Source organism: Suricata suricatta, chromosome 6, assembly GCF_006229205.1.
Source record: "Suricata suricatta isolate VVHF042 chromosome 6, meerkat_22Aug2017_6uvM2_HiC, whole genome shotgun sequence".
Lineage (NCBI taxonomy): Eukaryota > Metazoa > Chordata > Mammalia > Carnivora > Herpestidae > Suricata > Suricata suricatta.
This window is the reverse complement of record NC_043705.1, coordinates 48,916,227-48,988,315: the sequence shown is the minus strand read 5'-3', so window position 1 is coordinate 48,988,315 and position 72,089 is coordinate 48,916,227. Positions and strand designations below refer to the sequence as shown.

The following is a 72,089-nucleotide window of genomic DNA, read 5'->3' as shown; positions in this document are numbered from 1 at the left end:
CTGACCACAGAGGAAGGTACTGGTTGTTAGGAGGGCTCCTCGCACTTACAATAATGGGAAAGAGATCGGTGAGGATATGGGCAAAGGCCTTACTGACAATATCCACTAGAAGGTTACACATATTTTGGCCGTTTTTACATGTTGTGTTCTACCGTCCCAAGGTTGAAACCAGAAAACTCTTAGCCGAGACTTCCTTGAAACTAGGGTTCTGGTATATGACCTGGGTCTTACCAGTCAGACATATTCAAGTGTGACTTGACTTCAGCTGAGAAAACAGCAGTGGGGACACTTCTTCTCTTCTATGGAGGAGGCATCTAGTGCTTTGGAAGTATCAATGGTAGAACTTCTGGTGTCCATTCCTAGGGGTCACTGGTGCCATGTGGCAGTGACCGTGGTGTTGTTGGCAGAGTGGCCCCTATGGTGTGTTTGGACCTTGCTTCTGGTTGCCTAATGACAGAGCCTGGCTCTCTGGTCCTCCAAAGGTTCGGTGAATTACCCAATATTCCTTAATAGAGATTCCTGCATGAACTAGTCAGAGTGGAGGTGGTTGTTGGCAGTTAAGAACACTGAATGGTACAGGTGAGATAGTACCAAACCTTCACTAACAATAAGCTGCACATTGATTTTGTTAAGTGCTTTTTATTTCCAACCAAGAAGCAGTACAATGCTTTTAAAAATCAACTCCTAATATGTTGCACCTTAGTGGAGAAAGCTTCCTCAAACTCACAAAAGGATTTTATCTGATGCCAAACATATTTTTATCCTCTATTTGATATCAGAAAAGGAAAGTAATACAACGTTCAGTAATTGCATATCTGTCCTGATCAGGCGGGAAGAAGATTGGGGTTTCGAGTGCTCTGGAATTCTCAGCCATACCAGGCTTCACAAGACAATTGCAAAGCTATACAGAAAAGTCGTGCATTGTTTTAAGGATTTGAGTTCTTAGCAGTTAGGGACTCTGTGTAATGTTTTAGCAGACATTAAATGTGGGCAGTTAAGAATGAAAAACACTATCTACAGGAATGATGAGGAGATGTAGAGATATAGTTCATATTTGCACGTTTTCAACTAACAGATCAGAATTTTCTTGTGGATCTTGAAGTTTCAGTGTAATTATGCCCCATTGTTTCGGGAAATGATCCTTCCATTTATCCTTCATCCACCCAGTAGTAAAAAAATAAATATTTAATGAAGACCTACTACGTGCCAGTGCCAGTTATATTCCAGAGTGGAGGAAAACAATATTATCCTTCTTCTCAAACTGATGAGAGACTCAGCTGGTAGCAATACACTTTGGGGGAAAACAAACTGAAAAGAATTTTGCTGAAAGACAATTCTGTATAGGTCTTTTGTGTTCTGGATGTCTTTTCAGCAGAGGCATTGACAGCCTTTGTTATAGACTATGTTTTCAAGGATGTTTGTATAGCAAACAGCCTTGGAAGTTAGAGGTAATAACTCCTTTTGGAGCAGAGGGAAGATTTATTGCTGATCAGGATAAAAAAGGTAAAGGCTCACTCTAAGACAAAAGTTGGGGAGGTTTGCTAGCAGACTCTAAAAAAGACTGGAGTTTCATAAACTCTTAGCTGCATGCTTAGCACCGACCTAGGCGGTCAGGCATCACCCTCATGGGATTTGAAGGTGGGGGTGCACTATGCAAACATGAGGTTCATGTTACCTATGTGGTTAACAAAGTCCTTTGTCTCTGATCCTGGAGTCTTGGTCAGACTTGTGCTGGCTTCCAGGAAACGGTGGCAGGCTAATTGTAAGTTTGCAAGCACAGTAAAACCTTAGTTTCTTCATAGTTCTTGCCACATCTCCCACCCCCCAAGTTTTACTCATCATTTAATTAGAAAAATTCATAGTATATTATCATGAGAGGTATGGGAAAACAGGTATTCAGACTGGAAAGAAGGAAGTGAAAATATTTCTATTTACAGATAACATGATCTTACATGCAGAAAATATGAGAATCCACCAAAAAATTTGGTAGAAATAAACAGGTTGAGAAAGGCTACAGGATACAAGATCAATATACAAAAAATAAATTTCATGTCTATACATTAAATTTTTTTAAATGTTTTTTAAATTTATTTTTGAGAGACAGAGATAGCGTGAGCAGGGGGGATCAGAGAGAGAGGGAGACACAGAATCCAAAGCAGGGTCTAGGCTCTGAGCTGTCAGCACAGAGCCCTACGCAGGGCTTGAACCCACAAACTGTAAGATCGTGACTTAACTGACTGAGCCACCCAGGCACCCCTCTATACATTTTTTAAAGTTTATTTATTTTGAGAGAGAGAGAGGACATGCATGCGCGCACATGCACGAGTAGGGGAGGGTCAGAGAAAGAGGGAGGAGAGAATCCCAAGAAGGCTCTGCACTGTCCAGTGCAGAGTCCAACACAGGGCTTCTTATCAAGAGCAGTGAGATCCTGACCTGAGCTGAAATCACTTAAGACACTTAACCAACTGAGCCACCCATGTGCCCATTTCGATACATTTGTAATGAACAATCCAAAAATGAAATTAGGAAAACAATTAAACAATTCCATTTATAATAGCACCAAAAGAATAAAATACTTAGGAATCAATTTAACCAAAAGAGGTACAAAGTATGTATTTTGAAAACTGTGAAATATGTTGAAAGCAATTAAGGAAAACCTAAATTGGGGCGCCTGGGTGGCTAAGTTGGGTGAGTGTCCTACTTTGGCTCAGGTCATGATCTCACCATTCCTGAGTTCAAGCCCCACATCGGGCTCTGTGCTGGTAGCTCAGAGCCTGGAGCCTGCTTTAGATACTCTTTCTCCCTCTCTCTCCACTCTCCCCCACTCACGCTCTGTTTCTTTCTCCTCTCAAAAATAAATAAACATTTTAAAAAATTAAAAAAAAGAGCTAGACACTTAACCATTTGAGCCCCTCACATACCCCAAGATTTTACTTATTTTTAAGTAATCTCTATATCCGGTGTGGGGCTTGAGCTCACCACCCCAAGAGCAAGACTCCTGTGCTCCTTCGACTGAGCCAGCCAGGCTCCCCTCTCTTGGGGCACTTTGAAACGCTGATTGTATAGAATCTGTGAACTCTGGTTTGTCCCTTCACTGTAAGCACTTTGAGGGTAAGGGTATGTCCTATTTACACTTCCACCCCTCTACCACACCCCCAGAATGATCATCAGGGTGTCTTGCACATAGCAGAAGCTATAAGCACTTGTTAAATTCTACATAAAGTAAAATCAAAAAGTCAAAACCCAAACACACAATATGCCAGACTGAGATGAAAGATTAAAGAGCCATTAGCTTACATAGTTTCCTTATTTAGTAAGTGAGCTGTTCACATTTCAGACATGACTGAGATGTGAGGGCTTACTTGAAATGCTTTGCAGTCACAATATTCTGGAACAGTGACCACCTTCTAATATTTCAACTGTCTGTAGTTGTTCTTATCAAGAGGGAATGTGAAGTTATCATTTTTTGAAATTTTGCTTTCTCAGGCTATAGTACCCAAAATGGTTACACTGGGTGTCCTTGACCCTGAATGAGAGGCAAAGGCAAACTACCCTGCATTATCCACTTTCAAGGAAAGTCAAAGATGGTTAAGGAACCTGAGCCTAAAATACCTGGGTACCCATTCTCTTACGGAAGCTGAACTAGGTTATCTAGGTGTGGTCATCGTAGGGTCTCTGCCATTCATTCCAGTCCATTTAACAGATATTTTTAAAATACCATACTTTTGTGTGGCTCTGTGATAAAAACTGCTCTTAAAAAAGGAAGATGAGAACTGTTTGAAACCACTAGAGGACAGTGTAACACAACAGGATCCTCCGTGAATTTGGGCGGTACTTGCTGGAAAAAGCCAGGCTAAGGCCAGAGCGAAGCGGGAGTGACTGGAGAATGACTAGAGAAGGAAGTAGGTTTGTAGCCTGATCTACTGTCAATAAAAAATTGTGTTTACTCTGGGTGCCCAGGTGGCTCTGTTGGCTTAGGTTTTGACTTCGGCTCAGATCATGATCTTGTGGTTCATGAGTTCGAGCCCTATGTCCTGTGCTGACAGCTCAGAGCCTGGAGCCTGCTTCAGATTCTGTGTCTCCCTCTGCCCCTCCCTCACTGGTGCTCTGACTCTCTCTCTCAAAAATAAATAACATTAACAAAAGAAAAAGAAAAAAATTGTGTATACTCTTCTGCCTAGCACCCATTTGCTGGTTTTATATGATTTTTCCTAAAACTAGTATACGTTCTGCCTTTTCCTGCCTCCAGCAGATCTTCTGAACCCCTCCTTCCTTTTCAGAGGTGCTTACTTTATTCCTTTGCATGCAGGTGGATTTTGGGAGCTCACAGCCTACTTTGTTTTCATCATAATATACCTTGGTTTACTCAGAGTTAGAACTTCTGAATGCTTCATAACTAATTATTTAAAAAAAGTTGTTTTCTAAAGCTTATTTATTTATTTTGAGAGAATAAAGGCAAGAAAGAGAGAGCATGAACAGGGGAAGGGCAGAGAGAGGGAGAGACAGAATCCCAGGCAGGCTCTCTGCACTGCCAACACAGAAGCCCAACACAGGGCTCGGTCCCACAAATTGTTAGGTCGTAACCTGAGCCAAAAGCAAGAGTCAGATGCTCAAAAGACTGAGCCACCCAGGGACCCTGGGAAAAGTTTCTTTAAACTGATGTACATCAAACTGAGTCTTAGTTTCTTGTGGAAACAAAAGTTGTAAATGGAGGTGTCACCTTTGCTTTGGGGCTTGATTTCTTTTTATTTCTTCTTTTAAATGTTTTTAAACATTTATTTATTTTGAGAGAGAGAGAGAGAGCATGAGTGGAGGAGAGACAGAGAGAGAGACACAGAATTTAAAGCAGGCTCTAGGCCTCCAGAGTCTAAGGTGGGGCTCAAACCCATAAACTGTGAGATCATGAACTCAGCTGAAGTCGATGCTCAGCTGACCGAGCCAGGCACCCCGGGGCTTGATTTCTTTTTAAAGAAGTCATCCTCAAAACTGTATTTGTAAAGTATTAAGCTTTCCAATTTGTTTAATTGGCTAAGCAGGTCATAATAAAATACTCTATATAATTACACTTCCTATACTATCATTGCATAGAAGCCTAGTCAAAATTGTTATCAAAGGAGAGAAGAATATACCACCCCAAAATGTGCCATTTTGGCATGTGGAGTATTTTGAACTGAAACTGTTCAAGACCCAACAGACTCAGGGCTTTTTACCTCTTCCTTCTCTTTGTACCAAGAAGAAAGCTGTAACCAGAGATAACTTATTACAACAAAAAGACTTGTATGCATGGCCTGGCAAACTTTTGTTTACCAAACATTTGCTCTTCTGTATTCAGGTTACAGTCTTTCCATTTGAAGTCCGAGGCCCATACCCCCTTTCCCTTAGCTCATGATGGTTTGTGAGCCTCAACTGCATGACTGCCTTTCAGTCTTGCGTCATTGTGGGGCTCCAGGATATATGTAATTTAGTTTGTTTTTCTCCTGTGAATCTCTTCTATGTCTATTTAGCTATTAGGCCAGACAAAGAACCTAGAAGAGAAGAAGGGAATTTTTTTCTCTTCAACATTACCTTCCTAATCATGGTCATAGTTTTATTAGAAACACAGGAAGATGAACGTCATAACAGACATAAATTGGGGTAAATCTTCAGAGACCTTTTTGAGTAGACTTTTGGAGAGACTGACCATCCCTCGAAGTGCTCTAATGAGAAAGTAATTCTGGAGCATCTCTTAAGCTGTGTTGCTTAATGTATGTGTTAAACCTCATCGCATATTTTCTTGAGATAAGTTGATTTTTTTTTTTTTTGGCCTTAGAAACAAAAACTTTTATTCTTTCTTGACAGGCTCTTTTGTTGGCTCTGGAAGCTTCTTTTTAATTCTGGTACTAAGCTGGTGTTGGGGAGCAAGAATCCCTGTCATCTTTAAGGTCCTTCTGGTTGAACTAAGAATCAAATTGACACAAGACAGGAGGAAATAAAATTTAATAGGGTATGTAGGGCGAATCCACACAGACATGGAAATTCCAAAGGCAGTCAGGCAAAATGAGGTATATATGTCATCCTGACCTAAGGAGAAAGAAGTAGGGGTTTGGGACTTCAGAGGAAAGGAATGCACTTCACAGGGCAATAAGAAGAAGAGCAAATACTTGGTAATCAGAGGTTTGCCTTGTCAGATAGATGGGTCACTCAGATGAAATTTATCTCTGTTAATAACTCTTCTTATGGAAATAATTTAGATTCTACTATGCAGTATGGGAGAGGCCAAAGTTTCTCTTGAACCTGTGGTATCTCAGTCGTTTTTCAGCTCACAGTAATCTCATGTCAGAGCGGCCCATCTCGGGGCACCCTGCCTTGGTCCTGTACACCAGCCACATCTGTTACAAAGTGAATGAAATACAGACAGAGACGTCCGTTTGTTTCATCTGAAGGGTCACTGAGCACACAGTTCTATCACAGCAGCAGTGAATTTGGCTTGCATGGGGGCTTGAATGCTGAATTTGAATTGGAATCCCCAACATTTAAATTCTTTTATTTTTGAAAAGCTCTGCAATTTGCTTGATAGGAGTAGATTACTAGGATCTCTAGAGCAGCTCCTGTTTTGTAAGCTACTTAAGGACTTAAGCATGTGCTATAAATATGATAAGAAACAAAATAAACCTATCAGAATCTGTCCAAATGCATAGCATTCCTTTGAAAGTTTTCCATTTTGTGATATGGAGATAGAATGAGTGTTCACTTACACTGATAATGTTGGAAATGCCAAGAAAATTTTTAAAACCATAGAAATAATTAAGTTGGAGGACTACCTAGCCAGGTGCTACCCTTCTTTCTGTGGGACAATTCAATGGTGTTTCTATGAGTGGTTAATTAACAATTAATAATTAATTGTTTTAAATATAAAATAATTATTTCTGTTCTCTCCAGAGAAGGACAGAAAGACCAAGTCTAGAGAGTTGGTATAAGAATTAGAAAAGATGGGAAATATTGTGAGCTATGACTACATATTCTTTAGACCAAGTTATTAAAGAGGGTGCTGTAGAAAAAGCCACAAATAATACAACCAGACTCAATCAGGTATTGAGGCCTGTGCATATAACTGACCTAGGCTGTTAGGACACATACTTGAAATAGGGTGCGAGAGTGCTGTTACCTTCCTTCCATCCTTCCTTCCTTCCTTCCTTCCTTCCTTCCTTCCTTCCTTCCTTCCTTCCTTATCTCTACACCCAAACGTGGAGCTCTAACTTACAATCCTGAGTTCAAGAATCTCATGCCATACTGACTGAACCAGTCAGGTGCTCCAAGGGTACCATTTCTACTAAAATCTAATCACTGAAAGAATGAATGTGGGATTTTTTTTACTATTCAACTTGTAATTTTTTGTCAGGTCCACTAAACCCAGCATAAAAAAAGGTCGTCTGGAGTTTTAGGGTTTACTAATGGCATTTAGAAAAAAAAAATATGGTTGAAAAGCCCAGAGGCAAGGTATGCCAAAAATGGGTGTATTTGACAGATTTATATATTAATATTTGAAGTTTTCATAGAATTGAGACTCGAATGTAGGAGCAGTTACCTGAATCTATGGAACTGATGAAGACGTTTTCTTTGATGAGAAGCAGATATTCCCCATGGACCTTGTAAGTCTAAAACAGATAAGAGAAATAAAGAACAAAAATTTATAGTTTGATGAATAGCAAAATTTGTCAGGAAGAGCTAGATATTTATTAAGTGATTAGTTTGTAAGAAGTAAAGCATAAATCTCCTTTAGCTGTGGAAAGGGAAGAGAGCCAGAGACGATCATATTTGTGACACTGGTCTGAACTTGTGCTGGAAAAAGAAGTTCTGTTCTATTTTTGTTCTGTTCTTATTTATTATTACTATTTAAATCAAGGGGGATAAAACTTGTAGAACCCCACACTCCCAGAAGCTCCGAAGTAAAAGGTGCGCATAATGAGGCAGGATACTTGAGATGTGAAGGAGCAGATGTTTGCATTATCACTTATTTTGCTGTCCAACAGTGACAAATAGATTGGATAGAAATGTCACAAGTGAGATATGAAATAAGGCAGATGGTCAGAGCTGAGAAGGATGACGAACTAACACACATCAAGGCTGATGGGTCACTAGAACTATTGTACCCAGATGTTCTAAAATTATGGGTTCATGCTTCTGATATTTTAAAATTCAGAAACATTCTAGTTGTTAGGTATTACCATATACACCATATATCTGATGTATCCCATCAGGTAGATGGGAGTTGTTTGCTGCTTTATCGTATACCACAGTGCCACCTATAGGAAACCCTTAGGAACTACATGCAGAAGTTACTAAAATCTATTCGAGGCATGTCTAAACAATGATTAGAATCACAGGATTTCAAAGAGGATGGGACTTTAAAGGAGCCAACTTTACACCAAAAGCGTGAATCAATTAAAAAACATTTAAAAAATGTTTTTAGAAGGAGACAGCACGAATGGGGAAGGGGCAGAGAGAGGGGGACAAACTCTGTCTGAAGCAGGCTCCAGGCTTTGAACCATGAGCACAGGAGCCCGACACTGGGCTCGAACTCACCAACTGTTAGATCATGACCTGAGCTGAAGTAACCGACTGAGCCCACCCAATCACTTCTATAAATTATTTGTCTAACTTCGGGCTAAACCTCCTCAGTGAATGGAAATGTAGTCTCACCAAGCAGTTCCTTCTATTCATATTTTCACATACTGCTCCTTTGGACTCTGTGCTTCCCCACTCCCTTCTGCAGTACCTGGGCCTTCTGGTCCTAAGCCTTTTCAAGGTTGCTGGAGGTGAATTTGCTTCATTCTCAGTGGTAACTCTCCTTGCAGGCACTTCAATGGCGGGTTCTGCCAATTCAGCTACTTTGCTTTCCATCTTTCTTCATTTCTTCTTTTTGTTCTTGTGGATTTCTCCTTTTATTAAAAATATTCATCTACTGTTGTTTTGATAGGTTTTTAAAAAATAGTTTATTTAATTTTACTTTTTAAAGTTTATTTACTTATTTTGAGAGAAAGAGAGCATAAGCAGGGGAGGGTTGGGGGAAGAGAGAGCTAGAGTGAGAGCGAGAGAGAGAGCGAGAGAGAATTCCAAGCAGGTTCTGGGCTCTATCTGACTCGGGGCTCCATCAAAGATTTTATTTTATTTCTTTAAAAGTTTATCTATTAAGTTTGAGAGAGAGAACCAAGAACAGGTGGGGAGGGGCAGAGAGAAGGAGAGTGAGAATCTCAAGCAGGCTCCTCATTTTCAGTGCAGATCCTGATGTAAGGCTCAATCTCACAACTTTGAGCTCATGACCTGAGCTGAAATCAAGAGTTGCATGCTTATCTGAATGAACCACCCAGGTGCCCCCTAAAGATTTCATTTTTAAGTAATCTTTACACCCAATGTGGGACTTGAAACTACAACCCTGACATCAAGAGTTACATGCTCTACTGACTGAGCCAGCCAGACGTCTTTACTTTGGTAGGTTTTGGAAGAGAGAAGAAATAAAAGCAAGAGGTAAAACTCATGTTTAATTTGAAGCATTGTCATGTTTTTCTGATTCTTATGCATTGAAAAAAGCGTAGTAATTTACATATATTTCAATGAAAGTTTTCACTGTTAAATCTAGCTGCTTGTTATGGCCTTTGAATCTTCATACTGCTACTTTGACTCTGTGCTTCCCCACTGCCTGCCATTCAGTATATTGGCTACCTTGCCCAGTCATCAAGGGAGAGGAAAAGCAAGCTGGCTGTACACTCGGCTATCTACTCAATGAGCAGGACAAGGCTGAAGACAGAGTCCTTAGGGACTCTGGGTTGACATGGAGTCATAATTAGCATCTATCTTTGTGATTATCTGGGTCACACTCCTCCATCTTGTTCACAGGGTGGATGTCTCTTCAAACACTGAGCTAAAATGCTGAAGCACAGTGTTGACAGCTTTCTCTGATTTACCAGTCTGGCAGAGTTGTAAAAAAAAAAAAAAAGGAAGGGAAGTGCTGTTAATTCATTAAGTTATAACGTGTTCTTCCTGACTCCTGGGCATGTTTAAGTGCTTCCGGTCCTCCTGTCTGTGTTCCAAGTGATGTTTTATAACCTTTCTGAGGATTGCGTTGTCCATCCTTGCCTCATATTCTAAGATTCTTCAGAGATAATTAATAGCAGCTCATTTTATCACCACATTCTTCTAGTAGCAGGCTGGGATGTGGTTGTTGGGGCCAGGAGGTTTGTACTGATGTCATGAACCCGGGTGCTCTCTTATAACCTGTCCACCAGGTTGGATTTTTAGGTCTCATCTGAATGCTTGTTCTATTATTTTCTGTCCAATAATCCTTCTCCTTTTTAGAGATGAAAGATGGAAAATAGGAGATCAAGCATTTCACAAATGATGTATCTGGCCCTGTGGTTAATGTTTTTGCTCTTACATAATTTCAAAATGTCATTGTTAACATTTGAAAGTTTATAGTAGAGGCACCTGGCTCACTCAGTTGGTTGAGTATGCAACTCTTGATCTCAGGGTTGTGAGTTTTAGCCTCACGGTGGGTGTAGAAATTACTTAAAAAAAAAATATATAGAGGTGCCTGGGTAGGTCAGTCAGTTAAGTGCCCGGCTTCAGCTCAGGTCATGATCTTGTGGTTTGTGGGTTCAAGCCCTGCATCATGCTCTGTGCTGACAGCTCAGAGCCTGGAGCCTGCTTCCGATTCTTTGTCTTCCTCTTTCTCTGTGTGCCCCTCCCCTGCTTGTGCTCTGTCTCTCTCTTTCTCAAAAATAAACATTAAAAAAGTTTAAAAAATATATAAAAGTTTATAGTAGACCACTTGAATTTGTAAGGAATTGTGAGTTCTTCAACATATTTGATCTTTGGTAAATTGCTTTATATTGGGCTTGTGTAGTGTAGTCTATGCTTGGTAGGGTTTAAAGTGATGTTCCTGTCTTAGCAACTTGATTTAAATTCAGATTCAGAAACAAAGAAAAATGTTTCAAAATTCTTTCTAACTTTATTAAGTTATCTGCCTTTCCTATGCGTGGGATAGAACCTGATGTGATTTGGCTACAGAAGGGTGTTGAATTTCTTCACTGTGCCTCTCTAGATTAATTCTTTGCCTTTCCCCATACCATTCTCTTAACTTCCAGGCTGTCTTGCTTGGAGTATGTCAAAGGCACCCATGTTCTCTGGCTTTATGCAGGAGATGAAAGGTAGGGAGAGAGGAATGTGAGATATGGGCATTTGTTTCCCTGGTCCCTTCCTGTGAGGTTGCCGTGGGCTGCTGTGCCCCTCAGCAGGTCACTGAAGTCTAGATGGCCCACTCCATACCACTCTCTTTCTTTCTAGGTTCTGGCAAGTTCCTCTTCTCCTTTTCTCTTAGGGAATGGGGACAGCTCCACTCTCACAGTCCTGCATGGCTCCCCTATGCCCACTCACCCCTTTGGAATTAATTCCTCTGTCATAAAACCTTTTCACATTTTCCTAATTTGAGTGTGTCATCTAGTTCTGTTTTGGGGGGACCTTGACTGATACAGAAAGTTTAAAACAAATCTGGGGGGGGGATACCTGAGTGGCTTAGTCGGTTAAGCATCTGACTTTGACTCAGATCATGATCTCATGGTTCATGGGTTTGAGCCCCATGTCAGGCTCTGTGCTGACAGCTTGGAGCCTGGAGCCTGCCTCAGATTCTGTGTCTCCCTCTCCCTCTCTCTTTCTCCCCCACTCATGTTATCTCTCTCTTTCTTTTTCAAAAATAAATAAAAACATTTAAAAAATTAAAAAAAACCCAAACTTGGGGAAAGGTGCTTTCATTGTGTCAGGTTTTATTGGGCCATATGCTGTAATGTTCTTGGGCACTCTAGGAACTGGCCATTTGTAGAAGTTTTGGTTGATCACAGTCAAAGATAGAAGATATTTTAGGAATTTTTAGATCAGAAATCAAGTGAGTTTTTTTTTTTAATAAGAACACCTGTATAACATGAATTTTGTGCCAGAGAACAGATTACTGATATTTTGGTTTCCAAACTGTTAGATAAAAAATTGGAAAATCAGCTCAGATAAGTCAAACAAACTAATGGTTTCCAGAATATGTAAGAAACTCCTACAAATCAATATGAAACAGAATTATAGAAAAATGGACTAACTTACAGATTGGAAATGCATATGAAAAGATGCTGAACCCCACTAGTAATCTGGAAAACGCGAACTAAAGCAAGAAAGCACTTCACATGTAATGGAATGTAAAAAAAAAAAAGTCCTATAATATCCTGTGGGAAGTGGGTTTGAGTATAAGTTGGTACAACCATGTTGGGAATAATTTAGCGCTATTTAGTAAAGTTGAAAACAGCCATACTGTAAGCTCAACAATGCTATTTGTACATACACATTAATCATAGGAAACTTTTTACATATTTACACCAGGAGACATGTATGAAGATGTATATTGCAGTCTCTTTTTTCACAATTTTAAAATTGGGAGGAATCTGGGTGGCTTAGTTGGGTTAAGTGTTCAGCTTCAGCTCAGGTCATGATCTCACGGTTCATGAGTTTGAACTGACAGCTCAGAGCCTGGAGCCTGCTTCGGATTCTGTGTCTCCCTCTCTGTCTGCCCCTCTCCTGCTCATGCTCTGTCTCTCTGTCTCTCAAAAATAAATAAACACCAAAAAAAATTGTAAAATTGGAAGTAAGGTACTGTGAGGCGATGGAAAACATATATTAGTCTCTACCCCTGGTTTCTGGCCTACAGCTTCTAAAACCTTTGTAATTTCCTAAATGATAAGAGTGTTAAGGAACATCTCTTGTTCTAGTATTTGTCTTTGACCCCCAGTTCCTGAAACAGAGTACTAAATCCCTTGGCATTTCCTGGGTGATAGGAATGTCTTTGTTCTAATGAGGCTCCTGCATGGATCCCGGAAGGGAGCTGGTCACCAGAAAGACCAGCCCCTGATTAGAAGCTTGGAGTTTTCAGCCTCACCTGCTATTCTTCTGAGATGGGAAGGGGACTAGAAATAGAGTTAGTAATTAATCATGCTGATGTGAGGAAGCCTCCATAAAAATCCCAATTGTGTGGGGTTTGGGAAGCTTCCAGGTGAGAGAACAGAGCCACAGTGGGCGGGTGACACACCCCAGGTCCACGGGGACAGAAGCCCCTGAGCTCAGGATCCTCCCAGACCTCCCCCATGTATCTCATCTGGCTGTTCATCTGTATCCTTTATCATACTGTTTAACAAACCGGTAAATAGAAGTGTTTCTCTGCATTCCCTGAGCCATTCTAGCAAAGAATCAAATCCGAGGGGGAGAAGGTGTAGTCCAAGTGAGACAGAGGTTTGGGTAATGTGGGAACCATCTGTTTGCAGTTGGCATCTGAAGTCTCATGGGACTGAGTCCTTCCCCTGTGGAATCTGATGCAATCTTCAGGGGGGTAGCATCATAATTGACTTAAATTGTAGCACACCCTTGGGTTCTGGTCCTTTGGAATGTTCTCTCTCAGCCCCCTACCTCATCAGGGTTTGCCTGTTCTTCTCTAGCACAGAATCCCCCCTCAGGAGCTTTTTCCTTATTAGGCAGCCCTCAAAGTGAGTACACAGCAAATGCTTCTTTTAAAAATACCTTCATTTTTGAAATATAGTTGCTATATAATGCCATATTAATTTCAGGTGTACAACATAATGATTCAATGATTCCATATGTTAGTAATCCTCACCACAATAAGTGTGGTCCCCACCTATCACCACACAGTGTTATTTTCATGCTGGTGACTTATTTATATCTGGAAGTTTGCATTTTTTTAAGGAAATATAATTAACATTTATTTATTTATTTATTTAAGTAATTTACTGTCAAATTGGTTTCCATACAACACCCAGTGCTCTTCCCCACAAGTGCCCTCCTCCATCACCACCCCCTCTTTCCCCCCCTCCCCCTTTCCCTTCAACCCTTGGTTCATTTTCAGCATTCAATAGTCTCTCAAGTTTTGCATCCTTCTCTCTCCCCAACTCTCTTTCCCCCTTCCCCCTGGTCCTCCCTGAGGTCTCTCCTGCTCTCCTGTTAGACCTCTGAGTGGAAGTTTGCACTTCTTAATCCCCTTCACCTATTTTGCCCATACCGTCACCAACTTGTTCCCTGTATTTGTGAGTCTTTCTGGTTTGTTTGTTTTATTTTTTTAAATTCCATGTAGAAATGAATCTTATGATATTTGTCTTTCTCATAGCAAATTAATTTTTTTAATGTTTATTATTTTAGGAGAGAGGGAGAGAGAGAATGAGAATGCAGGGGGGCCAGAGAGAGAGAGGGAGAGAGAGAGAGAGAGAGAATCCCAAACAGGCTCTGCTGTCAGTGCAGAGCCTGACTCAGGGCTCAATCCCATGACATGACATGAGCCAAAATCAAGAGTCAGACTCCCAACTGATTGAGCCACCCAGGTGTCCCTCTCATAGAAAATTCTTATAGTGAATTTTTCTCTTTTTCCTTCTTTTCTTTTCTCTTTTCCATCCTCTTTCTAATTGCTCCATAATCCACCAAAATTTTTATCAAACACTGATGTCCTGATTCAATGAATATTTCTTCCACTGCTCAAAGAGAAAGTGCAATTCTCTAATTCACATTTGAAATCTCACCTTCCTTTTCTTCTGCTGCCTTAAGGCCTCCCATTCGGCCATCCCTCTGCCCCCCGTCCCAGCCTATCATTTCTAGGGACATATCCCCACTGTGCTTTCTGGATTTTATTTTATTTTATTTTCTTTCTTTCTTTTTTTACATTTGTTTATTTTTGAGAGACAGAGCATGAACAGGGGAGGGGCAGAGAGAGAAAGAGACACAGAATCTGAAGCAGGCTCCAGGCTCTGAGCTAGTGGTCAGCACAGAGCCCGATGAGGGGCTTGAACCCACAAACTGTGAGATCATGACCTAAGCCGAAGCCGAATGCTCAACCGACTGAGCCACCCAGGCACCCCTGCATTTTCAGGTAGAGTCGGCAATTTGTTAAAATCTCTTAGATTTGACTGGCTGCTTCAGTTCTAAGATTGAGGGGCCTAAAATGGTTTATTCAAGAACAAAAGGTTTTGGAAGTCAGGGACACGGAGAGTCTCTGCAAGCTGCTGTTCACAGCATGTGGGTGACACTCCGGAGCTCATGGAAGTGAGGAAGGAAGAGAGAGGGACTTGTACCAGTGCGATGGTCTTAAGAGCTGTGCTCCTTATCGCACTGGCACACTCTCCTCCAGTTGGCCTTTTCTGAAGAAGGATTTCACAACATTTGCCACCTTGTAACTCAACACATGTGTTATTTCCTGTCAGTTTAACTTCTCTAAACTTTTGTTTAACAATAACCAGAAATTCTCAGAAATAGGAGGATGCTGCAACCCTGATCTTCCACACACTGTCCTCTCATCTCCCTGGAGTTCCTGAAGCAATACAAATGGTAGGTCTTAGCAGAGGTCAGAAGTCAGGACAGGGCAGGGCCCTCCCTACATGGCCCCGCTGAGCAGGACCCTTCCATTCTTTCTCCTGCCGGCCCTCATGAGTCTATCGTTTGATACCAATAGTGCATCTCTCTTTGTAAGTGACACATCCTGATTTTTTCCCCAACGGGCTATATTTTAAACACAGTGGCAGCTAAAAAAAAAATTTCCTGACTGTGACAACTGCTGGGTCTCCAAGCCAAGGAAAGAGAGGTGGTGTCCTTGGACATCTCCTGCCTCCGGGTTGGACTGGATCTCTGTGCAAAAAGATGTATTATTTTCTCTTTTGGATTTGGAACTCATTCCCTTGAGATAAGCAAGAAGCAATCCTTACTAGGTTGCCAACTTCACGATTCTGCATGATTTCTTGTAAATGACAACTTTGTTTATTAATGGAATCATGTATTTGATAGTGAAAATCCTCATTTTGTCCAACTTTCTGATTTGGCAGATGAGGAGGGTGGCCCAGAGGCATTAAGAGATTTCCCCAATAACAGTAATATCAATTTTATATTACGTAGCTCAAAAGCACTATTGCTGGCATTTTATAGAAGAGGAAAGGGGTGGTCAGGGCAATGAGGTTGACTGGCCTAGGGCAGCACCGAGTAGGTAACAGAGGCTGGACCTGCAACCGGGTCTCCTGATTCTCACTGTGGTGCTCTTTGACAGATGTCATGGCCTCTGGGCACAGGAGGGGACTTTGGAAATAGCTAGGTCTGCCGCCTAGAGGCTCCACTTTACTTTTCGGTGTATACTTGGTGATCCAGAATAATACTAAAAGTGCACATCCAGTTAAAAAAATAAATTGTATTTATTCTTCATTGGTGGAGAACATGGTATGAAATTCAAAGGGCACAATTGGGCAGACAGTGAATAAAAGTCTCCTTCATGCTCCTGTCCTGCATCTGGTTTCCCTCCCCAACCTCTTGTGTGTCCTCTGGTGTGTCTTTTCAGATATATGTTATGCTTAAATAAGCAAACACATGCATATGTATATACGCATATATACATATACATGCATACACTTTTGGGGGGAGAGAGAGCACAAGTGTGTGTGGGGCAGAGAGAGAGGTAGAGAGAGAATCCCACAAGGGGCAGAAAGGGGGAGGGGAGAGGGAGAAAAAGAGAGAGAGAGAGAAGCAAGACTCATGTTTTACCCAAAGCAGGGCTCTAGCTCATCCAATGTGGTACTCGAACTCACAAACCATGAGATCATGACCTGAGTCAAAGTCAAATGATTAACCGACTGAGCTACCCAGGTGCCCCCATATGTATACATTTTCAAAAGATTTTTAAAAATGTTATTTTATTTAGTTTATTTTTATTTTTTTATTTTAAATAGTTTATTACCAAGTTGGTGGGTCTTCCCCACAAGTGGCCCCTCCACGACAATCACCTCCTTCCCCTTCCCTTCTTCCTCCTCAGCCCTCAGTTTGTGCTCAGCATTCAAAAGTCTCTCATGATTTGCCTCACTCCCTCTCCTCAGCCCTTTCCCCCCCTTTCCTATTCCCATGGTCCCCTATTAGGTTTTTCCTGTTAGACCTATGAGTGCAAACATATAGTATCTGTCCTTCTCTGCCTGACTTTTTTCGCTTAGCATGACTCTCTCCAGGTCCATCCATTTTGCTACAAATGGCCATATTTCATTCTTTCTCATTGCCATGTAGTATTCCATTGTATATATAAACCACATCTTCTTGATCCATTCATCAGGTGATGGACATTTAGGCTCTTTCCATGATTTGGCTGTTGTTGACAGTGCTGCTATGAACATTGGGGTACATGTGCCCCTATGCATCAGCACTTCTGTATCCTGTGGGTAAATCCCTAGCAGAGCTATTGCTGGGTCATAAGGGAGTTCTATGGATAGTTTTTTGAGGAACCTCCACACTGTTTTCCAGAGAGACTGCACCAGTTTACATTCCCACCAACAGTGTGGGAGGGTGCCCATCTCTCCACATCCTTGCCAGCATCCATAGTCTCTTGATTTGTTCATAAAATGTTATTTTAGAGAGAGCGAGAGAGCGAGAGCGAGCAAGAGAGAGAGAGAGGATCCAACGCAGGCTCTGTGCTGATAGCAGAGAGCCTGACGTGAGGCTGGAACTCAAACCCTGAGATCATAACCTGAGCCGAAGTCAGACACTCAGTTGACTGAGCCACCCAGGCGCCCCACACATATACATTTTAAATAAAAAATTGAAGCATACTGTACCCTGTTCTCCACCTTGCATTAAAAAAATTGATACATTTTTGGTATCATCCCCATCAGTACACATAGAGCTGCCGCCTTCTTACTGGCTGCAAGTATTCCACCGAAAGGATGTAGTATAATTGACTCGTCCAGGCCTCTCTTGGTGGTCATCAAAGTGGTTTCCATTCTTAGGCTGTTGCTATGAAGAATACAATATACATATTTTTGTATCTACGTGTTAGAATACCTAGCAGAGATTGGCAATCTGTAGGCTCTGGGCCAATTTCAAGCTGCCATTTGTTTTTGTAGTTTTATTGGCACACAGACATGTCTGTTTACATTATTGCCTGTGACTGCTTTCATGCTACAACAGCTGGAGTGAGTAGTTGCAACAGAAATACATGGCCTGGAAGCCCAAAATATTTACTACCTGGAAGTAAATATTTTAAGGAATATTTAAGGAAAAGATGTGATGGACTCTGATCTATAAGATAAGTTCCAGTCAGTGAAATTGTTGAATCAGGGGTTTTACGTTTCACACTGGATAGTTTACAGCCTGGTTCTCTTCATGGAGGTTGTACTTGTTTATTTTCCCACGGGCAGCGTGTTTTCCCAAGTTCACATTAACGTAGTTCATCGGACATTTCCACCTTTGCCAGTCTGATAGGTAGAAAAAAATATTTCTCTGGATTTGTTTTGCATTTACCTGATTTTGAGTGAGATTGAGCACTTTTTTTCTGGTTGGGGAGGGGCGGAAACCTGTGAGGGAAAGAGAAACAAATGTGCGGTAGATTATCCGTCTCAATTCTATGATGTAACTGAACTCACGCCACTAAACAAATCCAGCAGAGACCCTACCACCACTGCCAGCATGGGGGTCTCCAGATCCCCCACCCAGTACCTCTCTTCCTTCCTGGCCAGAAAATGGCTTCCAAGCAGCACTTGCTTCCTTGTGCGCTCTGCTGTTGGTTTAATCACCGTGCACACAGTGAGCAGCTGCTAGGTGAGAAGAGTTCTGGTTTTAGTCTTGGGGAAGTGGAACAGAGACTCTGGGAAATTGCTGCATAGAGAAAGGCTCTTCAGAAGGCGCAGTTTAACCTCCTGTAAAAGCCCAGACAAGTGTCACAGGGGTGGGTTGTGGGAGTTGTAAGGATGGAGTAGAGGTGGTGGGGATGGGGGGAATGGGGGGTGGGGGATGGGAGGACCAAATCCACCTTCCTTGGGGATGCAGCGAAGAACTGCTTCTTGTCCCCTTGTGGGTTTAGACTGTGCTGTCCTTAAGAATGGGTGTTTGCTGTGAGGCGTCCTGTGTGAGACAGCAAGGGGCCTGGGAGTTCCTACCAGACTCAAGAGACATCTGCTTCCCTCACAGAGGGGAGGAAGGTTTCGAGGCCTAGAGATTTGAGGGCCTGTGTTTGTAGCTCCTACATTTCCTGCTGTTTAGAATGGAGAAGGGTCCATGATTGGGTGTGAGGATGTTCTGGCTGTGGGGACTGGGAGATGCAAGAGCCAGCTGAATCTTTATAGCTTGTCAAATTTAAGGGTAAATTGCTCTGAGAATAAAGCTTTATTCCAAAAAAGATAGCAAAGGACTAAAGTTTTATAGCTAATGAAGTTGAAGAAAGGCTCCTCAGCAACTAACTAGATACTTAAAATATGGCAAGGCAGTAATCACATCTAAATGTGTAAAAATTAAATTCTTTAAGTTCCTAGAGAGAAACTTTTGGAAATGATTGTGCTGGAAATGTGCTAAATTAATTATGGTAAATCCATTTAATGGAATAGTATGTGGCTGTGAAAAGAATGTGGCAGATCCATATGGACAGAGATAGAACCCTTTCCAAGGAATCAATAAATGGAAATGTCAAGGTAAGGGAAAGTAAGTATGAGTCTGGCATGAGGATTTCTAGAAGTAAGGAGTGAGACAGGGATTCTTGTGCATTTAGGAGGGGCTGTGGGAGCGGGGGAATGGACAGGAGAGGGGGAAAAAGCTAAGCAAGGAGATGGTCCCAGTGTACATCAGCTGTAGCTGGATCCAGCCGGAAGCCCAGGAGTGTGAATTGCACCACCGAGTCGTCCAGACTTTTACCCCTGTGTTGGCTGTGGTGTGTCATGGGCTGGAGGGTGGGTAGGGGATTCCCTTCAGAAGAGGGCAATTGCGAGCCATTAATAGCCATTACTCACAGCAGCTAGGCAATGGGTGTGCTGGCTGTACAGGAAATCTAGGCAGAGCCCCAGCAGAACCTGCTGCAGAAGACATGCTGCCATTTGTGGGAAAGGAGAGAGATGCATAAATATGCTTGCACACATGGGAACTCAGAGCAGAGGCTCTTATTCTGGAGTCCACGGAACCCTAAGTGCTTTGGAGGTAGAACCATATTTCAATATAATTGGTTTCTTTTTAATTTTCTGTGTTTTGTTTTACATATTTTCAAACATTATTCTCAGGGGCATTCATAGGGTTTATCAGACAGCTAACGAGTGCATGGTGTGCGCACAAAAATCAAGACATACAAGAAGGTAGTAATAGTGCTCGCTTTGGTGTGTGTAGCAAAGGTGGGTACTTAGGGGCCTGGGGGTCAGGAGTGGGAGAGAAACTTCCTATTCTTCTTCTTCCTCCATTAAAAAATTAATTATTTTAATTAATTAATTATTTAATTAACATTCAAGTTAGCATATAGTGCAACGATGATTTCAGGAGTAGATTCCTTAATGCCCCTTACCCATTTAGCCCATCCCCCCCCAACCCCTCCAGAAACCCTCTGTTTGTTCTCTATATTTGAGTCTCTTATGTTTTGTCCTCCTCCCTGTTTTTATATTATTTTTGTTTCCCTTCCCTTATGTTCATCTGTTTTGTATCTTAAAGTCTTCATATGAGTGAAATCATATGATACTTGTCTTTCTCTGACGGACTAATTTTGCTTAGCATAATACTCTCCAGTTCCATCCATATAGTTGCAAATGGGAAGATTTCATTCTTTTTGATTGCTGAGAAATACTCCATGTGTGTATATATATATATGAATTTCTCCATCCATGTTCATCAAGGATTGGTCTATAGTTGTCATTTTTTAGTGGGATCTTTGTCTGGTTTTGGAATCAAGGTAATGTTGGTTTCATAGACTGAGTTTGGAAGTTTTCCTTCCATTTCTATTTTTTTGAACAGCTTCAGTATAGGTGTTAACTCTTCCTTAAATGTTTGGTGGAATCCCCCTGGAAAGCCATCTGGTCCTCGACTCTTGTTTTCTGGGAGATTTTTGATTACTAATTGTATTTCTTCACTGGTAATGGGTCTGTTCAAATTTTCTATTTCTTCCTGTTTCAGTTTTGGTAGTTTATATGTTTCTAGGAATTTGTCCATTTATTCCAGATTGCCCACTTATTGGCTTATAATTGCTCATAATATTCTCTTATTATTTTTTGTATTTCTGCTGTGTGGTTGTGATTTTTCTTCTTTCATTCTTGATTTTATTTATTTGGGTCCTTTCTCTTTTCTTTTAGATCAAACTGGCGAGGGGTTTATCAATTTTGTTAATTCTTTCAAAGAACCAGCTCCTGGTTTCATTGGTCTGTTCTACTGTGGTTGGTTTTTTTATTTTTTATTTTTTATTTTTTTGGTTTCAATAGCATTGATTTCTGCTCTAATCTTTATTATTTCCTGTCTTCTGTGAGTTTGGGGTTTTATTTGCTGTTCTCTTTCCAGCTATTTGAGGTGTAATATTAGTTGTGTATCTGAGCCCTTTCTTCCTTCTTTAGCAGGGCCTGGATTGTTATATACTTCCCTCTTATGACCACCTTTGCTGTGTCCCAGAGGTTTTGGGCTGTGGTGTTATCATTTTTATTGGCTTCTATGTACTTTTTAATTTCCTTTTTAACTTCTCAGTTAGCCCATTCATTCTTTAGTAGGATGCGCTTTAGTCTACAAGTATTGGTTATCTTTCCAAGTATTTTCTTGTGGTTGATTTTGAGTTTCATAGTGTTACGGTCTGAAACTATGCAAGGTATGATCTTTCTTGATCTTTTTGTCCTTGTTGAGGAATGAGTTGTGTCCTAGTATGTGATCTATTCTGGAGAATGTTCCATGTGCCCTGGAGAAGAATGTGTATTCTGCTGCTTTAGAATGAAATGTTCTAAATATATCTGTTAAGTCCATCTGGGCCAGTGAGTCATTCAAAGCCACTGTTTCTTTGTTGATTTTCTGTTTAGATGAACTGTCCATTACTTTACGTGGGGTGTTGAAGTGCCCTGCTATTATGGTATTATTATCAACAAGTTTCTTTATGTTTGTGATTAACTGATTTATGTATTTGGGTGCCTTCACGTTTGAAGCATAAATGTTTACAATTGTTAGATCTTCTTGATGGATAGACCCCTTAATTATGATATAATACCCTTCTTCATGTCTTGTTTCAGTCCTTATTTTAAAATTTAGATTGTCTGATAAGTATGGCTACTCTGACTTTCTTTTGGTGACCATTAGCATGACAGATGGTTCTCCAACCTTTTACTTTCAATCTGAAGGTGTTGTTAGGTCTAAGATGGGTCTTTTGTAAACAGAATATAGATGGCTCTTGTTTTCTTATCTATTCTGTTACCCTATGCCTTTTGATTGGAATGTTTAGTTCATTGACATTTAGAGTGAGTACTGAAAGATATGAATTTATTGCCATTGTGTTTCTTGTAGAGTTGGAGTTTCTGATGCTGTTTTCTGGTCCTTTCTAATCTTCGTTGCCTTTGGTCTTTTTAAAAATTTTTTATGTTTTAATCTTTTCTCCCCTCAGTGAGTCCCCTTTAAAATTTCTTGGAGGGCTGGTTTAGTAGTCCTGAACTCCTTTAATTTTTGTTTGTCAGGAAACCTTTAATCTCTCCTTCTATTTTGAATGACAGCCTTGCTGGATAAAGAATACTTGGCTGCATATTTTTCTGATTCAGCACATTGAATATAACCTGCCACTCCTTTCTGGCAGCCAAGATTCTTTGGACAGGTCTGCTACAAACCTGATCTGTCTTCCCTTGTTGGTCAAGGACTTTTTTCCTGCTGTTTTCATGATTCTTTCCTTGTCTGAGGATTTTGTGAATTTGACTATGATATGCCTTATTGATGGTCGATTTTTGTTGAATCTAATGGGCGTTCTCTGTGCTTCCTGGATTTTGATGTCTGTTTCTTTAAGAATGTTTTCTGCTATGATTTTCTCATATTGACCTCCTAGCCCTTTTTCTCTCTTTTCATCTTATGGGAGCCCCTATGATTCTGCTGTTATTCCTTTTTAATAAGTTCCTGAGTTCTCTAATTCTTATTTCATGCTCTTTTGCCTTAGTTTCCATCTTTTTTCCTGCTTCATTGTTCTCCATAAGTTTGTCCTCTTTATTGATGATTTGCTGCTCTACCTCATCCATCCTTGTCCCTGTGGCATCTATAAGAGATATATAGTTATAGCATTTTTTATTTCATCCTGACTAGCTTTTACTTTTTTTATTTATCTCCACAGAAAGGGATTCTAATCTATTTTCAACCCCAGCTAGTATTTTTATTATTGTGACTCTAAATTCTGGTTTAGACATCTTGCTTGTATGAGTGTTGATTAAGTCCCTGGCTGTTTTTTCTTCCTGTTCTTTCTTTGGGGGTGAATTCCTTCAGCTTGTCATTTTGAAGGAAGAAAAGGAATTAATAATGTAAAAAAATTAAAAAATTAGAAACAACACAAAAAATCAAATAAATGATGCTATATCCTAGGTGTGTTTTGGTTTGATTGTTGGAAAAACTTGGTAGATTAGAGAAGAAAGGGAAAGATAAGAAAGAAAAAAAAAGGAAAAAAGAAGAAAAAAGGAAAACATTTGAAAATTTGCAAACATGGATACAATAAAATAGAATAAAATGAACTAATGGAAGTAAAATAGAATTAAAAAATTTACAAAAAAGTAAAAAACATAGTAGAAAAAATTGGAGAAAAAAATATTTTTAATATTTTATTGTCAAATTGTTTTCCATACAACACCCAGTGATCTTCCCCATAAGTGCCCTCCACCATCACCACCACTTCTTTTCCCCCCTCCCCCTTCCCCCTCAACTCTCAGTTCATTTTCAGCATTCAATAGTCTCTCAAGTTTTGCATCCCTCTCTCTCCCCAACTCTCTCTCCCTCCTCCGCTCCCCCTGGTTCTCCATTAGGTCTCTCCTGTTTTCCTGTTAGACCTATGAGTGCAAACATATGGTTTCTGTCTTTCTCTGCCTGGCTTACTTCACTCAGCATGACACCCTCAAGGTGAAGAAAAATATTTTTAATAAAAATGGAAAATAAAAATATTTTTTTTCTGTATTCAAGAATAAGAAAAGATAAAGAAAAAAATTGAATAGATGGACCACCAAAAAGAATGAAATGCAAGTGAAATTACATCCAGTTTCCCCTAGAGGTCAAACTGTGAAGCACTTTGTACTCCATAAACTAAGCAGGAAGAGAGACTTGTATTCCTGAAGAGTGAGGTTGGCCCATTTGGGTGGGGCTTAGTGTAATGGCTCTGTTCTCCACCAGATGGCGCTGCTTAGCTTACTGGGGTGGATTGCTGCTGCACCTGTAGAAGTGTATGAGCATGTGTGGGAGGGATGAAAAAGACCCCACTCAGCTACCCAGTCTCTAGTCTCAGACCTCTGTGCTGTCTCCAAATGCCAATCAAGCATCACACCTTTTTATCTGGCTTCCATCCACCTCCTGCTTCTACACTGTTCGTGACCAAGCTCTCAGGCTCCCAGGCAGCACCCCTCTCCTGAGTTTTCTCTCAAATGGGGCTGTGCTTCCCAACTCCTACTTCTCAGGGACTGTGGCTCTGACTCGTTCTGACTCTCTGGGGGAGGGTCTTGCTGAGCAGTAGCTGGCCTGCAGGAGCATTCAGGGGACCGTGCTGCTGCTGATGCCTGGAGACTGCTGTTGGGTGCCAGCTGCCCCAGAAAAATGTCACATGATCATGTAGCAGCAGCGATTCAGGGAGTATGGCAAATCACAGCACACATCTGGCACTAGGCTTCACCCGTAACGTCTTCCTTCCAGTACCAGTGGATATGGCCATTCTCCAGGGTCCACTGGGACCTTTGCTCATGAGGAGGCTGCACAGCCTCTACAAAATGTCCTCCTAGCAGGGGGACCACCTCTTCCCATGTGGCCTGTGGACCCCTCGGACCTTGCTCTCTGCTCCCAGGGATTCTCCCTTTCCACTAGAGCACTGCCAGCTATCAAGCTGAGGAGTTTCACTCTGTGGTCCCCCTGTTTATAGAGTCTTAATGGCATTTAAACCCTCTCCTTTCTTCTTTCTCCCTTTTTTGTTCAGTCCCTTGTGGCTGTTTCCATTCTTCCTTTTTCTCTACAGTTGCTTTCAGGCAGAGTGCTTTTCCTGTACTCTCTTCCTGTCTCCATTCTCTTTCCACAAGCAAAAACAGCTCCCTGCCCTCCATGGCTTCTCTCTGCCCCAGATCACCTCTCCATGTTGTGTACCTATTGAGTTCTGTAGATTGTTGTGTTAATCCTCAAATCAGTTTTCTAAGTGTACAAGGTGGTTTAGTGTTGATCTGAGCTGCATTTCAGGATGAGAGCTGCAAAAAAGCTTCCACGCTCTTCCTCCATTTTGGCCCTTCCTTCTCCAGTTTTTTTAAATGTTTATTTATTTTTGTGTGTGTGAGAGAGAGAGAGAGAGACAGACAGACAGACAAAGAGACAGAGAGACAGAGCATGAGCAGGGGAGGGGCAGAGAGAAAGGGAGACCTAGAACCTGAAGTAGGATCCAGGCTCTGAGCCATCAGCACAGAGCCTAAGGTGGGGCCCGAACCCATGAGTTGTGGGATCATGACCTGAGCCAAAGTCAGACACTTAACTGACTGAGCCACAAGACGCCCCCTCTTTTTCTTCTTCTTCTTCTTTTTAAGTTTATTTATTTATTTTGAGTGAGAGAGAAAGCATGAGTTGTAAAGGGTCATCAAGGGAGGAGAGAGAGAGAATCCCAAGCAGACTCTGGCCTGCAGTGCAGAGTCCCACGTGGAGCTTGAACTCAGGAGCTGTGAGATCATGACCTGAGTCAAAGTTAGATGCTCAACAGCCTGAGCCACCCAGGTGCCTTGAGACTTCCTGTTTTTTGTATGCTTTTTTGTAATATCGGAATTTCTGCTCTGTGCATTAACTGTATTTTAAAAAGATAAGAGAAAAAAGAAAGGAACTATATTTTAAAAAGTTATCTATTTCTCCAAAGATCCAGGGAGGAAGAAGGAGGAAGAGCAGTTTTGAGGGGGGAAAAGAATCCCTCAAATGAACCTGATTTTTCCTGGGTTTTCTTTTCACTCCTTTTTTTCTGGTTTGCTTTTTCTGTTCTCAACCACTTCTCTGTTTGTGTGCTTTCCTCTTCAAAAAGTACTGTTTGTCTCTTTAATGGATGTATTCAATTTTGAAGCTGTTTTTGCACACTTGGATAGAACCCTGCATAATTAACTTTTACTAATTTTTGCCTAACTCCTAATCAATGATAAGTGTAATGTCATTTCTTAGCATATATATCTATACCTGCCAAATAGACTACTTTAGTCTGCATGATTTTTCTGGTTCAAAAACATGCCTTTAGATGGAGAAAATATTTCTGTGATGAGAATAAATTTTAGGGGTTGCTTCATGCTCTAGATTGAAGTTTTCAATCAGAACACATTTGAGGACATTAGATGTCTCCTTTATTCACAATATACTTCCAAAGAGTCAAGATTTACTAAATTCTACCTCTCAGGATTTTAAAATGAATGTTCACTCTCCACCACTTTTGTTGCCAAGGGAGCTCACATCTGCCCTGAAAAACCTTCCCGTGGAGCGATGTCAGCAGAGATAAATGAATGAGAGTACATGCGGTTCTGTAATAACAGTGCAATTTGGCTAAAGGGTGACATCATTTTTTCACTGTTGTATTTGCCATTCTGAGTAGCAGTGAGTCCAGCTGAGCTGGAGAATGAATTACAGGAAGAATACACTGGCAAGGTGGGATGAAACGTACAAAATGGAACGGGAAATTAAATTGAAAAAGAAAGTAGTTTTGCATATATCCAGTCCACAATATATTTTTTCTTATGTATGGTTTTGATTTAGTTACCACATCATAATTTGCTATCATTCTGGATTATGTGGAAAGATGCAAAGCCTCTTTCCTAATGGCTGTTTTGCTATATATATACATGGGTCCCACCAGAGTATAAATAGGGACGTTGGAATTGATTTTAGTCTTTAAAGGGCACATTTAAATGCTGGCAGATAAAATGCCTTTATCAGTTCAATCCACTCACTGTGATTCCACATGCCTCACTAGTAACACTTGAGGGAGGGTTTGTGGGGCTTTATTTGGATGCCGAGAGAAGAATGTCACCATCCTTCACGCTGATGAACCCTGGACACGGTTTGTGTCTGTGGAGAGCAGTATGTGACTCTGTATTGGTCCTTTGAGGGCTGGATCAGTATTAACTCATTGCTTTTTTTTTTTTTTCATTTTAAGTAACAGCTTTATTGAGATAGGATTACACATACCCAAATACTGCTTTTGTTTGCTGTTTTTTGTTTTTTTTTTGTATTTCTTTCCTGTGATGTTCACAGGCATCAGATAAATTTCTGCAAAGGCATTGATTGTGGTTATGAAGAATGAATATTGCAGATGGATCAAATCAAAGAATCAAATTTCAAAGGTGGATTAAGGAATCATGAAAAGGAAGGAGGAACAGAAATGAAGGAAAAATAATTCTAGAAGTAAAATGAGCAGTTAATTATTGAATAGAAAATCTGCCGTTTGAATAAGGACCAAAGAGCTTTCATTGTTGGCTCCCCACATGGCTGTGTCTTTTTTGAGTAGCAAGTCCCAAGATCAAGAAACCAGAAGGAACTTGGGCTGTAATTAGTAGTGATGAAAATGCACCAAACATCAACAATGAAACTCCCAGGCAATTTCATTTCCAAAGCATGCTCCCATGTACCACAGGTAAAATTTTTTTCACGAACAGCATTATTAACATAGGATTTTATTTGCAGAAGATATTTTTGTGACCTAAAGAAAAGGTGTCTCACTGAAACAGAACTTTACTGATCTGGTTTCAAAGAATTCTAGGATATGAAAAATTCTGTGGAACACAGGGTATCAGAAGTCCCTGAATACACAGCAGGCACATCTGGTAATACAAACGTTCCTTTGTTCTAGCATTATGTCTTATGCTTTAAAGTGTTAGTACACAGGGAACAAGGAGAAACAGAAAAGAGGAAGTAGGAAAATACTTTATATTTGAATAGGCTTTATGCTTTCCAAATTACTCAGACGCCACCAAAGCCTAGTAGCAAGTATTATCCTCAATTTCACAGATGATGAACATGCTTCTAAGAAAGACGTGTTACAAGAGACAGAAAATCCAACTCAAATTGGCCTAAGCAATAAAAGGTACATCTTTCTCTGTCTCTGTGTGTGTGTGTGTGTGTGTGTGTGTGTGTGTGTGTGTGTTTTGGGTCACAGAATTAAAAGTCTAGAGTAATAACTAGCTTTCAGTGTGCTATGAAAGAGGTGTTCAGTTAATGCCATCAGGGTCCAATTTTTTCTAGCCAGTTCCCAGTTCTGTTTTCCTAATATATGGTTTTCTTCTAAGACAGGCTTTCCTCCTGAGGTGGCATGATGGTTGTGATTAGCTCTAAAAAAAAGTACCTCTTTTCATGGTCCCCCCAAAAGTTAGTGATTGTGTCTCATTGGCTGTGGTTGGATCACATGTTCATCCCTGAATTTATCACTGCGGCCAGAAGGATGTAGTCCTCTGATGAGTTAGGCCAGAGACAGTAACTGCTGTAGCAAATGCATAGAATGGGGTCAGGATGGCTTTCCACGGGAGAAGAGAGGCATTCCTCAGTTTTATGGAGATATAACTGATAAATAACATTGTGTAAGTTAAAATTACCTAATTTTGCATCTCTAGTGTAGGCTGATTGAATGTTCCACTGATGTTGACGTGATTTTTTTTGCAACTGGATTCTAAACTTTTTGAGGGTAATCGTTATATTTTGATAGTTTTGTGCCTTTGTGCACAGTGTTTAGCATGCTTATTTGTCTTTAATCAAAATTCAGGAGATTCAGTTATTGAAATAGTTTTCTTGGTGAGATTATTAAATTAACTTGTATAGTGTTTTGGGAGCAGCTGGATACTGATTCCTTATTTATTGTGGTAAAAGAGGGGAAAGGAGGGTGGAGCATCCATTTTTATAAAGCTTTCTAGGTGCTTCTCTTCAGAGCATTTAAAACTTTCACTCAAGGTTTCAGCTTATGAATATCAGAGAGTAAGTAGGCTGACGGATGTTAAACTCTTCATTGTATCACAGACAGCCAAGGAAGTGATGTTGAAGTCAAGGCCCATTAAAAATCTCTTGGAAGAGAAGGTAAACAACTATAAAAATAAAAAAACAACCCAAAATTAACACGAATTAAAACGGAAAAGAAAGACTTTGGTTAAATTGTTGTGTTTCAGTAGCCTATTGCTACATAACAAATTGTTCCAAAAATGGAGTGGCTTAAAACAACAATCATTTGTTATTTCTCATTATATGAGTTGCCTGGGCTAAGCTGGCTGGTTTCTTAGCGGCACCTGGGTGTAACGGCAGTCACTCATGGAGCTGCGTTCAGCTGCGAGCTCGCTGGGGCCTGGAACACCTGATAAGGCCTCTTACTGTTGAAAGTTTGTCTTCTTGTGACATCTCATCAGCCGGTAGTCCAGCTCTCAATTCTTTATAGTATGATGGCTGGCTTCCCAGAGGAGGAAGCAGAAGCTGCCAGCTCTCTCAGATGGCTCAGAAGTGACAGGACATCGCTGCTGCTACATCTATGGGACAAGACAAGTGACAGGGCCAGTCCAGATTCTGAAGTGAGGGAAGGAAAGTAGACTCTGTATCTCAATGTTAGGAGTGTGCAGAGGGAGGAATTGTTGGTGGCCATGTTCGGGTACTTTCTGCCATATGTATATATGGCACATATAGTAAGAAGTGGCTATACCTTTGGGCCATTTACACTCAAGCCTAAAAAAAACTATAGATCCATGCAATGGAATACCATTTAGCAATGAAGAAGTATGAAATACTGAGACATGCTACAGCATGGATGTACTCAAAACATAATGCTAAATGAAAGAAGCCAGACATAAAAGACCATGTATGATTCCATTTGTATGAAATGTCCAGAAAAGGCAACTATAAGGAAACAAAAGTAGATTAGTGGGTTCCTGGAGGTAGAAATGGGAGTTAATTGTAAATGGCCATGAGAAATCTTACTGGGATGGTCAAAATGCTCCAAAACTAGATAATGGTTATGGTTACACGATTCAGTAAATTTACTAAAAATCATTGAATTGTACACTTAGGAGGAGTGAATCTCATCATGTATAAATTATATTTCAATGAAATTGTTAAGAAAATACAGAATGGTGGTCTTTAATTCCAGAGACATGTTCCCGGAGAGCTTTACATAATTAAAATCTTCATAAGTGAAGGCTAATTTTCCCATAGGAATAAGTGTAAAGTAGAGGGGATGTATTCTCAAAGTGTAAAACCCCACACCTGTTTTGGCCTCTTTTTTCTTGAAGTGCTTTTGTTTTCTTAGCCTTACATCTTTCACATAATACTTTTTCCTAACTTAACAATAGGGTAATCTGAGGTTGGTATCTGGAGTTCCTCTGTAGCTTTTTGGACTAGACTAACTTCCAGTCCAAAGCGACGGATTTTCTGGTGAGTTTTTCAGTAATTGGGACTTCACTTAAGTAAACACTTGCTTGACAGTGTTAAAGACTATTCAAAAGATTTTAATTCTTTTTTTTTTAAATGTTTGTTTTTGAGAGAGAGAGACAGAATGTGTGATTGGGGGAGGAGTGGAGAGAGATGGGGACAGAGGATCTGAAGTGGGTTCTGCACCGACAGCAGAGAGCCTGATGAGGGGCTTGAACTTAGGAACTGAACCATGAGAGGCTTAGCTGACTGAGCCACCCAGGTGTCCCAGAAGATTTTATTTTTTTAAAAAAGTTTTTAATGCTTTTTATTTATTTTTGAGAGACAGAGACAGCATGAGCAGGGAAGGGTCAGAGAGAGAGGGAGGCACAGAATCCGAAGCAGGCTCCAGGCTCTGAGCTAGCTGTCAGTGCAGAGCCCGATGAGGGGCTCGAACCCACGAAGAAGGGCTCGAACCCATGAACTGTGAGATCATAACCTGAGCCGAAGTCAGATGCTTAACCGACTAAGCCACTCAGGTGCCCCCCCCCCCCGGGAGATTTTAATTCTTAACAACTATCAAACTTAAAGTGAGAGCACAGGGGCACCCGGTGGCTCAATCGGTTAAGCTTCCCACTCTTGATTTTGACTCAGGTCATGATCTCCTAGTTCATGGGATCAAGCCCTGAGTCAGTGCAGAGCCTGCTTGGTATTTTCTCTCTCTTTCCCTCTGTCTCTGCCCCTCTCTTGGTTGTGCTCTCTCTCTCTCAAAATAAATGAGTAAACTTAAAATAAAATGAATTGAGAGCACATCAGCTACTCAAACCATTGGTCAAGTTTGGATGTCCATGTGTAATAGTTTCTGCTGATCAAGGATTATATGTATTTCTTTAAAAATTTTTTTTTTGTGTAAAGATTTATTTATTTATTTATTTTTAAATTCATATCCAAGTTAGTTAGCATGTAGTGCAACAATGATTTCAGGAGTAGACTCCTTAATGCCCCTTACCCATTTAGCCCATCCCCCCCTCCAGCAACCCTCTGTTTGTTCTCCATATTTAAGAGTCTCTTATGTTTTGTCCTCCCTCCCTGTTTTTATATTATTTTTGCTTCCCTTATGTTCATCTGTTTTGTATCTTAAATTCCTCATATGAGTGAAAGCATATGATATTTATCTTTCTCTGGCTAACTAATTTTGCTTAGCATAATACCCTTTAGTTCCATCCACATAGTTGCAAACGGGAAGATTTCATTCTTTTCGATTGCTGATTAATACTCCATTATATATATAAACCACATCTTCTTTATCCACCCATTTGTTGATGGACATTTGGGCTCTTTCCATATGTTGGCTATTGTTGATAGCGCTGCTGTGAACATTGGGGTGCATGTGCCCCTTTGGAACAGCACACCTGTGTTCCTTGGATAAATACCTAGTAGTAGTGCAGTTGCTGGGTGGTAGGGTAGTTCTGTTTTTAATTTTTTGAGGAACCTCCATATTGTTTTCCAGAGTGGCTGCACTAGTTTGCATTCCCACCAGCAGTGCAAAAGAGATCCTCTTCCTCCACATCCTCGCCAACATCTGTTGTTACCTGAGTTGTTAATGTTAGCCATTCTGGCAGGTGTGAGGTGGTATCTCATTGTGGTTTTGATTTGTATTTCCCTGATGATGAGTGATATTGAGTATTTTTTCATGTGTGGGTTGGACATCTGTAGTCTTCTTTGGAGAATTGTCTCTTCATGTCTTTTGCCCATTGCTTCACTGGGTTGTTTGTTTTTTGGGTGTTGAGTTTGATAAGTTCTTTATAGATTTTGGATACTAACCCTTTATCTGATATGTCATTTGCACATATCTTCTCCCATTCTGTTGGTTGCCATTTAGTTTTGCTGATTGTTTCCTTCACTTGGCAGAAGTTTTTATTTTGATGAAGTTCCAGTAGTTCATTTTTGCTTTTGTTTCCCTTGCCTCCAGAGCCGTGTTGAGTAAAAAGTTGCTGCGGCTGGGCTCAAAGAGGTTTTTGCCTGCTTTCTCCTCTAGGATTTTGATGACTTCCTGTCTTATGTTTAGGTCTTTCATCCATTTTGAGTTTATTTTTGTGTGTGGTGTAAGAAAGTGGTCCAGGTTCGTTTTTCTGCATGTTGCTGTCCAGTTTTCCCACCACCATTTGCTGCAGAGATTGTCTTTAATCCATTGGATATTCTTTCCTGCTTTGTCAAAGATTAATTGGCTGTATATTTGTGGGTCCCTTTCTGGGTTCTTTATTCTGTTCCATTGATTGGAGCATCTGTTTTTGTGCCATACAGGTATTTCTGTTAACCAGTTAAAGAGATACTTTTTCTATGGCATTAACCAAAACATAGTTTGCAAGTCACCCAGCCTGCCTATCTTGAATGTTCGCAAGCTTTGACAAACTTTTACATTTAAAGAGATTTCATATTGTTTAAAATTTTGCTCACAATGTGAGACTTTATTATTATTTGTGTGTTGCATTATTTGAAATAATTCAAATTCACATGAGATGCAAATACATTATATTATAGAGTGGGTGATAATGAGAACTTACCAGCCTGGCCTTCCCTTCCCCACCATGTTATTGAGATGGGAAAACCTCAACATTCAGCATGTGCATTCCAGATGGCTCATAAGCCCTTAGTATTTGCTTCTATTCAATTTGTAAGGGGTTTGTGTTCCATGAATTTGCATTAAGTTTCAGGTTAGAGTCAATAGTCCTAAATACCCAATGAAATTCTGTCTGATCCATTCAGCCTCTGAATCTTGTCGGAAACTCCAAAATTGGCTTGGGTTTTCTTCAAGGATTTATGAATCTGGGCTGAATTTGAGGTTCATAAAAGGATTCAGCCAGAGTTTCTGGAATTTCAAAAGAAGTGTTTTACACGTTTCTTTCAATATGCATCAAACTGGTGGTCAATGTCCGCTGGATTTATGTCCCTCTCTTTCTAAATAGACTACCCATTTTGGGATCTCATTTCTTCATCAACGTTATGGGTTGAATTGTGTCACAACATTTATGGGTTGAAGTCCTGACCTCGAGGACCTCAGAATGTGACCTTATTTGGAGATAGGGTTTCATAGAGGTTATCAAGTTAAAATGAGATCTTTAAAATTGGTCTTAATTTAGTACGGCTGGTGTCCTCATGAAAAGGGGGAATTTGGATACAGAAATAGGCATGTAGGGAGAACAGATGTGAACATCAAGGAAGAGATCAGGTTGATGTGCCTATAAGCTGAAGAACACCAAAGGTTGCCTGCAGACTACCAGAAGCCAGTGGAGAGACCTGGAACAAATTCTTCTTCACAGCAGGCAGAAGGAACCAACCCTGCTGACACCCAGACCTTGGACTTGTAGCCTCCAAAAATGTGTGATAATAAACTTCTGTTGTTTCAGTCACTCAGTATGCTGTACTTGGTTAATAACCGTCCTAGCAAACTAATTGAATTGGTAATATAAGAAGATAGAGAATGACATTTATTCTGGACTTTGACCACATCCTTTCAGTGCATTATGTCAGTTGATTTTTAACTGAAAACCCAAAAAGATAGGCATCCAATTCATTGTATGCACAAGGAAACGAAGGCTGAGTGGCTTGGCCAAGATCACACAGCTCATTTCCTTAGCTAACACTGGGACACAGATGTCCTCCTTCCTAGTTCAGTCCTCTGGTGCTTGTTGGTAGCAGGGTTTGGGAATTAAAGTCAAATTAATGGAGATGATCTTCATCGCCAATATTAGGAGTTGAATGAGATAATTCAAAGAGCTAATGTTTTTTACTCTCTATGTGTCAGGCACTGTTTAAGGCTTTCCCCAACTAACTCAACTCATTTATTTCTCTTAACAACCCTATGAAATAAGTGTTATTATTACTCCCATTTCTTAGGAAAGAAAAGTGAGATACAGAGAGTATCTCTGTATGTGTAATGAAGAAATGTTTCCAGTCATGTGAATGAATTCCTAGGAGGGCAGTGGAAATTTGCCCAGCTTCTTTCTCTGATGATTTTATTTTAATATATCTTTATCTATATATCATTTATCAAACATATATAAAGTCATATATCATATCCACATCATGTACCAATTGTGAAAAAAAGAGACTTTACCAAATATAAGGTTGATTATTTTAATACTTCCAGAGTTTCCTTCTAGGCTTTTTTCCATTTGCATAGGAGTCTTTACATAGGGTAATCATAACATGTATAAAAATTGGTATTCTGCTTTCTTTCCATTTAATATCACACTAGAAGCCTTTTCCTATTTTAACTCAGTACATATCTGCTGTGATCATTTTAATGAATACTTCAGATATTCCCTGTTAAGCTATAGAGGCTCTTCTTTTTTGGAAGAATTGAAGAATAATTTGACTAAAGTTGAGAAAAGATCAACACAATTTGAATAGGTTACCTGCAATTTTACGTTTCTGTGCTTTGGTGCTTGATTAATTGCAAAAACCCATGATGTTTGTTGAAAGCTGTTACGGTTGCTATTGCTGCATAATTTATTATCCCAAACTTGCTGTAAAGCAGCAACCATTTTATTATGTTCATGGATAGTGTGGGTCCAGAATTGAGAAAGAATATAATCAGTACAATGAACACAGCTTATTCTGCTCGATGATGTCTGGGGCTTTAGCTGGGAACACTTGGAGAATAGAGGACAACTTGATGATGGTCTGAAGTCATCCAAGAGCTTTTTCACTCTCGTGTCTACAGGTTGATGCTCACTGTTGGCTGATTCTTGGCTGGAGACTCAGCTGGAACAATCTAGAGCTCTCTTCTTTGTACTTGTACTTTCCCATGTACTTGTAGCTGGGTTCCAAAAGCAGGCATTCCAACAGAACCAGGCAGAAGCTGTGAACTTCCTTTGAACTAGTTTTGGAAGTACATAGTGTCGCTTCCACCGTTAGTCATAAACCCTCCCACATTCAAGGAGGGAACCTAGATTTCCATGTATTTTTTAAAGAAGACTTTATTTTTAAGTGATCTCTCCACTCAACGTGGGGCTGTAACTCACGACTCCAAGATCAAGAATCACATGCTCCTCCGATTGAGGCAGCCAGGCGCCCCTAGGTTCCCATATCTTGATATGAGGATCGTTAACATCACATTGAGGACATGTAGGATGTGAGTTATTGTTGTGGCTAGTTTTGAAAAATGAAACCTGCAACAAGGTCCTTGAAGTAAAACTATTTATTTGTGATATATTTGCTTTTATAGCTATTGTGAATAAATATACTTAAAAATGCCTACACTTCTCTTTTCTCTAATCTGGATTGAAAAAGTGTGACTTATTTGGTATATTTTACCCTTAATGAATAGTTGCTGAAAAAATGTACTAATCCTGGTTTCACCACCAACTTTATGACCTTGGACATGGTATCTCTCTCTTCCTCTCTTTTTTTAAATTCTAGTATATTTAACATACAGTGTTACATTAGTTTCCGGTGTACAGTATAAGGATTCAACAGTTCCATGTATTACTCAGTGCTCAAGTTAAGTCTACACTTAATTCCCTTCACCTATTTCACCCACCCCCACACCCACCTTCCCTCTGACAAGTGACCTCTCTTGACTTCGGTTTCCTTATTTGTTGTAATTGACCCTATTTCATTGGGCAGTTGTAAATGTTAAATACATTAATGCCAGTAAAGCATAATTAGTATGATCCCTGGTTTATAGTGAGTGTTCCACAAAAACACAATAACTATTACTGTTGTCGTCACTGTGGACAAGGTATGGATGGCTTGTATAATTTTTTTCTACAGCAGATACAAGAGGTGTTCTGACGTAGTGCTTAGATTAAAAAAAATCTTGGGGTGCCTGGGTGGCTCAGTCAGTTAAGCATCTGGCTTCGGCTCAGGTCATGATCTCATGGTCCATGGGTTCGAGGCCTGCATCAGGCTCTGTGCTGACAGCTCAGAGCCTGGAGCCTGTTTCAGATTCTGTGTCTCCCTCTCTCTCTGCCCCTCCCACTCTCATGCTCTGTCTCTCTCTGTCTCAAAAAATAAAACATTACAAAAATATTTTTAAAATATTGGTACACACTGTTCTAAAATGTCAGACAACCTTAAAGGAAGTTGTGGGATAATAAAAAACTGATTAAAAAAGGTAGTAGAATGAATTTAACTGGAACTTGAATAGGGTGCTGAATTGGTGGCCTGAGGTTCTCTAAAAAACCAAATGGAAAGAAGTCTAGTACATTTTAAATTGAGGAAATGAGGCCTTTGAAGAGTTGATTTTATATTGGAAATCCCCAGTGGTATCACCTAGGACCACCATTTCCATTTCTCTGCCTCCCACCTCTTGGAGATTCAAGTCATCTTGACTCAGGCCCATCTAGCACCTTTCCTGTAACTCTCCTTGTCCTTGTTCTTATAAAGCTGGGCTCCCTGGTCTTCACTCATATGTCTTAACAGGGCCATCTGTATACTACCCCCTACATTCTGTTGGAGAAAAACATTGCCTTTTCCAGCTTTTACAAGAAATTAAATCCCATCGAGGACATTTATCATGATTTTTATAGGTCTATTAAAGACTAAGGCTGTGGGGGGAAATTTTCATATTGTAGAGCATTTAAGAGCCTATCCTCTCTTGCCTCCCCTTCGTCCCTCATTGTTTACGTCTTGCAAGTATGAACTCCAGCTATCAGACCCTCCAAGGCTTGATTAGTTTCCCCAGGAGGCATAGTCCAATTGGCCAGCTAGAGAGAATAAGTAATGGAAAAAATTTAAACCAAGAGATCATTGGAGAGAATCAAGACAACATCTTCACGTACATGAAATTTAATGCTGTTTTTAGAAATGGTAATGCAGTTTGGCTGCAATATGCTGAAATATGCTTTATACACTCGATCTCATTTCATCCTGTGACCAGGACTGTGAAATGAGTACTGTTATTATACCCCCATTTTACAGATGAGGGGACTGAGGCACAAAGAAGTGAAGTAGACAAAGTTTCCTGAAGCCATGATGTTTAAACTGCAGAACCTTCAACTTTCACTATTGTTCTGTTCTCTGTTATTGATAACTCTCTATAATATTTTTCACTACTGGGCCAATTTCAGATGTGAAGTTTTTAAAATTTTTTATTTTTGAGAGAGAGTATGAGTCAGGGAGAGACAGGCAGAGAGGGGAACAGAGGATCCAAAGCAGGCTCCATGCTAACAATAGCGAACGCAGTGTGGGGCTTGAACTCATGAACTCATGAAACACAAGATCATGACCTGAGCTGAAGTTGGACGCTCAACTGACTCACTACTCAGGTGCCCCAGATGCGAACGGTTTTAAGGCAGGGTTGCATGTCCTATATGATCTTCAGGATTCTCTTTCACTTTTTAGGGGGAGGTGTCTATCATCCCCTTTGCTGATAAATTGGTGCTTTTTTGATTTTGCCTTTTCAAAGTGCTTTTTCTGTACTTACTGAAAAACATTTTAATAGAGAAATCACCAATGTGTTAGAGTTATAAATGAATCAATATACCATAAAAGATGTTCATTAGGAAGATAAGACCTCCTTAGTTTTTTGGTAATTATTTTATGATATTTCTGATTAATGATTTCATTTGGCCTATTTCAGTGTTCACTGGTCTTCATTTGTTAGTGTTGATTATAGGATTCCATGCCTCATTGGAATCTGACTCTTTTTGACCAACAAATGTGAATTAAAATCAATAGAAATGTCATTAGCATCCCAATATCATGAAAGATAATATAACCATTTCTCATGCATTTAGTTTATTAAAATTTGCTAAAGTGTGAAATATGTAGGACAAGTAATGATGTTTTAATCTTTCACCAAGGTAACAATTGAAAGCTGATTGATTCCATTCAGTAATTATAAAATCAGAATGATGGAAGATTGTAATCAAGTAGGATTCATTCTCCTACTTTGTCACTCCTCCATGCAAGATAAAATTCTCATTTGCATCATCTCTTTTATCTGCAAAGAAATCAAACTTCTGTTTGGTTCACTAAATCTAAGAGATAGATAATAGGCTTTCCTGACTCTCGGGGGTGGGGGGCGGTGGTGGTGGTGGTAAGGCAGCCCCTTGCCTACTAATAGAGATGAGGGGATGGTCTTTCTTTATGATTAGGTGGTTTCTGTGGGAAGGGTTAAGTCTGCTGGGATCTAAACATTGAGATTATAACATTCCTCCAGCTTTTGCATGACCTATGGAGTCTCTTACGGTCCTGCTCTTCCTGGCTTCCTTAAGACATCTCTGGGTGCATGTAGCTGACCAAACATTATAGGCTTTCAGTCAATTCTTTTGGGTGGTAGGGTGCTGGGGAGGGGGCAGAATCTTTCTTTCCTTTAAAAAGACTGGCAAGAATCCTATTTTTAAAGATATGGGAGAATTACCATCATCCCATAGATATACAATTGTTAGGTTGAGTGTAAAGAGTGGGGAAGAGAAGCACAGAAGGGTCAGAAAAAGGGAAGCAACTGGGTCCATGTTGGTAAACCTAAGAGCTAGAAATTCAAACCCTCTAAGAGAAGGTAACCAGAAAAATTGACAGGTGCCAATTTAATGACTCATATCCACCATCTCATGGGTTTGGTTGGTGGCTTTGAAAAAGAGGTTGGAGAGTAGGCTGTACCTAGCTGTCACTGTTACATAAAACAGAACATGCCATCAGCTAACTTGGGAACACTGAACTCTCACTGGGAAAATGTAAATTCCTCAGGGAAGGCTTTCTTCACTGTATATGATTCCTTCTGGCCTCCAGTTTGATCAGGGTCACTGATCTATATGCTGTCAAAAAACCCTGTGCTTTTCCTTTACAGTATTTTTTACATGATCATGTTTGTGAGATTATTTGATTAATATCTATCTCCCCACCATTAGATCGAAAGCTTTGTGAGGGTAGGGACTGAGTGCATGTGTGCTTTTTCTTCACCATTGTGCTTTGAAAGTGGTTGAATCATTATTCCTGGCATCCCTGCTCAAAGTCTCTGTTCTCTCTTAAGGAGCTCCATCTGCAGAAGAACTTGCATGCTTATTACAAAGTGTTTTTCCTTGTTGCTTCAAAAAGCTGTCCCTTCATCTCATGGACCTTCTGGTTCCTACTCTACTAGCCATACTGATTAATCATTTATAGGACCTGATTGTATATCTTTTAGAAATGACTTTATAACACATCATACAAGTTAATCAGGAAGTATTTCTACTCTCAAAGACTTTAATGTAGTTGGGGATGTAGAAACTGTGACTTTCATGGCTCAGGAAAAAACATTTGTTATAAGAATATCTACTTTTATTGTTTTGTTACAGTTACTGACCTTCCAACAGATTTTCTGTGGGCAGTAGAGCATTGTGAAAAGATTGTTATTTTTGAAGCCAGACAGACCTGACTCTGAATCCTAGCTCTAAGAGTTACTAGCTATGAAGCTTCTCATCTGTAAATTTGGGAAAACAGTGCTTATTTTGCATGGTTGTCCTGTGGATTAGAGATATATATTTTAGTGCCGGATATGGTGACTGATCTATTTTAAGGACTGAATATATGGTAGGTTATAGGGATAATTATTATCTCCAAATTTCAGAAAATGAAAAAAGGCCATAGAAACAAGATAATTATCTTTAAAAATTCACAACAGGGGTGCCTGGGTGACTCAATCAGTTGAGAATCTGACTTGGGCTCAGGTCATGATGTGGTGGTTCATGAGTTCAAGCTCTGTGTCAGGCTCTGTGCTGACAGCTCAGAGCCTGGAGCCTGCTTCAGATTCTGTGTCTCCCTCTCTCTGTACCCCTCCCCAACTCTCTCTCTCTCTCTCTGAAAGATAAATAAACATTCTTAAAACACCTTAAAAATACATAAAAATCCACAACAAACTGTGTGATAATGCTCAGGGGAATATAGCTCTTTTAAACTCAGTAGAGAGAATCTTCAGAATACTGGAGAAAGCCTAAGATTCAGGAACATATGGCATTGACACCACTTTCTCCACACCCCAAGATATGGTTTTGTTGATGAATATATCATAGAACCACAAGGACTTGGGATTGGAATGCATTCCCTTAGATGGAAGTACTAGACTATTAGTGTGAGTTCTGAAATGGCAACATAAACCCAAGTTTAAAAGCTTGGCAGAAAATTTGGTAGTGTTCACACCCCTGGTAAGACCCTTGCTTGCTTGGGGGAATGTCTAAAAGCTGTAAACTCTACAGGGGAAAGGGAAAAGCTAGACCAAAATACGGAGCATCTCTTGCTGTTGTGGGTGGAAGTTGTCTTAAGAATTCTTGGCTAAAATAATCGAGAATGTAGAGCACGTATGTCAGAGATGTTCGTGGATGCTCTGAACCTTTTGGAAACACAGCATTCCCTCCGCCCAGTGTTCTCATCCTGGCCTCACATTAGAATTGCCTGGAGAGTGGTTAAAAAAAGTCTGATGCTTGGATCTCCTCACCAGACCAATTAAATGAAAATTTTTAGGAAAGAGGTCCATACATCCCTATTGAAAAAAAAAAGCTCTCTATATGATTTAATGCCCCAGAGTTAAAGATCACTGCTGGCCCAAATTTCTCAATACTAATCACACTATAAAATCTCATATTCTTACATGTAGGGCAGCAGCAAATAGAAGGGTGAATACAACATAAAAGAGTATATATTTGCTTTGGTGTATTTGGTTGAGGGCATTGATCTGGGAAGTAGGTCTTTCGCTAATATGACCTGGAATAGAGAGCTCATTGTTTTTTCACCATTAAAACCCCATAGGAGGGGGGTGATGGGTTCTGGGAATGGTGTGTTCAGATGTGTCATTTTAAATGCTGAAGTTTTAGGAAATGCTCTTCTTAGAGCACCTCCCTTGGGCCTGGTGGTTTGGCAGCTTTACACCCAGCACTTAGCTGCCCAGTCCCTGGGGTCCTGCCTCTCTGATCTCAGAATGCTAAAGATGGCTACACTGGCAAAGGCAGCACTGGCATCTAGTTGCTACAGTAGGCTGCTTGACTGCCATTCCCGTATGGGTGAGGACCCTGCCAGGTAGGCACCCAGATAGGGTGAGGGTTAACTGAGTGGGTGGCAGAGGATCGTGATGACAGTGTGTAGAGCCAGAAGGACTCCAGAGATGTGTCAGGTCATTCCTCCCAGTGGGGAGGTTGAGACTCAGAGAGGTGACAGGGCAGGCAGTGAATTACAGAGCAGCTGGATGTATAGTCCAGGTCCTCAGCCTTAGGGCTTCTTCTCTCTATTAGTCTCTCCATCTTCTCACTGTTTTCTTGGCTTTCTCTTTCTCTCTTCTTCTTCTTCTTTTTTTTTTTCCCTAGCTTCCCTCTGATTCCATCTGTTTTAGGATTCTCCAGGGAAGGGAATCTTTAGTATATGCATATATATATAAAGACGTTTATTATAAGGTATTAGATCACATGGTATGGAGGCTGGGATGACCCACCATCTTGCCATCTGCACGCTGGAGGCAGAGGAGACTGAAGGGTGTAGTTTTTTTTTTTTAATTAAAAAAATTTTTTTTTTGATAGAGACAGCGTGAACAGGGGAGGGTCAGAGAGAGAGGGAGACACAGAATCCAAAGACAGGCTCCAGACTCTGAGCTAGCTGTCAGCACAGAGCCCGACGTGGGGCTGGAACCCATGAACTGTGAGATTATGACCTGAGCCGAAGCCAGACGCTTAACCGATTGAGCCACCCAGGCGCCCCTGAAGGGTGTAGTTTGAAGCTCTGAGGGCTGGAGATTCCATTCTGGGTCCAAAGGCCTGAGAACCAGTAGCACTAAGGATGGAGGAGATTGATGTTCCACTTTAAGCAATCAGGCAGAGAGGAGTCAGTCTTCCTCAGAACCCGTCTGTTTCTTTCTTTTTTTTCTAATGTTTGTTTATTTTTGAGAAGCAGAGAGAGACAGAGCATAAGCAGGGGAGGGGCAGAGAGAAAGGGAGACACAGGATCCGAAGCAGGCTCCAGGCTCTGAACTGTCCACACAGACCTCGACACGGGGCCTGAACCCACAGACTGTGAGATCATGACCTGAGCCAAAGTCGGACGCTCAACCGACTGAGCCACCCAGGAGCCCCAGAACCCGTCTGTCTCTACTTATGCCCTCAAAGGACTGGATGCAGCCCACCCACACTGGGGAGGACAGTCTGCTTTATTTACATGCTAATCTCTTTTTGAAACACCCTCGGAGACAGACCAGAAATATTATCTAACCAGTTTTCTGGGCGTTCCATGACCCAGTCAAGTTGACACATAAAGTTAACCATCATCACACCATCTTTTTCTATTTCTCTCATTTTTCTTTTTGATTATGTTGTCTTAGGTCTTATATCTTGAATTAATTTAATTTAATGTTTTACTATTTATTTATTTATTTTGAGAGAGAGAAAGAAAACGTGCATATGAGTAGGAGAGGGGCAGAAAGAGAGGGAGAGAGAAAATCCCAAGCAGGCTCCGCCCTGGCAGCACAGAGCTCAACTCAGGGCTCAAACTCAGGAACCTGTGAGATCATGACCTGAGCCGAAACCAAGAGTCAAATGCTTAATGGACTGAGCCACCCAGGTGCTTATGTCTTTAAGGTTTTGTTTGCCTTGACCCAGCCACTCATGCTGGAAGATTGTTAATTCTTAGGCTCAAACGTGCTGTTTCCGTGAATAGTGAATACAATGACTGTTAAAGTTTTGGATCTGTAGTTCAAAAATATAAAAATATTAGGCAAAAGTGGAAAATTAATAGGGGAACCAATAAAAAAGAAACCTAAAGTTAAATATTTTCTGTTCCTTCCCAGAGGCAGGTGTTGTAAGGTGGATGGGGAATGAGACCCTTGTTCTCTTCATAGAAGGGAAGAGCTGATGTTGGACAACTGGAGTGTGGTGTGAAAACTCATTTGGAGAAAGCTTCTGTGGCATCTCAGCAGGAGAACATTTTTATCAACAGGGTGGTTATTGCCTGCCTGGTTGGAATTTTTTATTTTCTGCATCATTCTATTTGAAATCATGGGGATTTGACCACAGGATATTTCTTTTCATTTGTAGGACGTTTTGTATGTGGGATAATACCTTCTCTCCAAACATTTTAGGACATAAAAATGTATTCAAGTGACAAGTATTTTCCCCTTAGATATTACCAAACAAATCCCTATAATCTCAGAAAAAGGATAAAGTGTAGATCTAAATGTATTTTCATTTAATTTCTTTTCTGTTTTCTTAACCTTCTTGGAGTAGACTATCAAAATTCTCTAAAGGGCCCAAATCTGTGTTGGGCCTTGGGGGAAAATGACCTCTCTTAAAGTGCTTATTAATAAGCTATAGTGGACATTACGTTACTTTTGGTGCTCAGTATCTATTCACCTCGTGTGTAATCACCTATTCCACATGCTCAGAGCAGGGAGTTAAACGAAGCTGCCCTATTCCCAGGTCCAGGGATGGAACAGAAGACCCAGGTCTAAGCCCATGTGTACACAGCATTCTCCTGCCTGTAATTATTGGCTTGAGATTGGCATGTGACCCTGTACAGCTAATGAGACTATTAAGAGAGAAACATACACTGATTTTGCACTTGAACCTGAAGCTATAAGGGCTGTAGCTGTAGCCAATCACAAACCCTTTTGAATGTAAACTAACCCAGGAGATGGAGTCTGATAGGAAGCAGAAAATGTTTGAATATCCTCAGAGGAGATTTAGAGAACTGGGCAGAGTTTGAGATAAATTAGTGAAGATTAATGTTTTAGGTCGAATAATGACCTCCCCACCTCCAATATGTAGAAGTCCTAACTTTTGGTACCTGAGGATGTGAACTTATTTGGAAATAAAGTCTTTGTAGATGTAATTAAGATGTAAGTTTAGGTGAGGTCGTACAGGAGTAGGGCAGGCCCTTAATTTAAGAAGACTGATGTCCTAATAACAAGAGGAGAAAAGACAGAGACAAAGTAAGAAGAATGCCCCACAGAGACACAGATATACACCAGGAAAAGGGCAGATGACCATCAGAGCTGAGATCTTTCTAGGAGCTAGACGGGGCAGGGAGACATCATCCCTTGTAGACTTCAGAGGGAGCATGGCCTTGCTGACACCTTGCTTTCAGACTTCTAGCCTCTAGAACTGCGAGGCAATGAATTTCTGTTGTTTAAAGCCACCCAGGTTGTGGTACTTTATTATAGTTGCCTGACAAGACTAATGCAAGGAAGAAAGGTTAGCATATGAAAAAAAGGACCTTATTCGTTAACTCAACTTTAAGGAAAATTAAAAACTTGTTCAGACAAGAAAGGGTAAGTAGGGAGTACCGCATGACTTGGCCATCAAGACTTTACTACCCAGAGTGTTATAACTATTATTAACTTTACCCAAGTTATTCTGTACTGGGAACTATATATGTGTGGTGGAGTTATGTGTGTGTGTGTGTGTGTGTGTGTGTGTGTGTGTGTGTGTGTGTAATCATCTTCCACAGTGCAAAGTCATTATAAGGTGTCTAAACAGAAATATTGAGAAGTAGTAACATCAAGAGGTTATTTAGAAATGTGGATGTACATAGCAAGTGATCCAGTTAACAGAGCTAAAAACAGAATGCAAGGATTCTGGGATTGCCTTGTTTTTGGAATGAGACCTGTAGAATTATTTGATTCTACACTATGTGCACAAATAACCTTCATATAAAGAAAAACTACTTTATTTATTTATTTTTATTAAAAAATTTTTTTTCATGTTTTATTTATTTTTGATACAGAGAGAGACAGAGTATGAGAGGGGGAGGGGCAGAGAGAGAAGGAGACAGAACCGGAAGCAGGCTCCAGGCTCTGAGCTAGCTGTCAGCACAGAGCCTGATGTGGGGCTCGAACCCATGAACGTGAGATTTGACCTGAGCCGAAGTCAGAGGCTTAGCCGACTGAGCCACCCAGGCGCCCCAAGAAAAACTACTTTAAAAAGGAAAAGAATTTTTGAGCCTATGAAGGAAATTACTTGTAGAAGTAAGGAATGTGTTGCCCTTGGACACAAACAGGAAATAGAATACATTTATTTGAGTGGGGGCTAGGTATCCACAGATCTGAATCTATTTCCTTGGCAGTTTGTGGGGGGTCAGAGTTCTATAAAACCTTCACATGTCCCTTTGTCCTATATTCAAATCCTGCTCTTTTAAAATTTTTTATTATTACTTGAAAATTAAAAAAAATGTTTATTTGAGAGAGAGAGAGAGAGAGAGAAATAGAACGAGAGGGAGCAGAGAAAGGGCAAAGAGAGAAGGAGACACAGAATCAAAAGCAGGCTTCAGGCTCTGAGCTGTCAGTACTCACGAACTGCAAGATCATGGCCTGAGCTGAAGTTGGATGCTAAACTGACTGAGCCACCCAGGTGCCCCTCAAATCCTGCTCTTATAAAAGAATGAGCACCTCTGTTATTATTGTAATTATATTTAAAAATGATAAAGTTCATTTTTTTTTAAAATTTATTTTTGAGAGACAGAGAGAGATAGCATGAGCAGGGGAGGGTCAGAGAGGGAGACACAGAATCTGAAGACAGGCTCCAGGCTCTGAGCTAGCTGTTGGCACAGAGCCCAGTAGCGGGGCTCAAACCCATGAACTGTGAGATCATGACCTGAGCTGAAGCCGGACGCTTAACAAACTGAGCCACCCAGGCACCCCTATAAAGTTCATTTTTAACAGCGGTCTTTCCTTAAAACCTAAGGAGGTTCTCAAGATGAATGGCATTTTTGTTTCCTTAAGGTGACAGTTACAGGGCACTTTCTTATCCCACTGGAATTCTAAATCATATAGTTCATTTCTGATAAGTAGCTAAGAACTGAGTGTATCTGGCCTCTTACACGAACTTTCAGGGCAGCTCTCCTAGCCCTTCCCTCCAGCCACTCTCCGTCCTTCTGCAATTAAGCGTCCAGCCTGCACTGCCGCCTTTCACCATCAGAGGGCAGTGGGGCCGCCAGTGCCTGGGAAGGAGGGGGACGATCCTTAGCACCTGGGGAGTGGGAGGAAGAGTCTCGCAGGGTGTGCCCTTGCAGCATCTCAGCTTAGATATTGCATTGGTACAAACAGTGCATTTTCTTCTAAATCTTGTGCCAATCTGCAAAGGCAGGGAGTTCGATCTTAATGCGTTTGCCATGGCTATCTATTTCACTACGAGCCAGGAATTTATTAGGAAAACAAAGAGAATTGCAGGAATAAGTTTAGATTGGCATTCCTCCATTTTCCTACTTGTGGAATAGATTCGGTCCGTGTTCTGGAAGAACATGGTGTCAGCTGGAATGGAGGTCTGCTTTCTTCCCTATTATTCTAAAATAGATGTGCCTCTCACATGCAAGGATAGACCATTTACCCCTGATTTCTATCTCAGGGACAAATCTGGCTTATTAGCACCGTTATTTGTAAACTGCTACCCTGGCTCCCTGTGCTGTTGTAATGCTATCTTGATGGGTTGCTGTGAAAATGTGAAGACGTCTGTCAGGCAGGAAAAATTATGTAAAAATGATGTGGGTATAGAAAATGGGATCGACAAAATGTAATAAACTCCTCCTGGGCTGAAGAGCAGAGCTGCATATGTAATGAAGTACTTTAGGATTACGTCACCTTTTATATAACATCTGGCAGTGACTTTTATTTCAGAGCTAATTTGAAGAAGCCAGGCGCGTTTCTTTTCCTTTCCCCAAGACTGCCTTTATCTGAAAGAAGAAAGAAAGAACTGTTACATTTTGCATGCAAAGAAAGCCAGTGTGTCTAGATTACTCCCTTAAGGTAATGGAGAAAAGAAAAAAGAAATTGAAAAAGGTCAGGTGAACACGGCAGAAGGAATGAAGAGGTTTGTGTGATTCTTAGTGAAATTGGACCAGTCTAAGCAACCAGACAGGTAATCTGGGTGGCTCTACCCTTCCCTCTTCTCTTCTCTGCTTCTGTAAGACCTGCCCCAAGAATGCTTTAGAAATAGTTTTTCCTTAAATATTTTGCCTGAAGTGAGAGATTGAGAAAATTGTTAAGATAATTTAGGAAAATCCTAAAATTTCTTCCTTTGGCTTGTGAGAAACAGCTCTCTCTCAAATCAACACCTTTCTCATTGGTAATATCCAGACTTTCATATCTATCAAAATAGGTTATTCAGATGGTGAAGTCACCACTCCAGTTTGTCTCTGTAGATCATGGTAATAGAAAGGCCTTCAGTCACACTGAAAGGGACCTCACTCCTTGGAAGCCAGGAAGCAGGAGGGGAGAGACCCACTTTGTACCTCCCCTTTGCCTTCACATGGCTTCTCTGCTCATGTGCTCATTGTACAATCTAGACGGTGTAAACCCTGTTTGTCAGCCTCATTGTCCTCCATTATCATGTTATTTCTAAACCTTCCATTTTTGCCTCAGCCCTGGAAATGCCCTTTTCTGAATTTCATGGCTGTGTCTATCATTCAGAAGAGGCAATGTGTTACTTTTGTACTTAGTTCCCAACAATGTATTTGAAACTTGGTTGGATGTTTGAAAGTTGAAGGATAGATTTGCATGTTGTATGGAAGAATTTGTTCTCAGAGAGCTCAAGTGTATGATGAAATCTGTAATTATGGTTTCTCACAGTGCCACCTCCCTGAGGCCTTGGTAACCCTGTGGGTGGGAGAGAACAGGCACAGGGACTGGGGTGGGTGGTGACCTGCCAGTCATTGTGGGCCAAGGAAGTTGATCCAGAAATCTCTCTCCAAGACTTAGCTCTTCTCTCAGCCCAGTCTGAAAGGGCGAGGGCTGGAGTAAGAGGGTCTGGTTCTCACCTCATATCCAAGAATAAACACATGTGACCCCCATGAGGTGGTAGACAGGGGGTTGGTGGACTGGGATTCGGTGGAGCACTGGAGTGGTTGGGGCTGGGCAAAGGGATGGTGTCCTATATGAACTGGCAGACCCCAAGTTCTGTGGCCCATGATCTCTGGGGTCCTTAGTAGCAGGGGATGGTGCTTCAACTTGGCCATATAGATTTATCTCTAGCCCTGTGGGGAGTAGTTGTTGGGGGTTGGGAATTCTTTTGTTGCTTCAGCTTTGATCTGGCCCCCTTTCCTAGTAGCTATGGCTGCCTGTCATAAGATCCTCTGTCATTATCCTGTGGCAGATTAGGAAAGACAATTCTGAATATGAAAGGTTTGAAGGTTTTGGTGTTTAATAGTGATGGTGCGGTATCCTGGGTATCTATTTCTGCATAACATACTACCTCCAAACTTAGTGTCTTAAAACAACATTTGTTATATCTCATTATTATGTGGGTTAGGAATTTGGGCAGTGCTTGGCTGGGTGATTCTTCTGCTCCACATGGCATTGACTGGGTCACTTGGTACTCTTCGGCTGGTAGCTGGTTTGGGCTGAAGGGTCCAAGAAAGTTTCAACCACAGCCTGATGTCCTGATAGGAGTGACTTTAAGCTCCTTCCTATCTCCATGTAGTCCTAGGGTATCTCCATGTGCTCTTCCTAAGAGGATACTTGGATTTTTACATGGTGTCTTGCTTAGGCCTCTAAGAAGACAAGGAGGAAGCCAGCATTTCTTGTAGAGACTGCACTTGGAATTGGCATAGCACCAATGCTGCCATACTCCCCTGGCCAAAGCAGTCACAGGGCAGCCCAGAGTCAAGGAGAATGGAAACAGATCTCACTTTCCAAGGAGAGGAGTGTCAAGGAATTTGTGGCTGTCTGTGATCCGGCACATGTGGGTTGTATAACGGTAGGCTGCGTGGAAGTGGATCAGCAAAGAGGAGATGAGGGAGAATGATACTTCCTGGCGTTTGCTTCCGAACTAAGAATCACAGGTTTCCCAAGGGAAGGAGGTTTATGGAGATGACTAAGCTCACCTCTTCTATCACCTGAGGAAAATGTACTTCTGTTAAACCAGGGCAGTACTGAGGATTCTGTCCCCCTTTGTGGTTTCAGTTCAAAATAGAACTCTTGTTAACGTATATAGGAACACTGATGGTAGGTGCACCGAGAAAATGTATGTGGTTAATGTCTGAAGGGCACTTTCCAGATGATACTGGCAAGTTTCCAAAGGAAGATTGGGAACATTCCTCATTTTCACCACTGTGTTACACAGTTGTGCCAGTGACTAAACAAGCAATGGGTCATGCAGGTTTTGAAAACTTTTCAGATTATTTTTCTTTTTTATACAGAGCAGAGGAGGGGAGAGAGAGAGAATTGTTTTTCAAACTCCAATTTAACTACATATCTTTTCCTTTGTAAGTTCAATATAAGATCCCAGAAAAAGGAAAAATGATGGCAATAGTATATTTATCTTTGTTGTAGATGTGATATAATATTGGTGGTGTCACGGGGTCCCTCTTCAGACACTCATTTAATTTAATTAATTAGTTTTTGAAAACATAATATGTGCACAGAGTACAAATTTTAAGGGAACGAAGGGCATAGAATGAAAATCTCCCCCACATTCCTATCCCTGAGTTCCCCCAAGTCCTTTCCTCAGAAGCAGTCATTCTTTTTCTGCAGATGATTCCAGACAAATGCTATGCATATACAACGCCTCCTAATGTGTGTGAGTAATTATAAGATATATAATGAAATAACTGGCCCTTCACAAACAGAAGTATGGTGTATAGTGTTTTGTACCTTGCTTTTTCATGAAACAGTATTTTGGGCCTTTTCTATACTAGTAGATATAGATTAAGCTCTTTTTTTTTCCTAAGAGCTACATAACATTTCTGTTGCATGAATGCCCTATCATTTTTTTTTTTTTTAACCAGTTCCCTGTTGATGGGTATTTAGGTCATTTCCATTCTTCTGCTATTATAATCAATACTGCAGTCAGTAGGCTTGGGCACTTAGTAGTCCTTGTGCATATGTGAGACTATGGGTAGGAACGGAATTGCAGGATTGAAGGGTATGAACAATTTTGATACCTATTACCAACTGATCCTCCACACAGTTTCTGTTCGTCTTCATTCCTCCACCCAGCTTTCCTTTTGGATTTTGGGGATTGTCAGTGCAATTTGTTCTGAGGAGGTCAAAGGTGAAGAGGTAAAGAAATAACCTGTAAGACTGAACAAGGGAAGATCAACATTTATGTTTTTAAAAAATATTTATTTATTTATTGAGAGAGAGAGAGAGAGAGAGAGAGAGAGAGAGGGAGAATGAATGAATGGCAGAATGGAGGAGGGACAGAGATAGGAGAGAGAGAAGCCCAAGCAGGCTTGGCACTGTCAGCACAGAGCCTGATGTGGGGCTTGAACTCATGAACTGTGAGATCATGACCTGAGCTGAAAACCAAGAGTCCTTTGCTTAACCGATTGGACCACCTACCCAGGCTCCACCCCTTGTGGGGTTTTTAAAAATGTTTATTTATTTATTTTGAGACAGAGAGAAAACAAGTGGGGGAGGAGCAGAGAGTGAGGGATACAGAGAATCCCAAGTAGGCTGCATGCTCCCCTTGGAGACTTACACAGGCTTGATCTCACAACCATGAAATTGTGACCTGAGCAGAAATCAAGAGTAGGACGCTTAGCAGACTGAGCCACTCAGGTGCCCTGACATTTGTGTTTTTCTATCAGCCTCATTTTATGAGAATTCTAAGCAGCTTACCAAAAATTTTGGCAAAATAGACTGTCAGGCAGTCCTCTCTGCTGGGAAGCCTGCCACATGGAGGAATGAGGAGATTGGACGCAGAGAGATAAGAATCTGTTTCTAGTCTGACATTGCCAGTACTCACAGGGGATCTTGATTAAGCCAATTATCCTTTCTTTGACCTCGGTTTTCTTATCTGTCAAATGAATATTTGGAGTAAATGATTTCAAAAGAATCCTTGGATCCAAAATTATTTGATTCTATGAAACTCTCTTGACTTTTTATAATACAAACTCCTGTACAGGAATAGCTAGATAATTTGCAAGACCCTGTGCAAAATGAAAACATGGAGCTCCTTGTTCAAAAATTAAGAATGTTAAGATGGCCACAGTGGGGAATTAAGCCAAGTGTGAGCCCTTCTTAAGTACAGGGATCCTGTGCAATTGCACAGGTCGTAAGCCCATGAAGCTGTTTCTGTTCCTGTAAAGATTCTTGCCTCCAAATTAATGGTTAATTTATGGAGTGCCTGGGAGGCTGAGTCGGTTTAGCGTCCAACTTCGGCTCAGGTCATGATCTCACGATTTGTGAATTTGAGCTCGGCATCGGGCTATGTAATGACAGCTCAGAGTCTGGAGCCTGCTTCGGATTCTGTGTCCTCTCCTCTCTCCTGCCCCTTCCCTGCTCACACTCTTGAAAATAAATAAATATTAAAAAATAAAGAAAATCCAAATTAATGGTTTATTTCTACTTAAGTATTTGGTGGCAGTTTGACATAGACATGTGCTTGGGACACCTACCATTCTTTTCTTTTTTACAAAGAGCAGCATGATGGCTTTTATTAACAATCTCTAACCATGAAATAATATTTACATATCTTACCAGTAGACAGATCATCACATTTGTTGTGGATCTTTCAATTTTTTCTTTTTTTAAAAAAAATATAATTTATTGTCAGACTGGTTTCTATACAACACCCAGTGCTTATCCCAACAAGTGCCCTCCTCAGTCCCCATCACCCACTTTCCCCTATCCCTCACCCCCTATCAACCCTCAGTTTGTTCTCGGTATTCAAGAATCTCTTATGGTTTGCCTTCCTCTCTCTCTGTAACTCTTTTTTTTACCCCTTTCCATTCCCCATGGTCTTCTGTTAAGTTTCTCAAGATCCACATGTGAGTGAAAACATATGGTATCTGTCTTTCTCTGTCTGACTTATTTCACTTAGCATAATACCCTCCAGTTCCATCCATGTTGCTGCAAATGGCCAGCTTTCATTCTTTCTTATTGCCAAATTGTATTCTGTTGCATATATGAACCACATCTTCTTGATCCATTTGTCAGTTGATGGACATTTAGGCTCTTTCCATGATTTGGCTAGTGTTGAAAGTACTGCTATAAATATTGGGGTACATGTGCTCCTATGCATCTGCACTTCTGTATCCCTTGGGTAAATCCCTAGCAGTGCTATTGCTGGGTCGTAGGGTAGTTCTATTGTTAATTTTTTGAGGAATCTCCACACTGTTTTCCAGAGTGGTTGCACCAGTTTTCATTCCCACCAACAGTGTAGGAGGGTGCCCGTTTCTCCACATCCTCGCCAGCATCTATAATCTCCTGATATGTTCATTTTAGCCACTCTGACTGACGTGACCCACCAGTCTTTTCTAAGGAAAGCTACTTTTGTTCATAACCCTTTGCTAAGGAACCTGCCCTAAATGGCATCTGATTGGACCAGAAGTAGACACCTGATCCCGGGGTAGCCAGCTCATAGGCTGGTAGACAGATAGTAGGATGGCCTAACAGGAAAAGGTCTGGCCGGTGAGAGTTAGTAATTACATCGGTAAACAGATGATATCTGGAGAAATACGAAGAGGATCAATCAGCTGGATTGGGGCTTAGGAAATGGTGAGAGTAGGTCTGGACAGATAGAGAAAGGAGAAGCCACACATATTAACCTGTACAACTAATTGTACCTCAGGTAGTCTATGTGAAATTATGTTATCTATTGTTATCCTAGAGCATAGCTTCAGCCTATTAATGGTTAAGTCATCTTGGGAGTGTGGATTAAGAACAATTAGAAGCATGGAAATAAAAAAAATACCTTCCAAACCCTGTTTTCTCCTTCACTGGCCAGCTACTACATTGGAATCAGCTGGTGAGTAGCCTGTGTTGGCCAGGTGAGGGGTGATCTGAGCTGATTGAATAATCCCCTTCTGTCTTTTTCCTGCTTCATTTATTCGTGTCATAGCGAACTTTCTTACATATCCCTTGGACTTTTTTTTTTAATTTCTCCTAAGTTATTCTTGACATCTTGTTCTACTTCCAGGGGAGTAGCCCTAGGAAAAATGTAACTGTCAAATATGCAACAAGACACACATTTTCTTGGTATATATCTTTTCCTTTCTGTTGGCCTGTGCTCATAGATCCCTGGAGTCGGCAGCAGGCTGAGGCAGGAGCTGCACTAATTGACCTCTCCAGACCTGTTGTAGTTTAGCCTTGCTAAGGAAAGGATTCCAATGTGGTCGTTTCTCCACCCCTAATTATAGAATGTCTATATAATCATTTGATGCTTTTCCCTTTCCTTCACAGTTCAATAGAGGCTGAGTTTGTTGGCCTTCAGCTGAATAACCAACTAATTTGGTCAGGAATGTCGTATAACTTCTAACTGACAGTAATTTGATTTCTAGAATGCATTAAAATCTGTGGTGTATGGGAGCATTACTTATAATAACATATAGTGCATAGAGCAGCCTATTTAAAGGAGACATGCATAAGCTGCACTCTGCAAAATGTATCCGAATTCATAGACATCACTCCGTAGCCTGAGCACCTAGGATGAACATGAGATAAGACACAGACAGCATGTCTTCTTCACAGGTGCCTCTTGGAAGGACACATTTTAGTTATGTTTGTGGGGTAGGATAGAAAGACAAGTCATCCAGTTGGCATTAAACATGCATAAAGGAGCATTTCTGTTTGCTTTTATGTGAATGCACTGTGTCTAGTTTCCCACCCTGATGAGGCTCAGGTCCAGGAGGAGATGACAAATGTGAAAGGTATGGAATTTTATGTTCGTCCTTGCCATGGTGCTAGCTGAACTATGCCAAAATGCAGAGGCTATTTCGCTGAGCACCTGAGCATCAGTCAGTTCAGGGACTGGCTTGAGCCCGAGGGCTCTGTGGGTGATTACTAGGGGAACATGCTAGAGCCATGTGCGGGCATCAGTTTTGTACATAAGAAAGGAATAAATGAACCTGGTAATACTTCCTGGTTCAGATTTTGCTGTGAATTCCAGAATCCTAAGCTTTTCCATGTCTCTGTCCTCTCCTCATAAACAGAGATGCGAGTGCTGACATTTTCCTTAATGCTGAGACATAACACCCACATGTGTTATTGTAATGCTTCTTTGTTTGCATGATGTATATCTAGTTTTAGAAAAGAATAAAGATTTAAATCAGATTTTCTTACGAGAAGAATAGAATATTTGGGGAAATCTTCTGATTGAAAAGTAGCTTAGGAACACATATCTGTATATATTTAAATTCATTTAGAGACCATAGTTTTAACAGAATAGTGGGTAGGGTTGGACCGGTTGGGAGGGGTGTAGGTAAAATGCCCTTCAAGAGGCACGAACTCAACCTGGTAATTGGAGGTGAGAGGGAAAGAACTCTTATGGATTAGAACATGATTATCCTGAGGAAACCCAGAGGGGAAATGAATACTTAATTCCTGGGATGAAGAAGGATTAACAGCAGATTACCATAGTGATCTTTACTAGAAGCAATTTGGTTTACTTTATCTTTTCTATTTCCCATTTGGTTATGAGAACATGTTCATAAACTTACTTATTTCACAATCCACATGTAAATTCTGAAAGCAGTGCCATTTAACTTACAACCAAATATAGACCTATTATTGACCAATACTCATTTATACAGAATCATGGTTTCCTCTGCAAAATTCTCAGAGAACAGAATTGATGGCATAAACAGAACATAGGGTCAACATCTCCAGCTTCTATATGATGTTGTCATGACTTGGCAGTTGGTGAGTAATACGGCTTTCCATCCCAATGATGAAAGGCTGATGACAGCCACCCACAGGAACCAGGTTCTGGTATGCACTAGGAGAGAGCATACAATTTGTGGGTTAAATGAGATGTCAGTGAACAGTAGAAATTAGACAAAATTGTGGTACATTCCAGAAGCCAGAAAGAATGAAGGACTTGGGTAATATGATGGAATGTTTCCCTAAAAATTAGCCCCATTCCCATTTGTCCTGGTTGCAAATTGGTCACATAATCTGAGAATATAGAATAAAAAGTAAGTGTACATTATTTACATTATATTGTATACATCCACATTTTCTTATCATTTACCAATATGTCTTTTAGACACTGTAAATAGATCAACTGCCTTTTTTTTAATTAAAAAATTTTTTTTGAGAGAAAGAGAGACAGAATGTGAGAGGGGGAAGTAGAGAGAGAGGGAGACACAAAATCTGAAGCAGGCTCCAAGCTCTGTGCCATCAGCACAGAGCCCGATGTGGCACTGGGATCCATTAACAGTGAGATCATGACCCTAGCTGAAGTCGACGCTTAAATGACTGAGCCACCGAGGTGCCCTCAATTGTCTTCTTATAAGCTGTTAGTATGGGTCTTCTTTAGGTGGACATTTAGCTTTCTCTACTATAAATAATACTGCAGTGAATATTCTTATTTATGCTTTTATGTGCACAGGTGCAAATGTTTCTCTAGAAGAGAGGCTTGTGAGTAGAATTTCTTGGGCAGAACTGTATGGGTATTTACAATATTGACAGACGTTGCCAAGTTGTGTCTTTCCTTCCTTCCTTCCTTCCTTCCTTCCTTCCTTCCTTCCTTCCTTCTTTCTTTCTTTCTTTCTTTCTTTCTTTCTTTTCTTTCTTTCTTTCTTTCTTTCTTTCTTTCTTTCTTTCTTTCTTTCTTTCTTGTCTTCTTTCTTTCTTTCTTTCTTAAGAAACCAAGATGTCTTTTAAAAAGTAAATGGATATTTAAACCATGGTGCTTCTATACAATGGGGTATTTAAAAAAAATAGTTTATTGTCAAATTGGTTTCCATATAACACCCAGTGCTCTTCCCCACAAGTGCCCTCTTCCATTACCACCACCTCCCTTCCCTCTCCCTCTTCCCCTTCAACCCTCGGTTTGTTTTCAGCATTCAATAGTCTCTCAGGTTTTGCATCCCTCTCTCTCTCCAACTGTCTTTCCCCTTTCCCCTCCCCCTGGTCCTCTATTAGGTTTCTCCTGTTCTTCTGTTAGACCTATGAGTGCAAACATATGGTATCTGTCCTTCTCTGCCTGACTTAATTTCGCTTAGCATGACACCCTCGAGGTCCATCTACTTTGCTACAAATGGCCATATTTCATTTCTTCACATTGTCATTTAGTACTCCATTGTATGTATATATATCTACAACATCTTCTTGATCCATTCACCAGGTGATGGACATTTAGGCTTTTTCCATGTTTTGGCTATTGTTGACAGTGCTGCTATGAACAGTGGGGTACATGTGCCCTGCCAAATTGTCTTTCTAAAAGGATACTGCATTTCATACCCACTGTCAGTGTACGTTATAGTACCCATTTTTTTCTGTATCCCAAACAATTCTGGATACCATCAATCTTGTTAATTTTTGCCAGTCTGGTAGATGAAGAAGAATGGCTCAGTTGTTTTAATTTGTATTTCCTTGATTGATAAAAGTTGAGCATTTTTTCCTGTACTAATTGATGATTTGCATTTGTTCTTCTGTGAAGTATCTATGTTTTTGTCCATTGTCCATTTTTTTCTATTGTGACATTCATTATTTTGTTGCCTTATAGTCACTCCTTACATATTTTCTGGATATACTTATATATACTTATTTTATATATTTTACTCTTTTATATATTTTGACATTTGTCTTTTTTCTTTATGCATGGTGCCTTATTTTGTTCAGAAGTTTATGTAGTAAAATCTGTCAGTCCTTTCCTTTATGGATAATTTTGTACCTGTTTCAGAATTATAAAAATATTTACCCTAATACCTTATAGTTAAAAAGATCATTTGGGCCTTTAATGAATCTGATGTATAGTTTTGTGTAACATGTGAGGTAGGTAAGGTTGTCTTTATTCCTGGAACAGATTCTCATTCTCTTCACACCGATCTGAACTATTCTGCATGTTTTCCCATGACACTTTGGATTTATGAATACTTAGGACATCTGTAGAGATACCTCTGAAATTATATGTGGACTTTTGTGTGATGTGTATAGGCATATATATTTTTTCCTATAGAGAGAGCCCTTCATTTTCATCAGATTCTCAAAAGGATGCATAGTCCAGCCAAGGTTAAGAAGCCCTGTTTCATTATGTTCTCTTTTTTTTTTCCCTTCTATTGGGAGGTTCCAGAGAGGCAGCCTGGCTTTCCTATCTCTTTCAAACTCCCACTTTCACTTCTTAAATTCTTCTCATGTAGTATCGGTAGGGTTTTCCAGTTAATTCAGTCAGCAACTATTAAGTGAGCACCTACTATATTAGGCATACTATCAGCAAAGCTCGCGAAGACTTAGAAGCTGCCCTCAGCTGGCTGATGGTCTAGATGGGGAGACAAATAACTCTCATCACATTATAGTATGACAGAGTTAGCATAGTGGTATGCACAAAGAGCTACAAAAGTTTAGAAATGAAAGCAAGTCCTGGACTGTGTGTATATGTGTGCATGTGCATGTATGTAGTCATTTCAGAAAGATGATTCTGGCATCATTTTGGAGAATAAAGAGAAAATAGACCAGTTAGGGAGCCAAACTCTGCTTCCATGGTGGAGAAATGGGAGAAGTGTGAGGGTCTGAGCTGGATTTGTATTAGTAGAGAGAGAATGAGTGTTAAAAATTTAGGATGTGCTGGGGCCCCTGGGTGGCTCAGTCAGTTGGATGTCCAACTTCAGCTCAGGTCATGACCTCACAGTCTGTGAGTTCAAGCCCCACGTCAGGCTCTGTGCTGACAGCTCACAGCCTGGATCCTGCTTCAGATTTTGTGTCTCCCTCTTTCTCTGCCCCTCCTTTGTTCATGCTCTGTCTCTTAAAAATAAATAAAAATGTTAAAAAAAATTAAAAAGTTTTAAAAATTCAGGATGTACTAAGAAAGGAAAATAGACTGGAATTATTGGTTGAGCTATTGAATATGGGAGTTAGTAGGGAATTAGAAGTCAGGAATAATGGCTGGGTTTTTGGTTTGGGTACTGGTTGGTTGGGGGAGTCATTACTGAACTAGGAGATGTAGGCTGAGTACCAGATTTAAAGGAGAAGCTGAGTTCAATTTTGTACATTTATAATAATGCACATTGATACAGAGGCAGAAATGAATGTGATCACCCTAAGTGAGGGTATAGTTAGAGCGAAGAACTGGGGAATGTCAGTGCTTTAGGGGTTTGTGGAGAAAGGGGAAAGTTATAAAGTTGAGAAACAGAGATAGGAGAAAAATCAAGAGAAAATACTGTAGCAGACATGGGAGGAGAGAGGTTCAGAAAGGAAGAAGTGGCCAACAAGGGAAATACTCCAGGGAAATCAACTGAGATAAAAACAGAAAAGGCCCACTGAGTAAGCAAGTTGGAGATCATTGGTGGCCTGCTTGAGAACCCTTTGCGGTGGGAGGAGATGCTGGTGGGAGAGAAAATGCCGTGGGGAGGGATGGGGTTGCAAGACTGAATGGAGGCTGAGGTGGTAAAGGTAGCACATGTCGAGAAGTCTTGCCCAAAGGTTTGCTGTGAAGGTTTGGTGGTAGCTGGAGAGGTCTGTGGGAAAACTGCTCTTGATTTCTTATGTAGTGGAGTTATGTTATAAGGCTATTAATGAAGCTCCCCTGAAGTTAACGCCAGAGCTAATGAATTTAGTTATCTGGTAGGTATGTTTTATTCTTAAAATTTTTTTTTATTTTTTAATTTTTTAAAATGTTTATTTATTTTTGAAGGAAAGAGACAGAGTGTGAGTGAGGGAGGGGCAGAGGGAGAGGGAAGACGCAGAATCTGAAGCAGGCTCCAGGCTCTGAGCTGTCAACACAGAGCCTTATGTGGGGCTCAGACCCATGAACCATGAGATCATGACCTGAGCCGAAGTTGGATGCCCAACCAACTGAGCCCCCCAGCACCCCTAGGTATGCTTTATTCTTGAAGGATTTCAGAGATGAATTTGATAAAGATATTCTTTCACTCATATTCAGGGTGTTAATATTGAACAGCTGAGATGGCTTGGCCACTGACCAATCAGGATAGAAGACACAACCTCTCAGAACAGATGCTGGCTGTAAGCAACTGGTAGGGCCCAGCCAGTGAATAATAGTCCTGTTTCCTGTTGCCAAGAACTGTCTGGCTAGATGTGTGGATGTCTTTCTCAGAAATACCTTTATCAAAGGGACTGGTTTTTTTAGATTGGAATAGTGGGACTTGTAGGGCCCTAAAGGACCAGATCATAGAAGTTATAACTAGTTTTGCAAAATATATGCAAACTCTTCTGCTAAATTTGATTGAAGTCCACATTTAAAAATATATATATTTATTTTTGAGAGGAGGGGTTGAGGTAGAGAGAGAGGGAGACACAGACTCCAAAGCAGGCTCCGGGCTCTGAGCTGTCAGCACAGAGCCCAATGTGGGGTTTGAACTCACAATTAGTGAGATCATGACCTGAGTCCAAGTCAGACGCTTAACTGAGTGATCCAGTAGACTGAGGGCCACATTTGTAATAAAGAGCCCTGGGGGCCAAAAAAGACAGAAAGCAAACAGGGACACTGAAAAATTTTGTCTTTTCCCCCCTAAAAACCAAGATAAACAGTATATGACCAGTTAGGGAGGAAAAATAAAATGAAGGTAACACATTCCAAGTAAGAACTCTAAGGGCAAAAGTATTTTAATTTAAAATGGTAATTTCATTTTGAGCTATAAGGTTAGGAGCAGAATGGATTTTTCTGTAGCAGAGCACACATGATAGGGAAATATTCTGGGTCCACTGATATTCCTTCTCATGACCAGTGCTAGGGAATAAGGCAATGTGAATTAGCACCCCTTTGCATGTGCTCTATGTTTTTATTTTTAAAATTCTTTTTTTAAAAGTGTTTATTCATTTTTGAGACAGAGAAAGACATAGCATGAGTGGGGGAGGGGCCGAGAGACACACACACACACACACACACACACACAATCTGAAGCAGGCTCCAGGCTCTGAGCTGTCAGCACAGAGCCCGATGCAGGGCTCCAACTCACAGATAGCAAGATCATGACCTGAGCCAAAGTTGGATGCTCAACCGACTGAGCCACTCAGGCGCCCCGTGCTCTGTGTTTTAATGACAGGATGGGGGGTGCAGGAACAGAGGCCGATAGCTAAAAGTAGATGCACTTCATCATTCTAGCTCAAGACTCCTCAGTTTTTCCTTTGGTAAGTGTACAATCTTGCATTATGCCAGGAAATAATTTTTTCAAATAGGAAATGCAGCATATTTTTTTTCTTTTGACAAATGCCATAAAGATAAACGCCTCAGCGTAATTGGCCCTCTTTCACAGATTTTCATGTGGAATATTTATAGTGAAACGTAAGTCTGTCTGATGTATAAACAAAGTTAATTGCAGCTGTTATACTCTCCTTTACACTTCTCAGTGATTGCTTAGAATGTCATGTCTCGATACACTTTGAGGAAAATTGGAATTTAAAAGTTAGTTTTGAAAAGAAAGCAGAGAAAAATGAGAGTTTTGTGGGATGGATAAAGTGCTTAATGTTCTTTTGGTGGGTAGAGTCAATAATGTTACCTTTTTCAAATTAAAAGAAAGAAAGACTGTTTACTTGAATTCTTGTCTGTTGTCATTTTTCCTTTTTTCTTTTGGTTGAGTTCTTCTCTTTTAGTTGTATGCTGGAGTTGACTGGAGAAAATACAGGCATACCGCAGAGATACTGTGGGTTCTGTTCCAGACCACCCCAATAAAGTAAATATAACAATAACCTGAGTCAAATGAATTGTTTGGTTTCCTAGTACATATAAAAGTTATTTTTACACTATACTGTAGTCTATAAGTGTGCAATAGCATTATGTTAAAAAATACATTCTTTAATTAAAAAACCATCTTCTGAAGGCCACCTGGGTGGCTGAGGTGATTAAGCATCCACCTTTGGGCTCTGGTCACAATCTTGTAGTTCCTGGGTTTGGGTCCTGCAGTGGGCTCTGCATGCTGACAGCCCCAGGCCTGCTTGGGATTCTGTCTCCCTCTCTTTCTCTCTCTGGCCTCCCCACCCCCTGCACACACGCGCGTGCGCGTGTGCGCGCACACACACACACACACACACACACATACTCTCTCTCTCTCTCTCTCTCTCTCTCAAAATAAACTTAAAAAGATACACCCCCCCCCATCTTCTGAGCTTTTAGTGAGTTGTAATCTTTTTGCTGGTGGAGGGTCTTGCCTTATTTTTGATGGCTGCTGACCAGTCAGGAAGGTTGGGATGCCTGTGGCCCTTTCTTAAAATGAGACAACAATAAAGTTTGTGCATGGATGGCCTCTTCCTTTCATTAACAATTATTCTGTAGCATGAGATACGTTTTGGTAGCATTTTATCTACAGCAGAAACTCTTAAAATTGCAATCAGTCCTCTTAAACTTGCACCATAACCAATTAAATTTACATGTTATTCTAAATCCTTTGTTGTCATTTCCGCAGTTTTCACAGCATCTTTACCTGGAGGAGATTCCATCTCATGAAACCACTTTCTTTGCTCATTATTATGAAACAACTGCTCATCTATTGAAGTTGTGTCATGAGGCTGCAGCAATTCATTCATATCTTCAGGCTCCGCTTCTAATTCTAGTTCTCTCGCTCTTTCCACCACATCTGCAGTGACTTCCTCCACTGAAGTCTTGATCCTCTCAAAGTTGTCCATGAGGTCTGGAATCAACTTCTTCCAAACTTCTGTTAATGCTGGTATTTTGACCTCTTCCCACAAATCACAAATGTCCTTAATGGCATCTAGAATGGCGAAACCTTTCCGGAAGATTTTCAATGGGCTTTGATCAGATCCACAGAGGAATCACTATCTATGGCAATAGTAGCCTTACAAAATACATTTCTTAAATAATGATACTTTAAATTTGAAATTACTCCTTCATCCATGGGCTACAGAGTGGATGTGGTATTAGCAGGCATGAAAACAACAATCTCATGGTACGTCTCCATCAGAGTTCTTGGGTGACCAGGTATGTTGTCATTGAGAAGTAATTTTATTTTTTAATTAATTTTTAAAATAATTTTTAAAATATTTATTTTTGAGATAGAGAGACAGAGTGCAAGTGGGGGAAAGCCAGAAAGAGAGGGAGACACAGAATCCGATGCAGGCTCCAGGCTCTCAGCCCAGAGCCTGATGTGGGGCTCAAACCCATGGACTGCAAGATCATCACCTGAGCTGAATCCCAATGCTTAATTGACTGAGGCACCCCGGTACCCTGAGAAGTAATAGTCTGAAAAAAAATCCTTTCTTCTGAGCAGTAGGTCTCAAGTAGTGGGTTTAAAATATGCAGTAAACAGTATGTGCTATCATCCATGTTTTGTTCCTTTTATAGAGCACAGGCAGAATAGATTTAGCATAATTCCTAAGGGCCCCAGGAGTTTTGGAGTGGTAAATGAACAATGGCTTCAACTTAAGCATCAGATGCATTAGCCCCTAACAAGAGAGTCAGCCTGTCCTTGGAATCTTTGAAACCGGGAATTGACTTATCCTCTCTAGCTATGAAAGTCCCAGATGGTGTCAAAAGAAGACTGTTTGAAAATTTGTTGTTTAATTTAGCCACATTCATTAATTATCTTAGCTAGATCTTCCTGTTAACCTGCTGCAGCTTCTACATCAGCACTTGCTGCTTCACCTTGTACTTTTATGTTATGGAGATGGCATCTTTCCTTAAACCTCACGAACCAAATTCTGCTAGCTTCAGACTTTTCTTCTGTAGCTTCTTCACCTCTCTCAGTCTTTACATAATTGAAGAGAGTTAGGGCCTTCCTTTGGATTGAGCTTTGGCTAAAGGGAATGTTATGTCCAGTTTGATCTTCTATCCAGGCCACTAAAACTTTCTCCATATCAGCAATAGGCTGTTTCAGTTTCTTTTTTAAATTTATTTTTTAATTTACATTTTAGTTAGTTAACACAGTACAATATTGATTTCAGAAGCAGAATCCAGTGATTCATCTCTTACATACAATACCCACTGCTCATCACAAGTGCCCTTCTTTTTTAAAAAAAAGCTTTAAAAAATGTTTGTTTATTTTTGTGAGAGAGACAGAGGGCACAAGCAGGGGATGGTCAGAGAGAGAGGGAGAAACAGAATTGGAAGCAGGCTCCAGGCTCTAAGCTGTCAGCCTAGAGCTTGACATGGGGCTTGTACTCATGAACCATGAGATCATTATCTGAGCAGAAGTCGGACACTTAACTGACTGAGCCACCCAGATGCCCAACAGGTGCCCTTCTTAATACCTATCACCCATCTAGCCCAACTTCCAGAGCAGTGTTAGTGGTAGAGTGGTGAGCATAGCTGCCTTCCAACTTCCACCCACCTCCCTCTGTCAACTCAGTTTCTCTATCATTGAGAGTCTCTTGTGGTTTGTTTCCCTCTCTTCTCTTCCCCTGCCCCTTCTCATATGTTCATCTGTGTTGTTTCTTAAATTGTGCACAAGAGTGAAATCTTATGATATTTGTCATTCTTTGGCTTATTTCACTTAGCACAATACATTCTAGTTCTATCCATGTTATTGCAAATGGCAAGACTTCATTCTTTTGGATGGCTGAGTAATATTTAACTATACACACACACACACACACACACACACACACACACACACATACATACACACTACATCTTCTTTGTCCATTCATCAGTTGATGGACATTGGGCTCTCTTCATCATTTGACTATTGTTGATAATACGGCTATAAAGATTGGGGTGCATGTACCCCTTTGGACCTGTATTTTAGTATCATTTGGGTAAATACCTAATTGTGCAATTTCTGGATTGTAGGTGGTTCTATTTTTAGTTTCTTTACAAATTTTTAAATGTTTTTAAATTTATTTTTGAGAGACAGAGAGAGACAGCATGAGCAGGGGAGGGACAGAGAGAGAGAGGAAGACACAGAATCCGAAGCAGGCTCCAGGCTCTGAGCTAGCTGTCAGCACAGAGCCTGACGTGGGGCTCTAACCCATGAACTGTGAGATCATGACCTGAGCCGAAGCCGGATGCTTAACCGACTGAGCCACCCAGGCACTCCTATTTTTAGTTTCTTTATGTTTATTTATTTAGAGAGGGAGGGAGTGGAGGAAGGCGAAGAGAGAGAGGGACAGAGAGAATCCCAAGCAGGCTTGCTTTTGTTAGCACAGAGCTCTACATGGGGCTTGAACTCACAAATCATGAGATCATGACCTGAGCTGAAATCAAGAGTCAGATGTTTAGCTTACTGAGCCACCCAGGTGCCCCTCCTTTCTACTTTTAGTTTCTTGAGGAAGCTCCATACTGTTCTCCAGAGTGGCTGTATCAGTTTGCATCTCAACTTTTTTCTCCACATCCTTGCCCATGCCTGTTGCTTCTTGTGTTGTTAATTTTAGCCATTCTGACAGGTGTGAGGTGGTTATCTCATTGTGGTTTTGATTTGTATTTCCCGGATGATGGGTGATGTTGAACATGTTTTCATGTGTCTATTAACCATCTGGATGTCTTCTTTGGAAAAGTGTCTGTTCATGTCTTCAGCCCATTTCTTCACTGGGTGGTTTGCTTTTTGGGTATTGAGTTTGGTAAGTTCTTAATAGATTTTGGATAATCCTTTATCAGAAATGTTGTTTGCAAATATCTTCTCCCATTTCATCGGATGCCTTTTAGTTTTATTGTTTCCTTTGCTGTGAAGATTTTTATCTTGATGAAGTCCCAATAATTCATGTTTGCTTTTGTTTTCTTGGCCTTCTGTGGCATGTCTTATAAGAAGTTGCTCTGGTAGAGGTCAAAGAGGTTGCTGTCTGTTTTCTCCTCTAGGATTTTGGTAGTTTCCTGTCTCACATTTAGGTCTTTCATCCATTTTGAGTTTATTTTTGTGTATGGTGTAAGAAAGTGGTCCAGTTTCATTCTTCTGGATGTCACTGTCCAGGTTTCCTAATACTCTTTGTTAAAGAGACTATTTTCCATTGGGTATTATTTCCTGCTTTGTTGAAGATGAGTTGATCATATAGTTGTGTTTCTAGGTTTTCTATTCTGTTCCATTAACCTATGTGTCTGTTTTTGTATCAGTACCATACTGTCTTGATGACTACGGCTTTGTAAGATAGCTTGAAACCTAGACTCATGATGCGTTCAGTTTTTTTTTTTTTTTTACATGTTTGTTTTGGCCATTCAGATTCTTTTGTGGTTCCATACAAATTTTAGGATTGCTTTTTCTAGGGGCTCTTGGGTGACTCAGTCACTTGAGTGTCTGACATCAGCTTGGGTCCTGATCTCACAGTTTGAGAGTTAGAGCCCCACATTGGGTTTCTGCTGTCAGCATGGAGCCTACTTTGGATTCTCTGTTCCCCTCCCTGCCCCTCTGTACCTTTCCCACTCATGCTCTCTCTCTCAAAAATAAATAAAACGTTAAAAAAGGGATTGTTTGTTTTAGCTCTGAAGAAAATACTGGTGGTGTTTTGACAGGGATTGCATTTAATGTGTAGATTGCTTTGGGTAGTATAGACATTGAAACAATGTTTGTTTTTCCAGTCTATGAGCACAGAATGCTTTTCCATTTCTTTATGTCCTCTCCAATTTCTTTCACAAGTGTTCTATAGTTTTCAGAGCACAGATCTTTTACCTCTTTTTAGGTTTATTCTTAGGTATCTTATGGTTTTTGGTACATGCTTTGCTTTCTTATCATTCATTTATTCATTGCAGCAGCACTTAATTTCTTTCAAGGACTTTTCCTTCACATTCACAGCTTGCCTAACTATTTCATGCAAGAGGCCTTGCTTTCCGTCTATCTTGGCGTTTTGATGTGCCTTCCTCACTAGCTTAATCATTCCTATCTTTTGATTTAAAGTGAGCGATGACATGATACTCTTCCTTTTACTTTAACACTTAAAGGCTGTTGTAGGAACATTAATTAGGCCTAATTTCAATTTTGTTGTGTCTCAGGGAAGAGGGAGATCTGAGGAGAAGGAGAGAGATGAAGGGATTGGCTGGTGGGTAGAGCAGTAAGAACACACACAACATTTATTGATTAAGTTCGCCATCTTATATGGGCACGGTTTGTGGCACCCTAAAACAGTTAGAGTAGTAATGTCAAAGATAACTGATCAGAGATCACTGAAACACATATAATATAAAAAATGTTTGAAATATTGTGAAAATTACCAAAATGGGACACAGAAACACAGTTAACAAATGCTACTGGGAAAAATGGTACTGATAGTCTTATTTTTGCCATAAACCTTCAATTTGTAAAAAAACACAGTATCTGTGAAATGCAACAAAGTGAAGCACAATAGAAGAAAGTATGTCTATAAGTCAGAAGCAGGCTGCACTGGTGCCATTTCTTTCTTTCTTTTTTTTTTTTATATATTTTTTAAATTTATTTTTGAGAGACAGAGATAGACAGTGCGAGCAGGGGAGGGTCAGAGAGAGAGGGAGGCAGAGGATCTGAAGGCAGGCTCCAGGCTCTGAGCTAACTGTCAGTACAGAGCCAGCCATGGGCTCGAACCCACGAACCATGAGATCATGACCTGAGTCGAAGCCAGATGCTTAACTGACTGAGCCCCCCAGGTGCCCCCTGGTGCCATTTCCTAGATGGGCTGGAAAAGTATTCTTATCAAGGAAGCATAAGAAAGAGAAGAAATATACAGAATCAGTATTTCATCTGCAGATATAGTACTATTACTTCACAATGTTTCTAATTCTGTTTTTCTAAATCAGGACAATATGAGGGGACAGGCTTGGAAAATTAAGCTGAGGGTGAAGGTCATAAATAATTTTGACCTTGAGCACTTACCAGGGAAAATGATTGAGAGCTCAAACTTTCCCTACTTTTTCCACCTTCTAGTTCTCTCCCTTTCTTTGGCCTGGTCTTGGCTGATGTACATCTTCTCCATTGAGAATCTCAACCTCTCAAACACGTGTTCTGCTACTCTGGTCTTTGTTTTGGGGCTGGTTGGCCTCCATTGGGGATTCCTGTCCACCACCTTGCCTCTCACTCTGTATCCTCCGTAGTGTACAGTTTTCTAAGTGAAGAACATCCCAAAAGGTAGTCTGGATGGTTCTGTCCATCTAAAACTTTTTGTTTTAAGGCGATTTAGACAACCAATGCCAAACATGGGTTGTGGACATTTGAATGGCAATGTACGATGCTACAGACTTCGCTTTTTTATCATTACCAAACCAGCGGCCCAGGAAGACATCTTGGTGTTTCAGTAGCCTCCTACTTCAGCAAGGGTCTTCATTCTTCCCAAGCAAAGTTCTCCTAGTGACAGGCCAGAAAATTCAAACATATCTTAGGTACAAAAGACCTCCTGAGAGTTGATTCTTCTCCAGTGTTACTCAGGACATGGTTATGCAAATTAAATCCTACTTCTGAAGACCTTTTGAAGCCTTTTAAAAAGGGAAATACTTCCACAAATGTGCTGACCTGATATTTCACTTAAATACCTAGAGTCTTAATTAAAACATTTTTAAAATCATTTTCTAAAGTAATTCTCTGGGGGTATTAATAACTCTCTCGATTTTCTGCAAATGATAATGAGGTCATGGAAATTAGACTTTCTGGGAAGTGTGACCATATCTCCAGTCCTAGCACAATCTTTCCCTATCCTAACTTTTTACTTTACATCACTAGAATTTGCATTAGGCAGTCAGTTCTAGAGGATGAGCTGCTTCTTACCATGGCCTTTTTCAGTCAACAGTGTTTACTGAGGGCCCACATAGCTCATACCAGTACCAGAAGAAATGACAAATCTTTGCTTTTAAAACTGTTGCTGTGTGGTTGATCCTGTTGGGTCAGGTAGAGGGTGGGTTGTGGTCTTCAGGACATCAGAGGTTACATGTTTACATGTTTTTTCAGTCCAACAGGAGATAGATCCCTGCAAGGAAAGACTGCCAGTAGTATTTCTAGGAGGTAGTATAGGGTAATCTTTCAGAGCATTGGCTTTCAAGTCAGATCTGGGTCCAAATTTTGGCTCCACCATCCATTAGCTGTTTGCCCTCAGAAAATTTCCTCACCTCTTTGCACCTTAGTTTCCTCTTGATGGAATGATAATATCTTACCCACCTTATATAGACTTGTTTCAAGGATAAAAAAATAAGGCTTAGCATAGAGCTTGGAACACAACTTAATAGCCTTCATATTAAGTGGCCTATTGGCCTCTTCTTGGAAACTGCTTGTCCCAAGGAGGGCCCAAAGACAGGAATAACTACAGAAATATTGAACATTTAGACTATATCAAGGGAGAGGTGCATTTTTTTTTCCTACTGAGAGCCACTGACCCCTGGTAGAAAAGGATCAATTGAAGGCCTTGTAAAAAAAACTAATTTGCTTTTTCCTCCTCAGGGAAATATAAAATATTGAATTTACCTACTTTTAAGAACAAGGAACATAGCGCTTTACTCAATAAATACCTTGAATAGATTTCTAGAACTTTAAGGGACCTCAGAGACCATCCACTATAATCTCTTTATTTAATAGATGAGACAGCTGAGGGCCAGAAATATAAACTGACTTCGTCATAATTACTTTCCTTCACCATGACAGACCACAGAAATAAAACCTTTACTTCTAACTGCTAGCATTTTCCTGCTATACTCTATGCCTGGTTGTTCGGTAAAATCACAGGGGAAGGAAGAGAGAAAGGAAATTTAGATTAGGGAGAGAGAAGGAAAAGGAGTCTGAAAGAGAGAGGGAGATACTTATATAAAGAGGAAAGGACAGAGAAAGAAAGAAACAAGGTGGTCATTTCTTTTTCTTTTTTAAAATATTATCTGTTTGTTTGTTTATATATGCATGTATTTATGTATGTATGTAATCTAAACACCCAAGGTGGGGCTTGAACTCAAGAACTAGAGTCATATGCTCCTCCAACTGAGCCACCCAGGCACATTCAAGGTGGTCATTTCTAACAGCAATAGGGTTTCATTAAATGCACATCATGTCAAAAGCTAACTTTCTTTACTTTTTTTATGGGGTCTGATATTCTGAATGAATATTTGGGTAAGTGACAGATTTCTATCACCAGTTGGGAGTTAATGACAGTAATCCAGGTGAGAACTGTTAATGACTTAGACTAGGGTGATAGCAATAGAGTGGTTCTAGAGGTTAGATATGAGATGTATTTCAGAGAGATAGATATATATCGTTGGATTGGATGTTGGGAAGCAAGTGAATTCAAAGTTTTTGACTTGAGTAATTGGATGGTGATAACCATTTACTGAGATGGAATACACCTTTAGGTATGCTTTACTTGATTTCTCAGGGAAAATTCTGAGTGTACAGTCGGATACTTGGGTTGGTAACTCAGGAAGAAGCAAGGCTGAAGATACAAACTGGGGAGTCGTTGGTCAGTAAGATATTTATGGAATTGGATGAGATCATTCCGAGATGGAATAAAAGTAGAAGTGAGAAGAATGCTGAGTCCTGAGTTCAGTGTACTCTGTCTTTCAGAAGGCTAGTGGAGGAAAGGGTGCCAGCAAATGAGACCCAGGGGCAATTAGTGGTGAAATGCTGAACACGGGTTCCTGAAGTTTCAGCAAGTAATTTAATAGAATGTATGTAATCTATACACCCAAGGGATGTATGGGATATGGAAGAGTGTGGGCTGGATAGTGGTACAGGGAGGTGGGTTAGGACTGTATGCACCCAAAAAAGGTGGGAACTCAAAGAATATCTGTAGGAGAGTACTTCAGCTCTTGGTCATAAACCTGGTTAAAAAACCTCTTGAATAGAAAGAACTTGGGTCAGGTTTGCACTGACACAAAGTTGGAGAGATAGTTACATCAGATTGATTAGGAGGTTGTTTTATTTTTTGTTTTTTTAAGTTTTACTTATTTATTTATTTTTAATGTTTATTTATTTATATATAGAGAGAATACAAGCAGGGGAGTGGCAGAGAGAGAGAGGGAGACAGCAAATCCCAAGCAGGCTCTGCACTGTCAGAGCAGAGCTTGACTTGGGGCTCAAACCCATGAACCTGGGAGATCATGACCTGAACCAAAATCAAGAGTCAGATGCTTAACTGACTGAGCCATCCAGGTGCCCTGTATTTTATAGAAAGAGAGGGGTGGGGAGAGAGACAGAAGGGGAGAGAGGGAGAGAGAATCCCAAGCCAACTCCATGCTCATCCTGGAGCCCAATGCTTCATGGGGCCATGACCTGAGCTGAAATCAAGAGTTCGATGCTCAATCCACTGACCCACCCAGGCACCCCTGATTGGCAGGTTTTGAAAAACGTGGTGAGTTACAGTACATACCCTGTATCTGTTGTGCTAAACCAAGTATGGGTTGATGAGAGCCTGGTCTGGAATGGTGCTTGTGAGAATGAAGGATTGGTTTCTAGAGACATTTGAAAAGAGAGTTGGCAGGATTTTGTGACAGATTAGATATAAGTGATGAAGGAGAGAAAAGAGGCCCAACTGATTCAAGGGTACTGTAATGAATGTTTTTAGTGTAGGAGGAAATAATAATAATAATAATAATAACAATAATAATAATAATAAACCCAGCACAACATGAGCTAGTAACTCATTCTTTACCAGAACTTTTAGTAACTCTGATAGTTTGAATTATATAGTTGGTTCTATATATTGAAGGGATAGTAAAAATAATTATAGCAAATTGGCTCTTCCAAGCTTAAAAGATTATGAATTAACCAACTGATGTGTTTCTGTTTGTATAAAAGCTGATAGCTGAAAGCCAAATGGTATAATAAGATCAGTTCAGACTTCACTTTTTGATGCTTTGCCAGTTGTATATTGATATGATTGCATTTATTTATGAGGTTGCTGGTAATTTGAATTGCTCTGTGAGGGCCTGAGTTATTTTACAGAACCGATCTCTCTTGCCTAACTAAATGACATTAATCTTACCTCTCTGAAGGCAATGCCTTGTGGCCAAGTAGAGATTTCTGTCTAGAGCATCTAAAGATGCTTTTAGTGATTGGAATGTGTGAGAGCCATGAAAAAAAGGCCTGCAGCCTTTTCCATACCTCAGAGACTTTGCTAAGATCCTGGATGATTTTCACAAAGTGGGAGGAGGCATATTCAACATTCTTCAGGGGGAAAAACCTTTTCAAGCACTTATTTATATAAGCATTCATTTACATATCATCATTTTCTTATCGTTGAACTCAGGTATGCCCTTAAAAGGAATATGGTCTTAAAAATCCCTCTAACTTGGGGGCATCAGGGTGGCTCAATCCATTGAGCATCCAATTTTGGCCTAGGTCATGATCTTGAGGTTCAGGAGTTCAAGTCCCATATCAGGCTCACTGCTGTCAGCCTGTCAGCAAGAGCCCAATTCAGATCCTCTGTCCCCCTCTCTCTTCCCCTCCTCTGCTTGTGCTCTCCCCAAAATTAAAAAAAAAAACTAACTAAACAAAAACAAAAAAACGCCACAGCCCTCTAACTTGGACTTTTCCTACTCTCTTTGAAATTAGTCCAAGGTCATAAGTTTTACTATGTATGTCATTTTGTACACTTTATGCCTGATTTACTTATATAAGAACATTAGCCACTTAAACTAAGAGAACAATTTCTGCCTCCCCAAGTTCTGAACATAGTGACATATATTTACATGAGGCCAATAAGTATTGGAGTAGTAGGAATTTAGGGCTGGAAAGAAAACAGGTGTTATGTGGTCTACTTCCTTTTTTTCATATGAAAAAAGAATAGAGGTCTAAAGAGGTGAGTCATTTGGCAAACTTTATACACCTAACCAATGACAGAGGTTCTGTGTTCTCACTGCACTTGAATTTAGTTTGTCCTATTACTGGTAATGTTAACTTTGATCACTTGATGGACATGGTATCAGGTTTTTCCACTATTAAGTTACTCATTTTCCTTTTGTAATTAATAAGTGTTTTGTGGAGAGGTACTTTAAGACCTCATATATACCTCCTTCCTCATCAAATTTTACCTGCTATTACCCATTGATGTTTCTTGTCTGAATTAATTATTACTATGGTGGTTACCAGATGGTGATTTTCTTTTATTTATTTATTTATTTTTTATT

The 72,089-nt window shown here is 40.4% G+C and overlaps 1 long non-coding RNA gene across 1 annotated transcript; it reads left to right on the top strand.

The window, feature by feature from the left end:
- Positions 1-13,469: 13,469 nt before the first annotated feature.
- LOC115294200 lies at positions 13,470-28,064 on the top strand. The gene is made up of 2 exons (XR_003909763.1): positions 13,470-13,547; positions 27,979-28,064. It is a non-coding gene; the product is annotated as an uncharacterized LOC115294200 (long non-coding RNA).
- The last annotated feature ends 44,025 nt before the right edge of the window (positions 28,065-72,089 follow it).